General features: G+C 39.4%; 2 protein-coding genes across 2 annotated transcripts; both read left to right on the top strand.

The window, feature by feature from the left end:
* Positions 1 to 9,101: 9,101 nt before the first annotated feature.
* ppp1r14aa (protein phosphatase 1, regulatory (inhibitor) subunit 14Aa) lies at positions 9,102 to 26,511 on the top strand. The gene is made up of 4 exons (XM_049591634.1): positions 9,102 to 9,386; positions 19,089 to 19,169; positions 19,479 to 19,511; positions 25,288 to 26,511. Exons 1-4 carry the CDS (start codon positions 9,183 to 9,185, stop codon positions 25,468 to 25,470), a joined length of 501 nt encoding a protein of 166 aa, XP_049447591.1. The 5' UTR covers positions 9,102 to 9,182; the 3' UTR covers positions 25,471 to 26,511.
* Positions 26,512 to 29,747: 3,236 nt separating this feature from the next.
* Positions 29,748 to 46,347, top strand: exoc3l2a (exocyst complex component 3-like 2a). The gene is made up of 13 exons (XM_049591495.1): positions 29,748 to 29,934; positions 35,298 to 35,866; positions 36,694 to 36,911; positions 37,407 to 38,157; positions 38,276 to 38,390; positions 38,473 to 38,583; positions 39,285 to 39,385; positions 39,686 to 39,796; positions 39,887 to 40,022; positions 41,651 to 41,773; positions 41,887 to 42,042; positions 43,406 to 43,527; positions 45,445 to 46,347. The coding sequence occupies exons 2-13, from the start codon at positions 35,322 to 35,324 to the stop codon at positions 45,764 to 45,766; spliced, it is 2,811 nt and encodes a 936-aa protein (XP_049447452.1). The 5' UTR covers positions 29,748 to 29,934; positions 35,298 to 35,321; the 3' UTR covers positions 45,767 to 46,347.
* Positions 46,348 to 60,429: the final 14,082 nt, after the last annotated feature.

Below are 60,429 nucleotides of genomic sequence, written 5' to 3'. Positions count from 1 at the left end.
TATTGCCCTATCACAAGCAAGCTTTGGTGCCTTGATCAGAGAAGCCAATTATACCCTATCATTGCGTGCTCATCTGGTAGGAGGGGCTCAGGGCGTAGATGAACAAAACCTAACTCAGATGAGACTCAAAAATCAACCGTCTTCAGGCTTTCTTCCTACTGCAGCTTTAATTATTATTACCAAAAGTCCAAAAGTATAATCATTGAAGAAGAGAAGATAATCATACCTATAAAGCGTAAATCTTAATCACAATCAATCAAAAAAATCACAGCAAGGGAAAAAAATCACAACAAGGAAATTATTACAATTGAGAGCTCTAATGCCATACAGTACAACCAAGTCTCCTTTCCTTTTCTTTTTTAGGGAATGCGTCGATTAGGAGACTAAGCCTGACCCTCACTGATCCTAAAAAATTATCTTTATACATGATGTTAGATATACTTTGGTCTGTTTTGCAGTATAGTCATCCTCCCTATTTAAAAGGTTGTACTGTATGACATTAGAGCTCTCAACTGTAATAATTTCCTTGTTGTGATTTTTTCCCCTTGCTGTGATTTTTTTTGATTGATTGTGATTGAGATTTCAACATATTTGGTGCCGTCAAGTGAAATGTCAGCTGCAGCCACTGTTATGTTCCCAAAATGTTGATCCCAGCATATTTGGTGCCCCTTGGTGAGGCCTAATATGTTGATCCCAACACTGTCTTGTGCTGCTGTGATATTTGAATTTCCCCTCCGGGGGATCAATAAAGTATATCTTATCTTATCTTATCTTATCAAATGAATCACATGCTGTGATCTCTACAGTAATTTGGGATATGAGAGGAAAATGGAAGAGCTTAACTCTGTGCTCTGTCTGACACATTATTTCACCAATATGTCACGATAAATGAGTTATTTCAGACAACATACAGTTGCGGTTCTTGAATGATTCACATATGGTAACGTCCACGATAATTTGGGATATGAGAGGAAAGTGAAGTTCTGTGTTCTATTTCATACATTTTCAACTTGTGTTGGTTGAAAGCACTTGCTATTCTGACCTCCAAAAGATACACACAGAATAACCAGCCCCACTGCTCTTTTTGAGAAAACACCACTTTATATCAGGTTCCCTCTACAATGTGGTTAGTAATTGGTAATCAAGAGTACCAAAGGAAATTACATTTCACTGTTACACATATACCAATATATAGAATATTTTTATGTTTGTAATAATGATATGTTATTATCTGTTATGTTCATGCAACTGCTGTTGTTTCAAATGCACTACATTTGTTAGACTAGTTGATGAAATTAAGCAAATGAAACATTCATTACCGATGGCAAATTTCCATTTTTTTGCACTGAAGCTACCTTAAAGGGACAGGTCACCTCAACATAAAAAATACATACTTTTCCTCTGGTCTGTAGTGCCATTTATCAATCTATACTGTTCTGGTGTGAGTTGCCTAGTTTTGGAGCTATCAGCCGTAGAGATATCTGCTATTTCTCCAATATGATGGTACTAGATGGCACTAGTGGTGCTCTCCAGGCCAGGGTAAAAATATGTATTTTTGATTTTGTGCACTGTCCCCCTTCAGTTGATTTTTTTTTAAAAAAATCTTCATAGACATACTTTGATTTTTGTGGTGCATTTTGCCAAAGAATGCAAATTAAATGTATGCCTGTATACTGGCTAATGTACAGATATAGCTGGTTAGGCCAATATCGGCTCATCATTTATCAGTAAGTATTTCATCTGTTGTAAATCCACATTTAAAGTATTACTCTATGTACTCACAATCCATCTCTGTGTCAAACTCATGCCAAAGAGCTGCTACTGTAACTGCTTTTAAAGTATCTCATTATTTTGACTTTTTAATCTCATCATTTCAACTGTTTATCTCATAATTATGACTTTTTATCTCATTCTTTTCAGTGGAGGAAACAAGCTTCCACATTTATCGCATATGACAGTAGATGGTAAAATGCAGCCAAAACCCAAGCCTGTGCTGTGAGTAGGAATAAACCTCTTTGTGACATAAACTTTATAACATATAACTTTATAAAATTTTTATTATCTGACACCACACATCGCCACCTTGAATTTGAATTTGAATAGCACACAAGATGTGATCAAAACAAGTCTATAAAAAACAGACAAAACCAGAAAATATAATAATCATAATAATAATAATAATCATGAATGACATAGACATATGCACATAACACACAAACATAACTAATACATTAACTATGGCACAGGTGTTTTTTTTTCATATTAGTTTTAAAGGAGAGTAATGAGGCATAGGTTTCAATAAAGTGAGGACTGTTGTTCCAGAGTAATGGTGCTCTGTATAACAAAGCCTATTGTCCAAGTGTTGTAGGGAAGATAAATACCCAATTCTTGTCTGGACAGCAGAGTTCATTAAAAAGATGTTGTGAAATAAATACATACATACATTCATACATGAAATACAACATACATTTATACATAAGGATATTTGACACATTTGCTTTATAAATGTTAATATTTAAAATGGGCAGCAGATTTCATTCCTTTAAACAGAGGAGCCAACGATTCACAACTATTTACTGCTGTTACTAATCAGACAAATTACTGTTAGAGTAAAATTATTTTTTTGCATGGAAATAGTTCGTAGACAGGACTGATTAACTACTGAGCTTAGTTACAACATGATTGAGCTAGCTCACTTGGTTCTCTTTGTTGGTGGAAAGCTAGTTGCAAACCTTGTGCTTGCCCCTCTAACTTTCTGGTTCAGGTTAGAGAGTCTGTGATCAATTGCCCTCCCTTTGGTGGTTTGGGGCTATGGAGCAAGGGTCTGGGCCTCTGGGCTGTTCCAGGCCCAGCCAGAGGTGTGAGCTGCTCTGCAGTTGGAGCAAGAGAGGGATCTGTTGGAAGGGAGCAGACTTTCTACAGACCTGTGACATCACAGAGTCACATGTCACTGTAAAAGTCCTGTCCATTTAAGTTGTGAGACTTGTGTCTCTCTGAGGTGTGAGGTGAGACCTCCTGGAGATGGGTGTCAAATAACTGTCTTTGTTTGAAGACAAAGAGCATGCAGAGGGAAAAGCCTTTAAATGTCCAGTTTGACAAATGTCCAATGACAAATAATCATATGTCATCCTGTGAATCACAACAACAGTCACAAGTCATTACAGTATGTTGTCACAATAATATATTTGGACTCAAGTTATTGGTGAAGTTCAGCAATAAAAACATCAATCTTAAAGGGGCAGTTCACTCCATAATCAAAAACCCATATTTTCCTTTTACCTGTAGTGCGATCTAGATAGTTTTGGTGCAAGTTTTGGAGACATCGGCCATAGAGATGTCTTCCCTCTCTCCAGTATAACGGAATAAGATGGCAATCATGACCCGGTTACTCCAAATAATCCACAGACCTTGTTATTGTGAGCAGTTCTTTCTGCAGCAGAAACTACCGTAACTACTTCTTACATGAAATTGTGCACAACAGGGTCTGTGGATTATCTTGAGTAACCGGGTCATGATGTCTGTAAAGAGACACTAGCATTTAATTTTTCAAATGGATTTTTTGGCGCTTTTAGCACCACAAGCTGAGTGGCATCCAGCTCCATTGAGGAGCTGAACAGGGAGAGATGGGGAGATGAACAGTTACAGTAGCAGCTCTTTGGCGTGAGATCTCTTATTCAATTTGATACAAAGATGGATTGCGAGTACATAGAGTAATACTTTAAATGTGGATTTACAACAGATGATAGTCTTATTGTGCTTGTAAATTCACATGGGATTGTACTAAGCAAACGCACATTGGGAAAAATTTGGGGTTGAGTTACTACCTTATTCACAGTAAATTCTCTGCACTAAAACATAGTGAACACTTGAAAGAATGTGTTCTTGAACTGTTCAAATTTGTCTGCTGTTTTTTTGCCAGCTTTGTTTTGTTGGACAGCTTGTTAAAGATGTGACATTCAGTAAGCTTAAACAAGGTCACTGTCCTTCAAGTCAAAGATCTAGAAAACCTACAAAGGCTTAAAATGAACATCTGGTGGGAGAACAGTTCCTGTTGGCTGAAATCTTTTCATCTTAGACAATATCCTTTACCCACACATTGCTCTCTAAGACTTTGTTAGTTTCATGTCGAAAATTGGGGTAGCTGTCATAACTGACTAGCAACTCCAAGTAATAGCCACATGTATGAGCAACAGGTCTTCTCTGAAAACCCTGAAGTTGTGTGAAGGTGACAGTGATGCTCTTTCCTGTGAACAAGTCTGATCCAGTGCAAAACTTGAGGAAAGAGGAGAGATGGTGGGTGTCGAAATCTTGAAGGTATGCACTTACAAACTTGTAATTTGTTTCTCCTGGACATTCTGGGTACTGGGGTAAATAACTGATCTTATGATCTGACGTGATGTTGGTTGTAGTGCATCAAAGGCAGCTGCAATCCTTTTCAGCTCTGATTGAACAGGATACGGATTACTGCTAATTTAGAATGCTGATCTGTTGTGGAAGAGGGATCCCTCCTCAGTTGCTCTTCCTGAGGTTTCTACTGTTTTTTTCCCCTGTTAAAGGGGGTTTTTTTGGGGGAGTTTTTCCTTATCCACTGTGAGGGTCCTAAGGACAGAGGGATGTCGTATGCTGTAAAGCCCTGTGAGGCAAATTGTGATTTGTGATATTGGGCTTTATAAATAAAATTGATTGACTGAAGTTTTATAGGAAGGTGTTTCTCTTTTTGTCAGCCAAATGTGATTTTTCGGCCTACACTTTCCCATTCTTGTTTACCAAAATCATGATATGGGTGTGGCATTTTGAAGTCATTTCCCATAGTGCACTGCTCATAAAAGTCATTCCAAAATTCTGACAGCACATCCCTAAAACCCCTCCATCCTCCACAGCATTTTCAAGCTTTCCATCAGGAAGAATAACTTTAAAGCACACTGACTGACAGCGTAGCCTGTAAACAGATCTCAGCTGTTTATTTAGCCTAGCAACATCTCCGGACTATAGTAGCTGCAATGGACGACTTTGAACACGATTTTGAGTTTGAGTTTCTTGTAGCGGACACAGACCCAGAGCCATACCTGTTTGTGCCGGAGCATACAGATGAGAGCCGGAGTACACTGAGCGGGCGAGAAGAGAGGCTGAATCCTCCGCTCCCATTTTGCTGCACAGAATGGGATTTGGTACCTCCATCGTGGGGGAGATATATCATCAGGAGGAAAAGTGCCGCAGAGAGTGCATCACAAGGAGTGAAGTTGCGTCTTCTTTTCCTCGTAGATGATGGTTCGGGTTCATTCTCTCCTGTTGCGTGGTAAGTGTGGTCCATTCGCAAACTTTATAACACTAACACTGTTTCCTCCTCCTTCTTCCTTCCTCCCGCTGTCTTCGTTGGTTTATTTATACATGCAAAACGCGTTCTCTGGCTGTCTGGATTGTCCACTCGGGCTGCCTTACATACATGGCGGCGCAAGATGGGGACCTCTCTAAAGCAAGGCCCTTGCTCTATATATATATATATATATAAGCATAATTATAAGGCTACTAAAACCAAACAAATTTTATTTTATAGCGATTATACACTTATATAGAATATTAGATTCAGATTCAGATTCAGATTTGACACTAAACCATGCCAAATATTACACACTGGCCCTTTTGTTTGACTATCCGGAATTACCATTATAGATATCAACAACGTCATTTTGACTAGTAGTAATGTCATTGTGACTAGTATGAATTTTAATTTAAGATATCTATAACGTTATTTTGACTAGTCAAAACTGAATTACAGATATCTATAACATCATTCTGTCTAGTCAAAACTGAATCACAGATATCTATAACGTTATTTTGACTAGTCAAAACTGAATTACAGATATCTATGACATCATTCTGACTAGTCAAAACTGAATTACAGATATCTATAATGTCATTCTGACTAGTCAAAACTGAATTACAGACATCTATAACGTCATTTTGACTAGTCAAAACTGAATTACAGATATGTATGACATCATTCTGACTAGTCAAAACTGAATCACAGATATCTATAACGTTATTTTGACTAGTCAAAACTGAATTACAGATATCTATAACATCATTCTGTCTAGTCAAAACTGAATCACAGATATCTATAACGTTATTTTGACTAGTCAAAACTGAATTACAGATATCTATGACATCATTCTGACTAGTCAAAACTGAATTACAGATATCTATAACGTCATTCTGACTAGTCAAAACTGAATTACAGACATCTATAACGTCATTCTGACTAGTCAAAACTGAATTACAGACATCTATAACGTCATTTTGACTAGTCAAAACTGAATTACAGATATGTATGACGTCATTCTGACTAGTCAAAACTGAATTACAGATATCTGTAATTCAGTTTTGACTATTTTTGCCATTCATGTGTATGGGGTTTGTCATTATAGATATCTCCAATTACATTATGACTATCTATAATTCCAGTTTGAGATATCTACAACGTCATTTTCACTAGTCATAATTCAGTTGCGGATATCTATAACGTCATTTTGACTACTCATAATTCAGTTGCAGATATCTACAACGTCATTTTGACTAGTCATAATTCGAATTCAAGATATCTACAACGTCATTTTGACTATCTGAAACTCAATTCAAGATATCTAGAAAGGACCATGTAGATATCTTCAACTGATGATAATTAAAGATATCTTGAACTTATGACTAGTCAAAATTGTAGATATCAGTTTTTAGATATAAAACTGTAGATATCTCAAACTGGAATTACAGATATCCACAATTCAGTTGCAGATATCCGCAATAAGAATTGCAGATATCTGCAACTACATTGGAGATATCTATAATGACAAACCCTATACACATGAATGGCAAAAATAGTTTGAATCTTACTAGTCAAAACTGAATTACAGATATCTGTAATTAGAGTTTTGACTAGGCAAAATCTAATTACAGATATCTTGAATAAGAGTTTTGACTAGGCAAAATTATTAGCGATTAGATCTTAAAACGGCTTGCCATGCGCCTGTGCATGGCAGAGGCTTGAGGAGAGAGGGTTGTTGATATTCCTGCTAGTGTGTGTGTGTGTGTGTGTGTGTGTGTGTGTGTGTGTGCGTGCGTGCGTGTGTGTTGTTAAAGAAGTCGCTAATGCAGAGGATACTTTGTAAAGCAGACAGGTTTGTTGTTTTGGCATTGTTTACGGCCCACAGTAACGTGTTGAAGTTAAGGAATAAAAAGCCAACAAAACGAGTTCATGCCTCTTAGCCTATTTGTTAAGGGTCGCTACAATGCTAAAGTATATTACCAAGCACAGAAGTCAAACTAATTAGTATAGCATTCATATTTCATTAGATGTAGATTCTTTTCTCCACAGAAACAATCAACATTTCGTAGTCTGTAGAGCAAACACGGCACGTGAACATTTTCTCACGTGCAGTACACGGTTTGGGATTTTGCCTGCCTGCATAATCAAGTGCCAAAGAGCATGGTTCTAGACTTTGCAAGTAGCCGAGATACAATATGCTATTCACGCTGGCTGTGCCACCTCCACATACAAGGTGCAGCGCTTGCCATGGAAGCTGATGTAGCTGCCTAATGCAAAGCAGCTTAACACAGACACACTCACTGTTTTCATTTTAGCGATACCATCAAATGCCAGACCTATAAACGTTACATATATATATATATATATTATATATGGTTCTTTCATAATCAAAAGATTTGATTGAAACTACAAACACGTGTTGATTAAAAGACTACAAACTGTACCAAACACACAGCATTTACAAAAGTCACCTGTAGTAGTTACCTTATTCAGCCTTGCTTACCTGCCATGATTGTTCCAGCGAGGTGATGGAGGGTCCTTTGGACGCAGTTTGTATCTCATAGTTATGACTTTTTATCTCATAATTTCGACTTTTTATCTCATAATTTCGACTTTTTTTATGTCATAATTTTGGGTGCTGTTTGTAAAGAGGCTCACACTGAAATCAGCAGCAACATTTTGCAACATGTAGCTTCAACCAACGTTTAAAAACCTGGTGTGAATTTCACTTTTTCACTTTTTCCCACATTTACAGCAATTTTTGAAATATGTTAAATATAATGTCACAGTTCAATCTAAATAATAAATGTTAAATCTAAATGTCTAATCTAAACGTAAATGTTAACTCTAAATGTAAATGTTAAATATAAATCTAAATGTTAAAACTAAATGTTAAATCTAAATCTAAATGTTAAATGTTAAATCTAAATGTTAAATTTAAATCTAAATGTTAAATCGCTGTGCGAGAAGTACATTGATGCTTGTAGCAAATCTCTACTGGGCTAATGTTAGCTTGCTTCATATAGCTTAAATAAGGAACATATGCTACGCGAGTTAGAAAACAAACTTACAGAGTGCTGCAGTGGCTCTATGGTGGATATTGTTGCTGTTGCTGTCGTCAACGATGCACTGCTGAAATTCTGAATTGCAGCCAAAATGGCCCTTCTAATGTGTTCAGCTAAATCGTCAGACATGTTGGCAAGCAACGATGGGACTCTAATAACTCAAAGTACACTACAAATAAAATTTCCCCAAACATGGTTTCTGTCATTTCAGGTAGTTCTTATCACGCTAATGTATGTTCAAGTGTTCATTATTCGATGCAATAAACACAGTTTTTATGTTGTTACTGACCAGCAGTGTGCATTTGCATATTGGCTAAATATTTAGTTTCACCAAGCACATTTATATTTAACATTTGACGTTTAGATTTAGATGTAACATTTAGATTTAGATTTAACATTTAGGTTTAACACTTAATATTTAGATTTAACTGTGACATTATATTTAACATATTCAAATATTGCTGTAAATGTGGTAAAAAGTGACTTTAAAAAAATTCACATCACTTTTTTTAAAAGTAGTTTGAAGCTAAATGTGGCAAAATGTTTGTTAATTTCAGTGTGAGCCACCTTACAAACGGTACCCCATAATAATTATGGCTTTTTTTTTTTGCGGAAACGGGCTTCCATAGATAAAAGCAAAATGTTGGTGTTTAGGAACATTCCAGGAGGTTAAAAAAAAAAAAAAAAAAAAAAAAAAGTGTCGCTCAACAGTGTGTGCCGTCGTCGCCTCCCAGCGCCACTCTCTCCTCCTGTGCTTGAAAAGGACGAGAAACCAGTCAGACCAGTCCAGACCAGAAATGGCAGCCGACCGGACCGGGGCGACGCTTGAGGAAACTGACAAAGTTCATTCATCAGATTTGGGGCTTTTTGAGGATTACGGTGGAAATGTCCCGAAGAGACATGCCCGGGTTACCGTCAAGTACAACAGGAAGGAGCTGCAGAGGCGGCTGGACGTGGAGAAGTGGATCGACGAGAGTCTGGACCGGCTGTACTCGGGTCAGGTGGGTGAATGAGCCCAGAAAGACACTGTGTGTGCCGCTCTGCTTTTTAAAATGCGCTCTATGTGTAATTAGACAATAGCTTATCAACATACTTTAAAACGGATTATGTACACATTCTAAAGGCGTTCCATCCTGTAATATAACATTGTAAATGGGGCAGAAAGCTTTGAATATTAAATTAAAGTTATCATATTTAACTATGTGTTATGAAAGCACAGTGAGATGCCACAGTCCTGAGTCTCAGCTGCAGGCCTCCTGTGGGTGATCTATGAGGTGATCAGTAGAGAGGAGAGGTGGGGCAGTCTGGTTCTCCTTACAAGGCCAGACATCCTGTAGATGTGTGGCTGTCCCCCACTCAGAGATACGCATCTTTCTTGGACCTTGCCTTACATGGGCAGTGTGGAACTGGGAGAAGGATGAATTATGTGAAAAGGAAGAGGGGAAGGTCGCGCAGGAGGGAAGGAGTTGTTGTAGATCCCAGGAGGTTGTAAACACTGCACATCTGGCAGCTGAGGCAGCTGATAGGAGCTCAGGGTCTCTCATGAGGAGACTGTTAGAAAAGAGTGCATTTTGGGACAAACAGTTCAGGATAATGTTGTGAACAGCAAGTATGCTGACTGTATGAAAATGAACTCTGGATTGCTAATCCAGTCATTTTTTTTTCCAAAGTAGTGGCTATGGGACAAAGCGAGTCAAATGCTGTGTGGTAAATTAAGCCAGTGCTCCAACTTAACTTAACCATAAGGCACCAAAGTTAAATACAGTCTCTGAAGTATAATTGGTATTTCAATATTGTTTATACAACAGTTAGTTCCGGCCCTGCAATCTGATTGGTCGAGAGACAGTAAAACCGTGATGATACTGGAGTATAACATCACGGTTATTTCACTGTGTATGTATCACTCCGCCTCACAGCTGATTGCAATCAACAATCAAATCAAAACTGACGGTTAGTGTCAGTTAGGTCAGCAGTTGCGTTGTAGGCTGATTAATTCATCCACTGTCAAACAGCCAAAAATATGGATTTATTTCCTAAAATAAGTTTTGAATTGAACTATGAATGGTCATCAGAGAAAGATGAGGGAGAGGAGAAGCTGAATCCATCTGAGCACACATCCAGGTTTGTCAGTGTTTCATCAGCGGAGCTCAATGACTTGGAGAAAAGCAACATACTGTCAGATCAGAAGGCAGAGTCGGCTGTGCCTGTGAAGCGACAGTCCACCATGCAGTCACCAGAGACTTATTTCGCCTGCAGCCTCGTGCCTACGACCGAATCACAGCCGTGATGATATCACAGTACAACATCACTCCCTCTCGTGTGTTATTGCTTAAATAACACAACTTGTGGTTTATTACATGTCAAACATTGTAGACAAGCTGCCATGCCAAGAGCCTACCAGAGGAGAACCAAGCGGGGCTCAACAGCTTTTGTAGTGCCAGAGAGCAGCCATTGATGGAAAATCATATCAGAGGCAAAAGACAAAAACATTGACAGGTCAGTCCTGATGAGGCACCTTAATAAAGAAGAAGGTAAAGGAAGTAAAAACAGTGGAGAAAAAAACAGAGGTGGTGCTATAGAGAAAAAGCTTGCAGACAACATCTAAAAGGCTGTTTTTTTTCTTTGCTTTACTCAAAAGAGATGCTATGAAATGGCATTAGAAATGTAAAGAAACAATATTCCTGCTCCCAACAGCTGGAAAAAGAAGGTTTTATCAGGGAGGCTGTGCAGGAATTTATAAGAGTTAGTAGGTCCGCAAAGGTTAACTTATCTTCTATGGCTAAATATAGTAGAATGAGTTATATTCTTTTAGGTAGCGATTTGTTCAAGAATTTTATGGCATGCCATAGTCTCTCTTTTTTTTTTTTCTGCCGAACACTTATTTGATTTATGTGGCTAGATGCCACATTTTTTCATCAACAATTTTGTTAGGATTATTATTTTTGTTTGTTCATAGTGGATGTTGCCCTTCGCCAGGGTTGTCCCTTGTTACTGATCCTGTTTGTGATATTCATGGACAGGATCTCAAAAGGCAACCGGAGGGGAGGAAGGGGTCCAGCTTGGGGACCTCAGAATTGCATCTCTGCTTTTTGCAGATGATGTGGTTCTGATGGCTTCATCACATTGTGACCTCCAGCATGCACTGGGGCGGTTTGCAGCTCAGTGTAAAGTAGTTGGGATGATAGTCAGTACCTCCAAATCTAAGGCCATGGTTCTTTCTGCATGAAAACAGTGGATCACCCTCTCAGGAGAGAGTTACTGCCCCAAACAAAGGAGTTCAAGTATCCCTGGGTCTTGTCCACGAGTGAAGGTAAAATGGAGGGTGAAATGGATAGGCAGTTTGGTGAGGCATCTGCAGTGATGTAGGCACTGCGTCGGACCGTTGTGGTGAAGAGGGAGCTGAGCCAGAAGGCAAAGCTTTCAATTTACTGGTTCATTTCCATCTCAACCCTACCTATGGTCATGAGCTTTGGGTAATGACCCTAAGGATGAGATTGTGGATACTAGTGGCCAAAATTAGTTTCCTCCAGAGGGTGGCTTGGCTCAGCCTTAGAGATAGGGTGAGGAGCTTGGACATCTGGAGAGAGCTCAGAGTAAGCTTTGCGTCTAAAGGGGTTAGTTGAAGTTGTTCGGCCATCTGATCAGGATGTCCCCTGGGCACCTCCCGTTAGAGATGTTCTGGGTATGTCCCACTGGTAGATGGCCCGAGGGCAGACCCAGACCACACTAGAGGAATTATATATATCATCTGGTATGGGAATGCCTTGGGGTCCCCAAGGAGAAGGTGGAGCATTACTGGGGAGGGAGACGACGGAGGTGCTTTGCTCAGGCTGTTGTTCCCGTAATCCGGCCCCGAATAAGTGGATAAAAACTGATGGATGGATGATGCTTTGTGTTCCTCAAAACAGTGCTGGCCGTGCTTTTAATTTCCATGACTGCCCTCATTCATCAGAAACAGAGATGTGTTATAGTAAACTGTTTTGTTGGTTTCATGTTGTTTAGGTTAGCTTTAAGAAAAGAAATAAGACTATTTGGAGTTGGAAAATGTATTATTAAATTACTTTTCTCGAAAAAGGTCAATTATTTTTTAAGTTATGCTTAAAAAGTCAGATGGTCAATTTACCCTAATATTCAATTCAATTCAATTCAATTCAATGCAATTTTATTTATAAAGCCCAATATCACAAATCACAATTTGCCTCAGAGGGCTTTACGGCATACAACATCCCTCTGTCCTTCGGACCCTCACAATATGGCTAATCTTACCTGCTTACTCGGATCAACTTACCCCTAACTTAGCACAAGTTAAGCCACAGAAACACTATTTTTTCTGAGGTCATGTTTTTAGGGCCCTTTGTCATAGATTCATTTTTATAATTTCAGTTCAATTGATAGGAGACATGTTGAAATATTAGATATTTTCATTGTATTTTCTGTCCTTTTTTCCTTTCCAAGAGGACAACAAAAGTAAAAACTGGCTCATCCTACCCCACTCTCCCCTGACATAAAAGCAGCAAATGGTCCTTTTGGATATTCTGAATAGGATTTGGTGTTCATATCTGTCCTGTTTTTGTAATATTACCCATGACAATAATGTTACTACTAATGGAAATATCATTATGTTGAACCAAGTCATGTCACACACATCAACGGTGAAAAGGACCTGCCTGTCTGAGTTTTAGTGAGTTCAGATGAACCTGGCGGACTGTGGAGCTGAAGTCCAGTATGTAACAAGAGAATTACATAGTGCAGCGATGTGGATGGGCCGATGGGACTGTCCCTTTCACCCAGCTCAGCTAAAACAATGGCTATTTGTTCTATTAGAGCAAGCCACTGTTACAGTATTACGTGAGCGTTGGTACTATTCAGCCCACAGAGCCCAAACATACACATGATGGACCTGCAATGTGTGCAGGCTTTGGATTCCAAAGTCTTCATCTGCATTTTACACATGGTTTACACATGCAGATATCTCTTTAGCTGACATATTAAAAGTAACCAAAGAACTTGCCTTAGGGTTCCCTGGAAGTTACTGTTTTTGACCCCTGCATTTAAATCAATCAATCAATTTTATTTATAAAGCCAAATATCACAAAAAGACAAATATCACAAATAACAATTTGCCTCAGAGGGCTTCACAGCATACAACATCCCTCTGTACTTTGGACCCTCACAGCGGATAAGGAAAAACTCCCCCCCAAAAAACCCTTTAACGGGGGAAAACAATGGTAGAAACCACAGGAAGAGCAACTGAGGAGGGATCCCTCTTCTGGGATGGACAGATGTGCAATAGATGTCATACAGAACAGATCAACATAATAAATTAACAGTTACCAAAATGATACTTGAAGAGAGACAGAGAGAGATGCAGTACAGACAGTAGTGACAGTAGCTTACAACAACATTAATTTAAGTAATAATATTATAATAATAATTATGGCTATTGTGGTACAATATGTTGTTGGTATATATTAATATATGATAGTATATGTATGTGACAATAATCATATGTGTATAATAATAGTAGAAGTTTGACTAACAGCAGCAGCAGGAGGCATCAGGCAGGACCACGGCAGCAGCACAACCACACATGTCACACTATCCAGGCACCGCTGCGATATGAGTTAACCTGCCAGACTGTGGAGCACAAAGGCTCCGGAGCAGAAGCTGAGTTAGTGACATGCAGTAATAGGACATGAGGACATAGGACAGCCCTAACTATAAGCTTTATCAAAGAGGAAAGTCTTTAGTCTAGTCTTAAATATGGAGACGGTGTCTGCCTCTTGGACCGAAACAGGAAGATGATTCCACAGAAGAGGAGCCTGACAGCTGAAGGCTCTGGCTCCTGATCCTAACCCTGCATTCTCAGAGCGCAGTGTTCTAGTGGGATAATATGGCACTATGAGCTCTCTAAGATTTGACGGAGCCTGACCATTTAAAGCTTTGTAAGTTAACAGTAGGATTTTAAATTCAATTCGGGATTTCACAGGGAGCCAGTGCAGAGAAGCTAAACCAGGAGAAATGCGATCTCGTCTCTTAGTTCCTGTTAGTACACGTACTGCTGCATTCTGGATTAGCTGGAGAGTTTTCAAAGACTTACTAAAGCTACCTTATAATAGGGAATTACAGTAATCCAGCCTAGAGGTAACAAAAGCGTGGACCAATTTTTCTGCATCCTATCAGGATAGGCCTTATTTTCACAATAATACACAGATGAAAAAACGCAGTCCGTTAAGTTTGTTTTAAATGGGAGTTAAAAGACAAATTTTGGTCAAATATTACTCCAAGGTTTCTTACGGTAGTGCTAGAGGCCAGAGCAAAGCCATCCAGAGAAACTATATCACCAGACAAAGAATTTCTGAGGTGTTGGGGCGTAGAACACTAACTTCAGTTTTGTCTGAATTTAACATAAAGAAATTGGAGCTCATCCAGGTTTTTATGTCTTCAAGGCATTTTTGAAGTTTAGTTAATTGATCCTTTTCTTCTGGCTTTATCGATAAATACAATTGTGTATCATCTGCATAGCAATGGAAATTTACAGAGTAATTTCTAATATTACCTAAGGGAAGCATATATAAAGTGAACAGAATTGATGGAACTCCAAAACAAACTTTAGTACGTAAGGATGATTCATCATTAACATGAATGAACTGAAAACAATCAGATAAATAAGATTTAAACCAGCTTAGTGCAGAACCTTTTAGGCCAATTAAATGTTCCAGTCTCTGTAGCAGAATTTGATGGTCAGTTGTGTCAAATGCTGTACTAAGATCTAATAAAACAAGTACAGAGACGAGTCCTTTGTCTGAAGCAATCAGAAGGTTATTTGTAATTTTAACTAGTGCTGTCTCAGTGCTATGATGCACTCTAAATCCTGACTGAAATTCCTCAAATAAATTGTTTTCATGAAGAAAATCACACAGCTGGTCTGCGACTACTTTCTCAAGGATCTTTGAAAGAAAGGGAAGATTAGAAATCAGGAAACCTCTGGATCCAGGGTGGGCTTTTTTAGCAGGGGTTTAATTACAGCTACCTTTAATGATTGTAGTACATAGCCTGTTAATAAAGATACATTGATAATGTCTAATAAGTGAATGTTGACTAAAGGAAAGACCTCCTTAAGTAGCCTAGTTGGAATGGGGTCTAAGAGACATGTTGATGATTTAGATGAAGAAATCACTGAGGTCAGCTGTTGAAGAGAAATCGGGGAGAAGCAATCTAAATATATATTAGGTTTTACAGCTGTGTTTGAGGGCAGATTGGTTCCATTTGAGGGCAGGAGGTCATGAATTTTGCCTCTAATAGTTAGAATTTTGTCATTAAAAAAGCTCATAAAATCATCACCGCTAAGGGCTAAAGGAATACAAGGCTCAATAGAGCTGTGACTCTCAGTCAGCCTGGCTACAGTGCTGAAAAGAAACCTGGGGTTGTTCTTATTTTCTTCTATTAATGCTGAGTAAAAGTTTGCTCTGGCATTGCGGAGGGCCCTCTTATACATTCCGAGACTGTCTTCCTAGACTAAACCAGATTCATCCAGTTTGGTTAATCGGCAATTCCTTTCAAATTTTTGCGATATTTGTTTTAATTTGGGGTTTGAGAGTTGTTTCAAGAAACTAACTTTCTTTGCTTTGTTAACTTCTTTTTAAGAGGTGCTACAGAGTCGAGTGTTGTTCGCAGGGAGCCTGCAGCGCTATTGACAAGATGATCAATTCAGAAGAGTTTAAAGTCCGTATGGGAAACCTCTGTTACAGAAGGACATGGAATGGAATCATTTCCTTAAATTTTGCGACAGCACTATCTGATAAACATCTAGTATAGTAACTGTTGCTGAGTGGCGTGTAATCGAGTAGAAAGAAATTAATGATCTGATAGAGAGGCATTCTGTGGAAAGACTATTAGGTTATCAATTTCAATTCCATATGAAGAACTAGATCGAGGGTATGGTTTAAACAGTGAGTGGGTTTATGTACACCCTGACTGGCCAGTGGAGTCTAATAAGGTGATAAATACAGTAGCAAGGGAGTCATTATCAACATCAACATGAATGTTAAAATCACCTCCAGTAATAACTTTATCTGATTTAAGAACTAAACTGGATGAGAATTCAGATACAAATTTAGGAGCACGCTACACTATAACAAATAAAAGTGGCTGTGAGATTTTCCAGTTTGGATGTAAGAGACTAAGGACTAGGCTTTCAAAGGAATTATAATCTAGTTTAGGTTTAGGGCTGATTAATAGACTCGAGTTAAAAATGGCTGCAACTCCCCCTCCACGGCCGCTGCCTCGAGGAATGTGGGTATTATTATGATCATTTCAAAGCTGCACTAATATTTTTAGCCATGGTAGTTACATGGTTGTAGGAAACTGGCTGCTGCACAGTCAGTCCACCACTTTTCTTCTAGCACTACTATTTGTGGTGCTGATTTTCTTGTCAAGTAGCCAGGACATTTGCTATCATTACTCAGTGATCCTTGGATCAGTTCTTATGACACTGGTAACCTTCTGACTTTTCTTCTCACACCACCAACAGTTTATCTTGCAAACTATTTCAACATCTCTTGGATGGATTTACATAACATAACAACATGGTGCCATCAGGCCAAGACGATTTATCCTTCTGGTGACCTTTCCTCTTGTGCCACCACAAGCTTGATACTTTTTGTTTTTTAATAAAATATCTCAACAATTATAAGATGAATTGCTTGTAAATTTATACAGACATACACAGACTTCAGAAAACTGTAGTCACTTTGATCCCAGACCTATCAGCTAGCACTATCATCTGGTCAAAATTTCATCTTGTCCAATACTTTGGTTTATGTCCAAGTACCAGCAAAACTTCTGATACTCCCATCAGCCCCAGCTATACATTGTACGTTGAACTACTGCCTTAAATATAGTCTGAGTGGGCGGAAGTTCGCTGCATAGATCAGCCTCTCAGTGGGTCCATGTCATTGGTCCGACAGCCCATTGGTCCGACCTCCCATTAGTCCGACAGTCCGCGGTGCTGAACGGCTCCCGGCGGGCGTATTTCTTCATTGATGGTGCGTCGCGACTGGCTCTGGGTCAGCTGGGAAAGGCTTGAGGCGAAGCAGGCTCACGGCTTATGTGTTTGTCACTTTCTTTTTTATTTTAACCCACACCATGATCTTTTCCTGACCCTAACCAAGTGTTTTTTGTGCCTAAACCTAACCAGACCTTAACCACAGGGCATCATGATGATTTTGGAACAACGGGACTTCGGAACAATGGGTTTAATATGGTCGGAACAATGGGATGTTGGACCAATGGGCAGTTCCCCTCTCACTGGGTGGAATGAGCCACCCGCTGAAGTCCTGCCCTACCACCTCCGGTTGTGTAGCAGTTTTCAACACGTCCTTTACTAACTTTTGTGGTGTTTGATCTTGCAGGGATGTAGCCATTTTTCTGCCATGGTTCACGTCCTGTAGGCGATATTTTTGTGGGCGTGTTACACCAAAACCTGTTTCCCCCCAGCAATATTTTTGCAAGCGCACCGTTGCTGGCACCGCCAAGAACGATTGTGATTGGTTGAAAGAAATAAAAAAAAAGCCGGGGCGTTTTTTTTCTCCAATCTTAAAGTGAGAGTGAGAGTGAGCGAGACTACCTTAAATATAAAGAGATCCAAAGGTTTCAAACAATCGCAGATATCAAAGGCAGGAAAATTGCAGGAGAACATGGTCCGTGTATCATTCGTTCATTCCATTTTCAATTTTAAATCAAAAAAAAAAAAAAACGGTTTGTTTTTTCATAGTTCGTTTAATAATCAAATTCAAAAATACAAAAAACGGTTTGTTTTTCTTATTTTTGATTTTATGCTCACATCAAAAATAGCAAATCGAAAAATATTACTATTGACCAAATATTGCTAAACTATTTTCTACGGAAGCGCATTGCATTCACTGGATAAAAAAAAAATTAAAAAATTAGACACCTTATCTCGTAATTACGCAGTGCAGTGCGCACCAACAACCAGCAGGTGGCATAGTGAGCAGTTGAGAGACAGCGTCCAACTGAAACTGTTTGAGAATTAGTAGTACTGTTATATTTTCTGCCGGACCTGTACAGTATGCTAACTCGTTACACAGTCTTAATTTCATAAAGGACATTTATACTATGATATTTCCACAAGGGTCAGTGCTGCGCATTGAAATGAGTAACATCTGTAGTTGAAATGGTTAACAAAGGACGACACAGGCTATTTCCACATATGTAATTAATTAGGCTATTAATTGTGTAATCACAAGATCTTTTCTTGAAATTATGAGATAAGGTGTCTATTTTTTTTTTTTCCTGTGAATGCAATGCACTTCCGTAGAAAATAGTGCGAATGATACACGGACCGAACATATATGACACACAAAACATCTAGAATGTTCCATTGTAAGTAGTAATGCAGCTTCACTTTTTGGATTTGAATATTTCAGTTACTGTAAGTGTGTGATATAGGCTGTTGTGAGCTTTAAGGAACACTGGAATATATGGGACTATAAAGGGAAACTGTATGGGAAATACTTGAAGAAATATGGGGGAATTCATGGGGCACAGTAAGGTTCAAGAGGTTGATAAATGTGTGTTCAAAATAAGTATGGTGACTCAATAACATAGTGTGTGTGTGTGTGTGTGTGTGTGTGTGTGTGTGTGTGTGTGTGTGTGTGTGTGTTTACATTTGTTTACATCAGGAGGGTGATATGCCAGAGGAGGTGAACATTGATGACTTGATTGACCTGCCAAATGATGAAGAGCGAGTCAAAAAGTTACAGGTAACAGGACCTGCATGTATATCATGCTATATATGATATTATGAGGAGGGATTCCAGTAGAGAGGATTTTCTAAATTCAGCACTGATAATAGTTCATTTTGCGTCATGATGAGAGAGTTTCTGCACCAGGACAGACGGATTTAGTTCAGTCACTCAAGTAGACATATTTGAAAGAGTCAGTACCATTGTACAGTGCTCATCACTGAATGAGACTTTTAGAAACGCTGAAGTGTTTATAGTAGAATATTGAAAATTAATATATGATTATGTGGCTGGTTTGTTACAACATAATCTTCCGTTTCTTGACAGGAGCTTCTTCAAAAGTGCAGTAACAACACAAAGGTATGTTTTTACTTGGAAATTACATTCCCAACCCAGGGCGAGTCATGAGGATGCACACATCATATACAGTATACAAACTTACAGCATACCTATGTGCATACACACATATACACACACTGGTCACATGCACTTCAACTGAAGCTGCAGCTTCTGACATCTCATCCCATAGTCACTCCACATGCCTCAACAATGGCTCACTGTGCTCTCTTGCCTTTTTCTTTCCATTTAAAGTCTAAAACAATGAGTCTTTCTGGACTCAAGCATTGGCCTCACTGTGGCCTGCACAGAGATGTAGACACAGGCAGAGGAGCATGGAGGGTCAGCTGCTGCTTTTTTTTACTCAGACTTAGTTTACTGGACTCTGATGTGGAGCACCAATAAAAGATAACTTCATATTTATTTCAAGTCTGTCTTAAATCAACACAACATGTCCACATAAACACTGAAATAGTTTCTGCTTGCTGTAACCATTCTTCCAGTTTATACTGGACATAAAATATTTCTTGTTATTACGCTTCCAATGCCTGTGTTACAAAGTACACAGCCCTTGTTCTGTACAATATATATCCCAAAGTTTATCTGAAGTTAATATGAGGCTTCAGAGACTAGTAATCAAATTAAATGAGTGTCTTCCAAAGCTAAAATCTTCTTAGAACAGTTTCCTTGTTTCCATCATAGACTGTATAAAGCTGGTCAACACCTCTCTACTGATGTCCATCTTTATTATACAGTCTGTGGTTTATATGCTGAGCTGCTGTCGATAATAGTAATACAAAAGTCCCTTTTACACTGCCTGTTCAAGGCAGGGATATCATGCTGTTATGCCACCTAGCCATTCTGTATATAACGTACAATCGTGAAATGGGGGGACAGAGTGGTCTTGCCTTTAGTGTCTGTATAAATTGGGCACAGTGGCAGCCCTTAGCATAGGGCGAATGCTAAGGGCTGCCATTATCTATAGGGGGTGCCACAGAAAAAGAAGAAGAAAAAAAAAATCAAATGTTTATCTTTTACTATTTTTTACTAATACTATGACTGCTATTATTTTGAAATATTACATAAGGCCACAACAACATAACTGCATAGCAAAGCCCATAGAGAGGCCTTTATTTTTATTTTTTATTGATTGTTAATTTATATGATTATTGTAATTGATTATTATGGGTGCCAGGGGGAGGCTTTCCTAGGGCACCAAATGTGGTAGGGCCACCACATACTGGGCAGAATGGGCAGGACAGGTATGACGTTTTGACAACGTGTTATGTATGTTACGTACCGCGGGAAAGTTAGAAAGTAATTGTTAGCAGAGCTAACTCAAAAAGGAAGAGTAATGGCTTACATGTCCACAAACTGGGAAAATAATGAGATCTGTGAGCTCCTTACCCTCAGAGCAGAGGACTTGATCACCTGCTATATAACAGAGATGGCACGCCTACCACACCTCTTTTGATTGCGGAATGTGGAATGTTTGGTTCTTTGTCAAAATGCAAAGGAGGCAAAAAAAGCAGCTCTATAGCATGATCTCTGTATTAAGAGCCTAATATTAACTAGCCTCACAATAAACAGTCACAGCCAACACTAGAATCAACTTTGCTACTGCTGATGAATGTCTATTACAGGAAAACAAACACACAGAAATCCAGAGTCAAGCAAATGTTTGCTGTCGGTATTTTATCAAAACTGGGGCTGTTTTGTTTTGCCCACCTCTATTTGTGCTGTTGCCATAACACACCATATCTGGATCCTGTGTTTCTTGTCAGCCTGTGGAAGCTCAGACTCAACCATGATACAACGTAAACAGTGGAACAGTTGAATCACGTTATGTTAAAAGCAGCGTTATTGTTTGGAATGTGCATTCAGATCACAGTCTAGTGACAGCGATCCAGAGTAAATCATATTAAACACATTTACACCACAGAACAGTAGAGAGAGTGGGAACTTCCTCCCGAATGGCTTTCAGGTCATCTTACTATGACCCTGCTCCAAGGCCTTTTTCCATCTATGGACATAAACACTGAACAAAAAGGGGTGGAAAAAAGACTTAACACTACATTTTTATGGCACTCGTATTGCTACTACACTACTAATAGCTGTTTGTTCAATGTTAAGAGCTTTAAGCTGGTAAGAGCTTTCAGTGCTATCCTGTCTGTGGCTCTAGCCTCAAGCCCATTGGCTCCTAATGAAGAGATACATTTTTCAATTTGTATACTTTTATTAAAAAGGGGCTAAATGATTTCCTAAAACAGCTGGGAGTTGTATTTATTACCAAATGTTACACAAAGAGGAGAAAACAGTGGATTCTTTGGAGACATTTTTCAGCAGCAGATTTGGGGCATCATTCAAAATAAACTACAGAGCATGTGCTCATGGTAATGAAGGTACATGTTATCCAGTTTAACAGTGGGACTCATTGATATGTTTTTTTAATAGTTATTGGACAACAATGGAGCTCCATGGCACAGGAAGAGATATCAGCCTTTGATACACACACTATTTGTTAGCAGATACATTCACAGTTGGTTTTAGTCTTTTGATGGGATGTGTTGACGATGACTGCCAGACTTCTCTTTAAATGTGTATATGTAATGTCATAATGTCATGGTCAACATGGATGCAACCCATTCTCCTCCCAATTCGCCAAATACTGCCTCTTTGTCAGTGGACATAAACGTCAAAATATGATGCATCTATTTTGGACGCTCAGGGATGATATGGCAATTGATGCTTGTTACATGCATTGTGTCTTTTCAAAATGCACTTCCATTTTTCCATAATTTTATTTTCATTGAAAACAAACTCAGGGCCATTCACACGGTTAGTATGGTTGTTTGGGCTAGTGTGAAAGCTGTCAGTTGAACCCTGGTGCGGACCAAACAACCAAACCAAGACCACTCGAAAAGTTGGGTCTCAGTTCACTTTCAAACAAACTCTGGTGAGGTTCGTTTGCAGATAGCAGATGTGTGATTTTAGTATGATTTCAGCTAAATCATAATAAATCCATTTGCTGATCATGAAATCTGTCTGTGATCTCATAATTGATCATAACTTATTTATGCTAATTCATACGTGTAACCATGGTGTAACACATATGCACGTCTGTGTAGGTATTTTCCCTGATTAAAAAGCTGTTCAAACTGCCATCATTCTGTCTGAGTCTGTATACTTTGTCTGTTCATTAAGTCCATTAAAAAGTGTGTGACAGTGATCCAGTATTAAGTCCTGAATTACTGTACAAGACGCCTTCTTTTCATCCTGTCTCTATGTTAGCCGTTATTCATAACATGCCTTTGATATGCAGTCTAATAATAGCCTTCTATTAATGCTTACAATCAGTTATTTTTCTATGAGCACATAAATATAAACACTTTAGAAGCATTACAGTGCTGCTACATAAACTTCTGTCAGACACCTGAATTTGATTTCCCCACATGGGTCCTCATGATGCAGGATGACACACACCAAAACTGTCAAATCAACAAGTTACCTGTCAGTCGTTAGAACTTCATGTTTACTACTCTTTGTTCATTTGCAAAAAGACAGTGTGAACAGGGACCAAACCAAAATGTAAATGCAACTATGTATCATTTTTTCCTCTCTGGTGCAACCAAATGAACCCACCTACAGGTGTGAAAGCACCCTTAAAGCAACTCTTACCTTTCTTGCATTTCACACAGCACTTAGAAAAAATTTGAACATCCACAAAGTCCCATCCCCCTCCTCCTGCAACTCCCCCTCCCTCCAAAGACCTACTCCCCCCTCCTCCATTACGTCCTCATTACGTCTATGATAGACGTAGGTGTTGGCAAGGTAACGTTAGATATACTGAAGAGGAGAGCGAGTGTAATGTTACAACCAAGACAGTCAAACGCAACCCCGGAGTTTTAAAACTCAACCAGAGTCAGTGATCACTGATGAGTTTTAGAACAAGGTTACAGTGCTTACGTTAGATAGCGTCAACGTTACTAGTAAGTGGAAACACACACAGACGATAACGTTAATGTTTCAGAGGCTATGCTACAGTAGGCTAACGTTAGCCATTAGCAACTGGATGCTGTGTTGTCATATAACGTTATGAACTGAACTGAACTTCTTTGTCATTTTTATGCACAGCACAACAACGAAATGACATTTCGCACACCCCAAGCAAAAAGAAACAAAACATTTAAAAACAATTTGTGCAACATATAAGATAGAACATATAGTGCAATAGTAAGATGAAAAGGGTTGACATTTCACAGTCAGAAACTCCACATCCTTAGAGCAGAACTGGGAGATCCTCTTCACATCAGAGCACCATGAATTGTTTGTGTATATTGCCAGACCGCCACCACAGAGCTTAACAGATGACGCAGCCTCTCTGTCTGCTCTATGTAATGTTAGCCCCATTAGCTCAACACCAGAGTCTGATATGTTACCATTTATCCATGTCTCCGTGAACACAAGGACGCAACAGTCCCTCACTCCTCGGTGAGTGGATCTCCACAGTAGGATATAATCAATTTTCGTGTCCAGCGAGTGGATGTTCACCAGAAGGCTGCTGGTAACAGCTGGTTTGATGGGGTTAGCGTTCAGCCTAGAGATAACCCCTCTGCGCTACTCCCGCGCCCGCGTCCTGTCACAGCGCTGCCAGCGAAACCACAGTCATCTCAGGGCTAGCTTGACGTAGCAGGCCAAGCTTGCTTCACATCCTGAGCTCTCTCAGTTGTAGCGTTAGATCTCTGCAGCAGTTTGTAATGTCTGTTAGAAACTCGCGACTGTATTGCACTGAAGAATTTACTTCTTGTTGCACCGTGTTTACTTCGCTGGCCGGTGTACGCAGAGGCTGCCGCAATGTTCAGTCAAACTTAGCTAATTGATTAACTGATTTCCCTGTGGAAGCGGTGGTCCGCGTTTGTCTGCCATTGTTAAGGAGAAAAGTTTCTATCCACAAACGTCCCTGTCACTAGTTTATATCCACAGGCGTCCCTGTTACTAGTTTATATCCACAAGCATCATATTTGTTGTCTCACAGACTCGGTCCGAATGCAATGATTGGTCTGAGTTTTCTTAGAACCATATGAGAATGGTGTAATTATGAGTTTTTATTTCTGGTTGAATTCACTTACATTTTACTGTGCCACCAACTTATTAATAGCATTTTAACCTAAACAAAGAAAAGTGTAAAATTTCCAGAAAGGTAAGTGTTGCTTTAAACTTACAACATACATAAAACACCTAATTTTTAGGGTATTTTTCTTATCTTGTGGAGACAAAAGTTTGTGGTTAGGTTTAAAAAAGAAACATGATAGTTTGGCTTTAAATAAATTTGGCTGTTATTACAAATGTTATGTAATGTCATGTTACTGCCGTGGCATGCTAGCACGCTACGTTAAAAAAACTTGATTGGCTTTTGGTTTCACACAGGAAATGAACAGGTGAAAGTCTGGAGTTTGTTTCACCCATCCACCTCCCCCTCTGCCTGCCCTTGACTTTCTCTCTCTTTATACCACGAATGTTGCTGCCAGCCGGTGTATTTCATAACACCGTGAACGGTTCCTTAATGTGTCTGTGTCTGACGTGGACATCCACTGACAAAGTGGTATTGGTATCTGATCCTCAAAATCACAAACAAAATGGTGGTATTTAACAAGTTGGGAATGAGAATGGACTGGGATATTAGATAAGCTATGGTGACAGAAAAATAACTTATTGCATACATTGTCAAATAACCAATTGTGGCTACATTGACAAATATAAAATACGTATTGGAACACTTACTTGTAAAATGGTATTTCAGACTTTCATCAGAGAGCTGGTGGCAAAGCTGGATGGAGTTCAAAAGCAGGACGAGCTGCAGAGCGAAGGCATCGAGCATCCAATCATCTGCCACAGCCACTACCGCCATGAGCCCTACCACTTTAACAACCCACATCAGGACCATCACTCCCACCACACCCGAGGCCAAAACCAGACCCTCTGATGACCCCTCCAGCCAAGACAAGCACACACTGTTATGTCATGAAAAAAAAGTCAGTTCTATTGGACTTTGGGAGGCAAAGAAGGAAAAATCTACTTTAAAACTCACTAATTCAGATGTTACATCTTGACTGTCTGTTGGCTGCCTGGCAACCTCATAGTGATAACAAGACTTCAGGAAGATCACTGCTTATTGCCTGCTGTAAAAACGCAGCAGCAACAATTCTGATATTTCCCAAAATGTCAAACTATTCTTTTAACCACTTATTAAAGGAACAGTTGTTTGTGGCGTATCTCATGGGTGGATAATTGAATTAATATAGACAGAAATTTACTAAACTCTTAAGATAATCTCAGAACAAAGGCTTCAAACTCGAGATGCCTCTAGCACAATGCATAACATCATAGAAATATACATTTCCACTCACAGTATTCCCAAAATACTTTTTATTTGCAACTTGTGACTCTCACTTTTACTCGACTGGAAAAGGCTGTCATTATCTGGCTTTGACTATTATCATCACAGGTTCCATGTATACATAGTTGGATGTAATAGTTTTTGAAACTAACTGATAAAGTTTCTGATGAAAGTAGATGAAGGAAAGCAGATTTAACAAAAAAATAGAATATACCTCTCTTTATTTTAAAATAATATCCTGCTACACATCACTGAGTTGTGACAGTTTTTGAATGTTCCACCTTCCACTGAACACATCAACATGTCAAATGCACCACTTTTTAGATATGACTGCCAGATTAGATGCATATATACTACAATTTATTTAACATTGGTTAGCTTATGAAGGTCATGAATGTTATTTATTGTCAAGATAACAAGACATAGAGGTAAAGCCAATAAAAGCCAGAATAATGTAACACTGGACTGCATGGCTTACACACATTTTAAATAGTGATTCATCCTTTCAATTTTGGAGTTGTATTGTTACTACATTTTCAGTTTTGTCAATACATTCACTAACTTTTGATTCTTCAAAGACATTAGTTGTTTGCAGGAATTGCTAATAAAATTATTTATGTCACTGTTGGTGCATGTTTAATGTTCTTTTTGTGCTTTGGCATGTAATGTGTTTTCCAAGTCAGAAGGTACTGACAATATGTGTAGTATATGAAGTTTGAAAAGGACACTAAAATACTAGCTGGATAGGTACACCTGTTCTGTACAAGTTTGTATCATCCAATATGAAAGCCCACACAAAAAGGATATAAAACACATTTGAAATTATAAGAATCTGTGGGGGCCCCTGAAAACTACATATTTAATTAATTAACCTTAGGCTAAAAATATAACATTGCCATTAAAAGTTTACTGACTTGTTTACATATTTAGAATAATTTAGAAATGTTTCATTTCTATTTTTATTCATTGTGTGTCAGATATACCAGAATTGTATCCATCCATCCATCCATTTTTACCCACTTATCCCAGGCAAGGTCACGGGGGGAGCTCCTCCTGGGGGATTCTGAGGCATTCCCAGGCCAGAGCAGAGATATAATCCCTCCAGTGTCTTTCTGGGTCTATCCCCATGACAAAATAGCAATCAAACCATAAACCTTCTCAAGACAGTCTGGATCTCAGTGGACTCCTGCGGGGATCAACGGATGAGAAGTCCGGCGACGAGCAGCTGCTTGCTCTGCTGCAGTTCAACAAGCAGAGCTAGCTGCTAACAGCCATCGCTGCAACTAACAGACTGCACAAATCTATCCAACAGCTCCACCATCCACAGTCAGACACACAGAGCTGCTTATTTACTGCTGAATTACTGTACAGCTCACAGCTTGCACCAACAGCTGACTCTGCTCCAGTGTGAGTGTTTTGCAGGCTAGCGAAACATCCTGGCATTGACTATTTACTTAAGTTAACCAGCCCGTCAGCACTCCGATCTTATTTTGGTTATCGGCATTAGAAGCACAGCCATTCTCAACTTTTTGATTTAAAACATTTTTCTGATAAGTATCATAAAAAATAATTTATTGCTCACCACTACTCTCATCTCATTTTGAATGTCCGATAGTTCCCCACTAAAATTTTCATCCAGTCTCGTCTCATGAACAAAAATTAAATATGCATTTTCCATAGTTTTCATTTTTAGCAATCTACTTTTTAGCTTGTCAGTGTCTCATCTTCATCATGGAAAAAAAGGTTGCTGATGATCATACTTTCTTCATCATTCTTTTTGTTGATGACATTAAAACTTGTTTGTAGGAGCCATGCATAACCAGTAGGCTGAAGCAGTTGATCTAAACAAGACACCAACTATGTTGTTTTTGATTACATGTAGTCCACACTGACTTTTTTTCCCTGCTTGGTTTTCTGAAACATTCCCAACCACAAAAGCACTGTTTTAAAAAAATGTCCTTCTAAATAAAAAAAAACGTCAAACACAATTGAAACGCTGTCAAGAGCACGCCCAACCAACAGGCAGCAAAATAATCATAACCCTAAACCCACACAATGAAGAAGAAAATATTGGCCAATCAGAAACCTGAAAAAAAAAAAAAAAGCTATTTTACCAGAGGGCTACCTGGAGCAGTGGCCCGTGTAGTGCAGTCTGACTCCAGATCTGTTCTTAAATATATTGAAAGAACAACTGTACATTTATGTGTAAACATGTAAAAAGTCCTGTTAGTAAGACTATTTATGCAGCTGCACAAAGTATTGCCTCATTTGTGGTGCTTCACAAAGGAGAAAAAGGCACACACTCTGACGTCTCAAGCCAAAAACTGTTTTTTCTGTGGAGGTCTGGATAAAACTAAAGATAATAAAGCTGAGGATAAGTAATGTGACTAACGCCAGGGCCACACCGAGGCACGTCAATGAGGGACGCACTTCTGCATGACATCACATAATAATCCTGCAGTTTATTCTGCTTGCTGCTTTCACTGTTGGCTTTTCTTGGCAAGACCCACCCTACTCTGCCTCTGACTGGCTATTGCACCTTTTAATGCGTCTCTTACTCGTCTTGCCCAAAGACTGTATATATTTAGTGGATTTGCAGTGGACATTGGAGAAATAGATACAACAATGGCCAAAAGAAGGAAGAGAGCAGAGTGAGAGAGAATGGCATACTGATGACACGTGTTATTTGCAGGACATGTTCATGTTCTAATGTTTAAACCAGATAGCCTACTGAAAGGGACCGAGACAGAGAAATGCATTAAATAGAAAGAGGAGAGAGAAAGAAAGAGAGCAACAGGCTGACTGATAATGTCATGTAATTGGAGGACATGTTCGGCACTTTGTTGGATGTATTAACTAATGTAATGAATGCAATGACTTTTGTAATAATGATTATTTAATAATGGGATGATGTGTTTTTACTATGCTTATATTTTGTAATTTTAGGGAACATCTGCCAGGGGACAACAGATGGAAATTAGCCTATGGCTACAATCTGGCTTGTTTACGTCTTTGCACTCTGTATATGACGTTCATTAACTTGCACTGCCCCTTCAAATAAAAAAATAAAATAAAAATAAAAATAAACTGTCACAAAGTCTTCAAGAAAAAGAAAGAAAAAAACAAAGTTCTAATTTAAGCTGTTTTGTCTGTTGTTTTATTGTGTGTTTCAGTTTGTGTGACACTACCTCTTGTCCTATACCAGACTGCACACTAGGTGGCAGGGGGGGGCCACAGTAAGTACAGGTATGTGTGGGAAATGTTTTACGAAAGAAGTTCTTGTTGACATGTTGCTTTGCTTGCTTATTATAATTTTTTTGTTAAATTGCACAATACAACTCAGAGCCCTTTGCACACACACTCCTCTCATAAATCCGTCAGCTGCTCTGTTCTGTGTGTGACATCAGAGCCCCACCACAGCTATAGTGACCTTGAAGCTCCGCAGTAAAGCAAAGACATTATATCTGCAGCAACAGTGTTGATTGTCATTTCAGATCGGATTGTCCACTTAAAGTCTTCCGCTGAGGAAAATGACAATGCTGATGGTGTATGAATGGAATTTGGACTCAAGGCCATGGACACTGAATCATTCTTGCAGTTTATTTTCTATTTCTAACAAAAATCAGCCAGGGCACAGTGGACATGTACACACATAAAAACATGCACAAAGGGTGTGCAGACCTGATAAAACTGCACAGGAATGCTCTGTCCTCCTCTACTGCCTCTACTGTACAGTTAATGCAATTAGTGTAATTAGAAGGGTCCCCAGGGCGCGGGGGCGGAGGAGGTGGAGGGTCAATGGCATAGGAGGGGGAGAAAGGACGGGACGGGCCTTTCCTCAGGAAAACATATCACCTTCCACCACAATAGAGCAAGTCAGGAAACCACAGGCAGCCACATTGCTCTCTTGAGTCACCGAGTACTTTCGGACACGCTCTTACACTCTTCAGTCACACACACACATGCAAAAACTCCACAACCTGGCAGCCTGCACAGCCAGCACAGTCCAGGATGACATTGTACTGAAACACTGCAAGGCAATCTCATCTGGTAAGTCTCATCCTCTGCATTTACAGACAGCATTTAGAGTTTGGATTCTGATGGTTTAATTTTCATTTGGGTCCATGGAGAGAACTGTTGTATTCATTTGTGCTTATAGTTACCCATCTGATTAATGTCTTAATGATTCTCTGTATGTTATGTGTCACATTTGTCTGTTTTACTCATACATGGATTGGTGCCTAGACATTTGTTGTGTTCTTGAAATGGGTTTGACACAGTTATTGCCATTGATAAAATTATGAGAACATGTTGTTTGTGTTGTGCAGTGACTTATCTTTTAACTGAGGAAACAATTTTCATGTTGTTCCTGTCATGTTATAATGAGCAAAGACATTTTAGGGAGATTTTCACCATCCTGGTCTGACTTTAGTTCAAGAGATTATTTTTGATTACGATTTTGATTTATTTAAACTTAATAAAGGCTAAAAAGTATTGTATCATGACAAAGAGCCCATAATGATGTATGTGCTCTTATATCACCTTTTGTTCTCTCAAGAAAATGTTTTGCTATAAAATGGCCGTAAACTCCTTTACAGCCGCTGAGTGTTATCCTGTTCTCCACTCTGCTAAGACATCTGATACACAGTATGAACAGGAGTTATAGAGTAGGTAAAGCACAACACATAATGTTTGAAGTTGTGTTTACATAAAGAAAAAAATTGTAAAAATTACACGTGCATGCCACAAAGGTATAAAAGTTGAGATAACTATGGAGAGCATAATAGAGTGAGAATTGGGTTCTCATTGTCATGGAAAACCTGGGGTCACAGAAATTCACAATCCTATTTTCCAGGCCAGGAAAAGTCAAGGAATTAGTAAAAATCATTGAATGATTTGGAAAAGTCATGGAATTTTGTTTTGAAAATTGTTACAGTAATCTTCCCTGGATAACCTTGCATATAATGTAACAAAAAGGCATTTATTTTCTTTAGCCGTCGACATAAAGTTGCTCTAATATGTTTCAATGTGGGATGTTTACCATCACGTATGTTTCTTTACTTTCTTCCTGTGTTCCCTCTCTCGCTTCATGTATGCCAGTTAGCTGAAATTATATTCAAATAGAGTTTGAATCTGTTTGAAAAATGTCGGGCAAGAAAATGTGTCTTTTATTATTGGTTCTTGAAAAGTCATGGAAAAGTTTTTAAATTTTGTCCATGAAAATGTGTGAGAATCCTGGAGAATATGCTTTCTTTCCCCTTACACAGCACCAAGTAATTTAGGATGTCCAGCTGATGCTGATGTCCAGTTTTGGAGAGTTTGCTACAAGATTTATGTGGACATTGACTATACAGTTAGAGGTTTGAGGTGAATGTGTACTGATGATTACAATTATTTCACTTTTCTCTCTTCTATTTGTAATGGATATATTTCACCCTCTCCATATAGTGACTAAATTCAAATGAAGATTCAAATGCCAAGACAGTCATTGTCATTGTCATGTTTTCTATATACAGTCCAGCTTGTTGCCACAAAGTTATTATTTTGAATGCAATGTCCCAGCCAAAACACAGCCAGTCATCCCCACTATGGACACTGGAGCTGCTCAGTGGGCAGCAGCAGAGGACTGTGGTTGTATTAGGAAGCTTCTAGGTGTGCATGTGTAACTACAGTTCTGGGAGAATGACATGGAACATGGAGGTAGATTGTACAAATTCAGGAGCAGGAAGGTGGCCATTAGTTGAGAGTATCTGATAAAATTAATATTTTTTCACTTTCAAAATGAACCCAGATGTGCTACACCCTATAAAGCAAATATGTACATTTAGAGTGCATTTACTCTGATTTTTTTTTAAAGTTTACATTTTTGATCTGATTATTTCAAAAAAGATTTATTGGGGCTACACACACACTGTGGAACTGAGGGCTGACATACTAACAATGTGCTTGTAGCTTGCTAAAAACACTAGATATCAGCATGTGAAATTATCATTTTATATGTCTATAAGACAGGAAAAGTGTCCTCTTCTCCTTACCTTGCTAATCTTGGAGAAATGATCTCACTGAATGACCAGAAGTTACATTCTTTTCAACTATGTGATCAAATCACCAGGTAAGATCATCAGTTATCCCAACAAAGATCAAAACCAGGTATTACATAGTGTATTTAGCTTTGCCTTTACAGTTCCTGGCCAAATTAGTAGAAATACTTGCTGCACAGGGCACACTGAGTGTCAGGATCCCACAGTTAAATTCCCTCCTTCCTCATAACTTAAAAGCTCAAGTTTTTGGTTCAGCAGCTTGTAAAAACTTAGTTAAGGATTCTTTACTATGTTTGCATTGAATCCCACCACAATTGTTTTTTGTTGTTTGCTAGCTGAAGTAAATAACTAAGAGGCGCCTTCACACATTACAACTGGGCAGCTCACTTAAACATTACATCATGGTGGAAAAAGGAACCAGCCAATTACCATTCTAGTTTTATCATTAGGAATACTCTTAAAGAAGGAAGCAAACCAAATTACACATACAACTACCAAATTCTTATATTGATAGTCTGATATGGTAGAATCATGCAGTCATCCCTGGCTTAAATGATTTAGTTCAGAATCTTAAGGGTATCACAGACACGGTCGCTGGATGGCATCAGTTTGAAATGCTGCTGATGCAGCATGCATGCATCGCTTGAGAGCTTGACAGAATTTTTTATGTTAACTCAACAATTTTTGAGTTTTGAGTTAATTTGACTAAAATGTATAAAGATGATTTAACCTAATTAGTTTAAGGCCATAAACAACTCTATCATTGTACACTTATGTGGCATGTTGGGGGCTAAATGGGTGGAGTTTCCCACCATACTGTGAGACAATGTGTTTAAGGCCATAAGCTGAAGTAAAATGTGTTTTAATGTGTTCTAAATCACTCTTGTCACCCATTACACAGTGATTATGTTCACGTATTTCACAATGGCTCTAATAAGTTACAGTTAATGTTGTGGTAAAAGACATGAGTTACGTTGTATACACAGTTAGTGACCTTCTACCTGAGTGGATATTAGAGTGTGTAACAGAAAGTTGTGCTGAGGTGAAATAAAGAGTTTTTCTTGGTTCAGAGATCACCACTTTGCCTTGTTCTTGCAATGAAGAAAGCTAAGTTTGCTAAAATATAATTTTGTAGTTCAGTGATATTTAAAAAAAAATTAGGTGCCCTTTGTTTTTATGATCATATGAATCTCAATTAGATGCTCAACCAACAACAACAAAGACTTATGTTAAACTGACATGAAATTCCTGTCAGGGTCATGTGACCCATTTCTTTTGTGTCTGGTGTTCTCAAAGATTTTATGTTACTGTATTGTACTAAACTAAAAGTTTGGAGTGCAAACTGTTTTTTTTTTTTGTTTTGTTTTGTTTTGTTTTTTTAAATACATTAAGCTGAGTGAGTGAATTGGGGTTTACAGTGTGCCTTAATGGGCACTTTCTGTCAATTGAGCAGCTGCAGAGAGCAATATAATATCCCAGCCTCAAATTGTTTCAGGTACTTGCAAATCTGAGGGAAGAAAACATCCTATTTTGTGTAAAAATGTTCCCAAGAGTATCAGCAACTTTGATTTGCATAGTAGGGGCATTGCATTTTTGTAGAATTGGGAGACTGAGTTGGATGAAGAGACAGAGAGACTTGGGAGCAAAGTCTTAAAAGTGAGCATAAATGTTCAATTAACTCTGGACACAATGTGAAAGTTAGAACAATGCATCTATTGTGTTACTCCAAAGACAAATTACACAATATTTTTTTCTCCCTTGTTTACTTATCAGAATAGTGTTTTTTAATGTTTCTCTAAAGCCTTTGAGAAGAACTGGGAACCTAACCCACTAGTAGCTGTCCTTGGTGCCATAAAATTGTTACCTGTGGCACCCAAGCATGCAACTCAGGCCATGTCTTTTGATCTGGTTGTGACAAGGAAACTCATTCTGCTGTATGTGGAAGTCAGAGTGCAGCCAGCATATGGTATGTGAATATAAGAGTTGATAAATGTATGGTACTTAGAAAGGTTAAGGTTCCCTACTAAGAATAAGACTCCAGCGATTCAAAACCAGTGGGCCGTGGCTAATTATTATTATGATAATAATACTAATTATTATTATTTTATATCTAAATGTTTATAATGTGTTTTGCCACTGTTAGCAAGCTAATGCTCCCTCAGATAGAGTGACACAAAAATAGATCAGTTCTTGAAGCAAAAAGAAAATGTGACCCTGAATACATTAACTTTTGATTCATAGTGGCAGGCAGTGATGGCAAAATTGGTGGTAAAATTTTAAAACCATTGAGGCTCCACAAACACAAAGCAGACGGGATGTGTTGGGAAGCCAAAGAATATTTCCGAAGGAGAAGGCATGGGCTTTAGGTACAACAGAAAGTCTTCACATCATTAACAGTACCTCAAAGGTAATGGATTGTAGTGGACTGAACAGTATACCCTATATTCCTATGTTACTACGAACATAATATATATATATATATATATATGTGTGTGTGTGTGTGTGTGTGTGTGTATACATATACATATTATGTTACTAATAATGTTGAAGTCCTAGGATTTTTGTTTTTTCTCCATGTTTGTGAGTTAGTTGCTCAAGTCACGTACTGAGTGTTGGACTTGTAGTGAAAATCTTGAAATAAAGGTGAAAGAAATATATCTTTTGGCATCTTAGTGATTGCAAAAGATTCATTGGTTTAAGTTGTTAATTATTTAACCAGTAAGTCTCTGGAGATACATTATCTCCTAAAAAGAAGAGCAACGTGGCCAGACAGAAATTCTCAAAAAGAATCCTTAGGTTTAGCTAAATAGGAAAATAAGTATATGATTTTTAAAAGGTTTTCTAAATTCCCCAAATTAACAGGAGAAAGAACAAAATTATCATTATTTATGAATGATATTTGCATAATGTAGTTGAGCATCTTTAAGTGCAGCAGTATTTTGAAAACATATTTCCTATTTGCTAAGTGAAGCACATTGCATAACCAGCCTGTGAACGGATGTTTTTGCTTCAAGTTATATAAACTGTCTGATGGCTGATACACCAGAAAAAGTTTTCCACATTTCATAGGTTCAGCTTCCCTTGTACTGAGAGGATGGAGTCATGTCTTTTGTACAGGGATTTAACAGGTATTTTGCAAGATATCCTGGCTGTTTATTCTCTGTGATATCAATGTCACCATACAGGATTTCTATGAATCTTATTTACTCCAGTTTTAAATTATTTTTGAAATGAAAGTACCAGATAGTGTCTTAGTAAATGTAAAAAAAGATTATTCATTCTGAAATTATATTTGATAATCAGATGCCATTATAGTTAAACTTTATATAGCTGAACATTATGACTAAATCTGATCTTGTTCCTGTTCTGCAGTTTGGTAAAATCTCAAGTGCAACCATGCCCATTCTGAAGAAGCTCCCGGGAAGGTCCAAGAGCTGCCACGAGTTCCCCAGAGTGAATGGTGAACTGATCCTGCCCCGGCTGGACTTGGACCTCAGGGACTTGAATGATCTCAATGATCTGAAGGAGCTGAACGACCTGAAAGATCTGAACAAGAACTTAAACCCCTTTGAGGATGTGGACCTGTATGAGGATGAGAGGAATGGAGGGGACATGGGCCTCATCATGGGGGAGGTCAGGGGTAACTTCCAGTTCAGGTCCTCCCGTGATGGAGAAGAGGAGGAAAACGAGGTGAATGCCGAGAGGCATGGGGCAGGTAATCCTAAAGGGAAGCCCCTCAGGGGGACACTGGAGCGGATCTGTGGAGTGTCGCCTCTCAAAACCCTTGGAAAACTGGGGAAGGGGCTCCGCATATCGGGACGCAATGTGTGGGGGAACAACTCTCCCCACTACAGCCCTGGAAACTCAAACAGTCTCCCACCAGAGAGGGAAAAAAGGAAAGGACTACGCAGGAGCTCTGAAGGAATTATGACCCTGCTCCGGTGAGGAAGGGTGGGGAAGAATTAAAACCTTAGATTTGATCTGTTGTTGCTACATTGCAAATAATTTGGATTTCTAATATAAAGAATGAGTTGTGTATGACATTCATGTGAAATGTACAGAAAGAGTGAACATCTTAAGAAGTATATCTTTGATTAAGATATTATTACTAAACCCAAAGAATTACATGATTTTTTTCAGAGTAAAATATAAAAAATAAAAAAAAAATTTCAGGATTCAACAGCCAAAGATTATGTAAAACAATGAACAACAACACCCCATAACATCAACAGAAATCAATTGTAATCAAAAGAACCCTCACAAAAATGGCAAACAATTCAGTAATGTAACTATCACAAAAAAACTGTTCTACTAATAAGAAAGTGAAGACCTGTTTGAACAGCAATGCAACAGCAGAGTTCTAATAGTGAGATGATTTAGCTTCTGAGATGGAAAATCCGTTGCTACTGTTGGTGGTCGGTGATAGAATAGCATATGTGCTTATTTCCTGAGGAGTTATGTAATATGCTATAGCAACTTGTTGATCTACGGAACCTCTTTTGTTTTTCAGTGACATGTTGAGTACTTGGTGTGTTTACTCAGTAGGACTATTTTTAACTGAGGCAGTCATGCTTACAGTTTAACAGATGTTTGGATATGTGGCATTCCAAACATTGCTGCTACTCGGCCACACTGTTGAGTAGACCTCAAATTTGATGACATTCTTACTCATACACACCTGTATATGCATATAGTGCAGTCTGACAGTGTATCTTATTTTGGGCAGCAGTCATTCACGTTCTTTGTTGCTGCTGTGGATACTGTGCAGCTTTACAGGTCGACGTAAGGAGGAGCGCAGAGAAAGCTTGCCCTGCGGAAACCTGAGCACAGACAGCGAGGCGGAGGCTTCCAGGCGGCCCTCCTTCCTCAGGATGGTCAGTCTGGGCAAGCTGAAGAGGGAGTCCATGTCAGACAAGGCGTCCCAAGAGGCTGAGGAGGAAACAGAGGAGGAGGAGCCGGTGGTCAAAACCAGAGAGCCCCTCTCAGGTAAAAATCCAGGAAACATCACGTATAAAAGGTCCCTGTTCTGATCAAAAAACATCAAGTGACAAAGAAGGATTCGTCTTTTGTAAGGACTTTCCCTTATGTTAGAGAACCTTGCTCTTTCCTGGTCAAGCTTCAGCCATACTTCCTCCCAATCCTAGACAACTCTCTGATGAGGCTGAACAGTCCCCAGATCCCTGAGTCATTGGGTTCAATCACCAATAGACTGTGAAATCAGGAAATGACCACATTTCCCTCTACCCCAGGTTCCTCTAGATAGAAGTTTAACCACGCTACTGTTCACAGACTCCACAGGGAACCTTGCTAGGAATAGAAGAGTGTGCAGAATGAGCAACAAATAACCCAGTTTGTCACTGAGGCACACACACACACAACTCCTTAATAACCATTAAACGGATCCCACCTTTTGTTGGTGAACCTGTTTTGTGATTCTTGTAAATAAACACAGCTGCCCTTTCCTATTCTTGCTCTCCACAGTATTGGAGATCCTACAGTTGGTCAACCACAGGGACCTTCTCCTGGCTGACACACACATTCAGGAGCTGGAGAGAGAATGTGAGCTGCTGTCTCTCCTTCCGCCCACATCTACTTCCACTCTTACTCCTCCCATTCATCCCAGCACCCCTCTTGGCATGATCCCCTTATCAACCTCATCCTTAGATGAGTCCCTCAGCTCCAATGCAACACTGGACTCGAGCAGACGGAAGGCAAAGGACGTGGAGCTCCTGTACGAGGCCCTGCAAAAGGAGATGTGGGACGTAGTCCGGGAGTCTCTTCGCCAGCCCAGCGCTGGTCCCAACCTTGGGCTGGTGGTGCTGGTGATCCAACAGGAGGAGCATGCTGACGCTGCCTGGGTTCTGAGAGAGGAGACAAAACCAGAACAAGAGGGCCCCCAGATTCACCCCAGCCAGCGTCCCCGGAGACTAAAGATGAAGTGGAGGCAGGCTGTGATGGAGGCTGCGGACTGGAGCCTGCCACATCAGGTAGACACCCAGGCAGGCCAGCTGGCCTCATACCTCGAACGCCTGAGGAGTCGGATGGTGGATGACCTGGATGCAGCGAAGAGGAATGCTATATCCATTTACCCAGAGGAGTTTGCTGCCTTCCAGGTATATGTGGAAAGTTACCATCGAGCTGTGGCCAAACGTCTGCGGATCATCACCAGCGGCCCGCTGCAGATTACAGATGTCTACTCCTTACTGGACTGGTTCTACAACATCTACAACAGGTACGGTATCTTACTAGACAGGGAACCTAGTTTATTTCATGTCATAAAGACATATCAGTCTTGTTGTATAAACATGGAAACTGGACTGGTTTGGTAAGGATTTGTAATTTTTAATCAGGGATGTTCTTGGAACCATTTGCACAACCACACCTATAAACTATGCTCCACTGGAGCCCATTCTGCCCCAAGACACAGTGGAGAGGCTGGAACAAGACTGCATCAGTATTGTTAGGGTAAGAACTGTCCTTTTGGCACAGCTGCTCTTTAAAAAATCTGAAATGTAGACTCATTTTAATTTTATGCTGTGAATTTCAGGAGAAGGTGACAGTCGAGTTGATTCAGGTTCTGGATGAAGAAGAGAGGCGATGGGCTCAGACACTGCACATAGAGGAGTATCAGTCTCACCTAGCACGCTCAGTCATCCAGGTACACTGTCACACACACAGTCCTGCATGGGTCCAGTTTTGAAAACCCGCGAGCCCCCATACCCATAAAGCTCAGTACCAGTATTGATCTGTTACCCGTCATTATGTCTAAGTCAAAACCACACCAGGCTGTACCCATTAATACAAGTCACGCGACCCAACCTGCACCCGTGATGAAACAGCACACAGGCTACAGTCACTCACATTAAGCTGGGCTCTCTGTTCTTGAATTACAAATCCAGTGGAGGAGGCATCTCTTTCACTGGCTGCACTCGATGTAGCCGTACAACATTATGCGCAATCACCGCCAGGTTAGGAGACATTTTAGTACACCACCATAAAACCTCAAAAGGACTCTCCTTGGGTGTCTTGAACTCGATGTAGGCTGCCACCTCATCCTAGGGCTGTGAAGTTTCATAACTGGAGGAATGTGATGATGGGTTCCATTTGCTTCAGTGACTTTCAAAATAAGAGGAAATGCTGTTTGATAATAGTGATTTAGATTTAGAGAATATTACACATATACTGCACATCTTTTTCACTTGTTTTATTCTGAAGAATTTTTCTCCTGTGCAACCTTTCCGCACATAATTCATTCATACTTGTGCCCGTACCTGTGAATTTATATGTTTATATATATATATATATATATATATATATATTTGATACAGCTGTCTTATCGCATGTCTTTCACAATGCCAGAGGCTGAAGGTGGACTTGGACAGATCTACATCTGTGAACCAGTTTCTGGGGGCAAGAGTGGCTCGTTGTAGTCTCAACGGACTGGCTGACTTTCTCTACAGGTGACTATATGCTGTCAGGGAAAGTTTGCAAAAAACAGCGGGGTTTTAACCAGAATTGTAAAAAAATTGCACTCAAAATTATAATTTATAAATAAATTATGTTATTGCAGGTAGCAAAAACAAAATACACTTGTGCTGGTATATATATATATGTAGGTCTTAAATTAAGTAGGTTTTATATACAGATATTTTTTTGGCATGCCCCAGTATTTTTTCAATTACAGGACAGGATTGTTCATTTATAAATTGTATCAGCCTTTGGCAGGCTTTTATAAAACTTAAAATTTAAAATTTGTCCAGTTTCCAGAGGAAGGCGGAGATGTTTCATGAGACTCAGGCAGAATTTGGAGACCGAGGGGACGGATATGTTTCTAGGACCATAGCTCTGGTCAACTGCTGCCCTCCTCTCAGGTAAACAAACCATTCATTATTCAAAATGTGCATTTTTTTTTTTGCAGTAATTTGCTTGAAGTTCAGCTTCATCTCCTCTGTGTCCTGTAGGTCTTTAGTGGAGCGCTGCAGGCAGTGTGACCCACAGGGCAGCGAGGAGTCTGCACAGAGAGCCAACTCCTCCCTGGACAGAATCATCAACCAGTCAGTAAGGGTGCTGACTGACAGACTGTTTGAGCACATCAGGGTGAGAACCTCAAGAAGCAAGTTTCATCAGTCTCTTAAAGAAGACTCCCACCATGACCAGGACATATGACTAGTACATATAGGCCACCAACATGGAGATGGCTGAGCCGGTGGCTAGCAGCTAACATTGTTAATTGTGCGAACAGTGCTAACAGCAGAAACAGGGCTGACAGAGCTTATGGTGTTTACCAAGGGGAACCAGAGGGTGGGCACTATGCCCCTGTTACACATTCTCACTCTGACCTCATCACATATTGACGCTTGGTCATGGACTTTCCATGTCGAGATACAATGTGCAAGGTACCCTGGGTGTGTTGGTTGGTGAAGTTCTGGATTGCTCTGTCAACTTCATTCTGTTACATGATTGTCTGTTTTCAAAATACACTTCTGTTTACACAGGAAATGTACAGCTTGCATACAGTCTCTTTCAAAGCACACTATGTTGGTACAACACTGCAAATTGACTTTTTTTTTCTTTCAACGATAAACGCACATGGTTATGCTTAGCCAATACGATACAATGTGGTTGGGTTTAGGCAACTCAAGCACGTAGTTTGGTTTGAGAAAATAGATCAGGGTTTGGCTTTACAGTCTTGCAGGAAGTGAACATGGGCATACTAGGTCAAAGTTGGTGGTTGTTGTACACATCCACCACCCCTTTCACCCATCCTAATCATACTTACACCCCCTTAACTTTCGGTGTTGTCCTGCCACGAATCACGCTGACGTGAAAAGATGGCTTTTTTTTGTCGATATCTGACTCCAAAAGTCACTGACCAAGCAATGGTATTCGATGACTTCGGAGTGAGACCAGGTTGGTTCCCACGACTACACTGTGGGTTGGAATGGTGTTTTCAGTAGTAATCGCTGTATGAGCACAGTACAGAGTGGCAGTAATGAGCTAGCCAGTGGGATACACATCTGCACGCACTGCTGGATCATTTAAAGGCCCTGACACACCAAGCTGATAGTCAGTAGCCCATCGGTGAATGAAATCATGCACAAGAAGAGAAACAGACATGAGTAAAGAAAACAAAAAGCTAAAGTCAAGAAGAAGTGAGACCAAAACAAACTTGTTACATAAATAACTTTATTTTTCTTTAGCCATTGAGTTCTTTAGCAGAAACGTTTCACAAAGTAAAAGCAGCAATCCCACAAGATATTCCATTTCCAGTAAAGGATTTAGGAGTTCAGTCACTGAAGGCACTAAAAAGAATCCTCAATTCAAAATTACACTTAAGTACAAGTAAAGACATATTATCAGTTAAATTAGTTTTAGTTTAAGTACACATTATGCAGCCTAATGACCCCCCGCAGGATTTGAATGTTACATTTCATTATTCAGTCAGTGTTCCCGATACATAATCATGTAAGCAGTATTTTATTGTGGTAGATTGTGGTCGAGCTAACTCTTTTATACAGTGTATTTTAATAAATCGTATTTGTATATAAAATCTTAATCTGCAACCCAACTGCAGCCATCAGATACATGTAGTGCAGTAAAATGCACAATATCTGAAGTGTGGTGGAGTAGAACTACTAAGTATTAAAAAACTGAAACACTCAAGGAAAGTACAATGTACTTTGTTTGTGTACTCAGAATCAGAACTTGGTGTGTTGTTGTTTCAGCCTTTCTTTGACAAACTGATAAAGAGAAAGTGGCTTAACAACACAGAGGCTTTTGAGGCCATTGAAGTCAGCATTAAACAACACTTCAAGAAGTTCAGGAGGATGGACTCTCCGCCTTATCAGGTAACACTTGTTTAATCAAACACAGATGGTGTTTTACATGTTTAAGTAGTCTGCAGCATTTGCTTGAAGGTTAATGGAATCAGTCAGTGATTCATGTTTTAAATGACTGACAGACCCTGGTTGGAGAGGTGCACCGGCGGGTCCTGGTGGAGTATGTCCGAGCCATCATGCGGGGACGAGTCATCTGCACTTCCTCCAAGATGAGAAAGAGGATGGCTTTCCGCCTGCAAGATGAGGCCAAACAGCTAAAAGGACTTTTTAAGGATCTGGTGAGTCTGTACTTTACACAAAACATTCTATTTTTAATTGAATCAGGCGATGTCAGCAAAGTCTGACACATGCTTTGAAAAATATTAACAATTACAGAATGGGAAGTTAGGTTTCTACCAACTTGCAAGATTTCAAGTAAATAGAGTGGTATAGAATAAATGATAATGCATAATTATAGATTAAACTACCCAGCAATATGAAATGCATTTAAAATGAGCTCCACCTTTACCAGCTGCAACATTAAAGTGATTGTTGGTGCACTTTCTCTCTTGCCTGCCATCACAGCTTGCATTGAGACAAAGGACCCAAGACTTTTGTTTTTGATCAACAATATCATATTATTTTTTAAGACTATAATGCATAAATGAAATTACACATTATTAAATCCTGGGCTAATCATAAGACATCTGAAGCCTCAGATGCCCAGACCTAACAACACCACTGGTTAGGACCTCTAGGAGAATGAAATCCAGTGTATGTAAAACAGAGCTAATAGTTGCTTTTCAAGAGACCCTGAGCATTATATATAATTCCAAAATGCTGATTCTTAAAAATACTGAGCAGAGCTGGCGAGGGGGAATGCAGAGTCTGATGGCTGTGAATGGAGCCTGACCCTCAAACTTCCTAGGTCAGTTATAACTCAGACAGTGTTGATACAGGAGTGAGCTCTAAAAAATGGCTGCCGTCAGTGAGATGGAGATGGATGGACCGGGCTTACGTTAGCACTTGCCAGAGGGGGGAAGAGGGTGTAAAACAACTAGGCCTGACAGCATGGCATTTGCCCCTTTTCTGTGCGCGAGTTCAAACAAGTGTCCGTCACCTCGGCTGACAACAGGAAGCTGCTGTGTTCAGAAGGAACTTCCTGTTCCTGTCAGCTGGCTGGCTTTGATGTGGCTCTGGGATGGCCTTGATGGCCTTTTTCGCTGAGGAGCGGGATAAAGTGTCTGTGGAAATTGGGAACTTGGGGGTGGGGGGTGGGAAGGTTAATGGCTGTCTAAAAACGACATCGTTATTTTTAGTGAATGCCAAGCCAAAGAATTCTGCTTTCTTTTTTACTGAGTGTCTGAAGGAAAAACATGACCTAGAAAAACTGCAGTGGAGTTTTGTTCATCATTTAGGTATTTATCTGTTTTCTCAGAATTGTTCACAGCTGGTCATGCCTCATCAAATAAACACATTTAATCAATAAATCAGACATTTGGATGAACAGAATAACAACTGCACTGCACTTTACTTATAGTTGAACAAGTTTCAAAAGATTCTAATATAATGATGAATGTAACGTTTTGTTATGGTGAGGAATACTTCTTGCTGTACAATAATGAAACTCTTGCTACGTTCTTTGTCTTCTCTCTGCTTCAGGAATCAAGTTCATCCTGGTTAGACAGCATCATCTGCCACCTAGCTGACATCATTCTCCTGGAGGACACCCCCTCCATCCAGATGGAAGTCGCAGTTCTGGTGAAAGAGTTTCCAGATATACGGTGAGGGCTTTAACAAACGGACAGGGTTGGAACATGTCTATTGCAACCAGGAAGCATCTATAAAAACAGATATTCTCTCTACTGTACCCCCAAAGGTCCTATATTCTTTTATGCTTATTGCTACACATTCATAGTGCTATGTTTGGCACTTAGCCAAAGCAAGGAAAAAGTAAGACTGTCTGTTGTTTTTTTTTTTTTTTTGGTCACAATGGATCAAAACAAGGAAAAGGAGCACGGAAACATATCTACATTAACTTTGCTATTTTTGGAGAGGAGAGCGGGCCTGTTTTGAGAATGGATGAGGCTGAGAGGCCTCGAGGGGATGGGGGGGCCCCAGCCACCGAGGCTGTTTGTGCACAGATTAAGGCTCAGGTGACGGTTGGCAACCCACCACCGTGTGTGACGCATAACCCTCTGTAGAGCAGACAGGAAGCTGCTGCCGAGTACTTCCTGATCCTGCCACCATACAGGAGACAGACTGGTGCCACACTTGGAATCAAAGAGAAAGGTGTGGAAGAGGAGAGCAAAACATAGTAGTTCAGACCTAGAGACATGCTAACTCACTGCTTGACTCACCTCTTTTGTTTACTGTATGGCATCCCCAGCTAGTATTTTAGGAGATCAAAGGGCTTTCTCTATGCTTCATTTAGAGTCCATTCATGCACAGGTTACAGTGCCTACATGTGGGCATACAGGTCAATCCTGAAAACACAAGCTTTTCCTTCTTATTCAAAGTGCTGGTAAAAAGCAAACTGTTGACTCTTCAAAACAAAACAACGTACAAATGCTATGTAGATAAGAAGAAGAAAACGTTAGAAAATATTTAGAAGTTGGGGTCCCAACAGTGTGGCCAAATTGGCTACTTTCTCATTAGATTTAACAAGTTTTCAGACCCTCGTAGCCACTCTTATTCTAAAAAGCAACTAGTGACTAATTTAGCAGCTTATTCAAACCATCAGGGAAAAAGCAAGAAATATATTCAAATAAATTACATTCCATTTCATTCCTATGCATGTTGTGCAGAATTATCACAGTCCACCGCTCCTCTGCTGAGACTCTCCCCCTCTAAATATAGCATATACTTGAACCAGTGTTGATTTTTTTTAGGTGCTCCTATTTTATGTGGATAAAATACATTTTGCTGCTGCCCCCGTCCAGAGTCACCAGACTCCTTTCACAAAAACACTCATTTTACCTCCTAGCTCTCATGCCATTAAAATTTTTTACTTTTAAAATGCTTCCATTTTTGTATAATAAAAAACATTTCGTCCTTCTACCACTCCTTCCCTCCTTGTGACATTATAAACATGCAAATGAGCACATGTCATCTGGCAACTTTAAGTGACTTCTGAAGCTAGTGCTAGCTACATTCATCAGAAAAGAGTTGGCAACACTGGGTCCCAAGATCGTTACAAATTTCTTGATATGATAGTTGCCTAGCAAGCACTTCATCTCTAAAATGTTAACTCATCAAGAGCAACTAGTGATTGAATGGATTATTGTAAAAACTCCTTAGACCTAACATATATACCTTCAGATGCAGTGGCAGATAAAGAAGTGAGAAGTATATGTACAAAAAAGTAAAAGGTAAAATGTAAATCAACTTGCGTATGTACATATGCAAGTTGTTCTTATCATTGACTTCCAATATATAAAGCACCATATAAACTTCCAATATATAAAGCATTAGTAATGACTTACCAACCAGAAAGTAGAAAGAAATATAAAAGTTTTATGAAACGGACCTTTTTAGAAAGTGGCATGAAATGTTTTGTTCCTTCCCAGAAAGAGACGCTATGACTCAGAGAGACATGACTGTTACTCAAAGTCATGACAGCCTTTGACGGCACCAAACAGACCCAATTTCCATTAACACCCGTCTACCCTTCTTCCTCCCTGCATCCTTCCTCCCTACAGGAAGAAGCACGTCTCCACCCTGCTGAATATAAGAGGGATGATGCGGCAGGCTGAGCGCCAAGAGATCCTCAACATCGTAAAAGACTTTGAATGCAGCAATGGCCTCATGTGCAGGGACCACGCCCTCTTTTCTGACATCCCCATCACCTCAGAGGTGCACTGCATAAGCCTGGGTCTCCTCCGCCTCGCCATGACAGTCTCCAACTGGTTCTCAGAGCACCGTCCGAGGCGAAACCACAGGACAGGTGGCAGGAATGCAACAGCTCAACCTGCTGAGGGCCAGAATATGGAGGACATAAATAAACCTTATAGAGAAGACTAGCGGTAGGTGTTAGTGTTGGCAGAGCGGTCACAGACACACTGTGAAGCAAGTGATGAGATGTACGTGCACCTTGACCAGAAACTGATTGTACCAAATATTGTTAGCAGCCACTTAAAGAAACTTGACCTCAGGTACTGCTCGTACTGTACATGCTCACTGACATTTCTCTCCATCTGCAGATGTACATTTTTAATGGAAATGTGAAGAAGATTGTACATCCTAATAGCTCACCATGATTTCTAGTATTTTTATATTGATCTACACATCTACAGAAATAAACAAGTGGTATCATATATTCTCAAAATGTAACTTCTTCAGTCTTAGCCTTTTATTCCCCTGCATCATTGCAGAAACAACTGCTAGCAGATGCAATGCAATATGATCTAGGATGTTCTGCTGTTTAATTTGTATTTACTCAAACATATGTATACCCATTCCTTGGTATAGCATCCACATGTATGTGAGGATATAGTGTATGGAAATGGAAATGTGTTGAACTCTCACTGTGAATGAAATGGATTTGTTGCTGGAGACATAATAAAAACCCATTGAGTGGGTTGACTGAACAGACTCAGCAGCTCTGTCATTGTGTTCTGTGTTCAGGTTCTGTCTGCATACCATCACAGTTATGTCAATGTCAAATCTATCAAGAAATTCGTAAGAATATATTATTGTTCCATTAATTATTCTGCCTATGTCTAACTTTAGGTGTTGTAGCCCTTAACGTGGGAGTGTCAGACACTAAGGCTACAGTTATGTACAATACATGCCAAAAGGCACTGACAAACAGATGAAGGCCTGCGGGTCTGACGCAGTACTACATATACACATACCTTATATAGTGCCATTGTTTATCTTAAGGATATGGCAGTTTTGTTCAGCAAACTGAGATCCTGAAATATGGGGCTCCACAACGGCTATTATATGATGCTCTGCCACTGCACTGCAAGAGGGGTCATACACCCCGAGGCCAACGACAGGATGTTTTTCAATAAACAAAGATTTCCTGTTGTCCACTGAGGTGCCAACGGATGCTTTTATTGGAGCCAAGTTTACGTTATGTACTAGGAGGGAACTTCCCTCTGCTGTTCAGCGTGAAGTTGAAGCAGCCATGGAGCTTTTTCATGTCTGAGCTGATTGTTGGCTTCTCAAAACAAAGTCAAGCAGCCTTAGCAAAGATTATTCTGCACACTGACCTCTCCAAGTCACTGGGTCTATATTTGAATTTAAATGGCTAGCTGGCTACATCAAAATGTAGAAATAACTGTGAAGGTCTGTTGTCAGGATGTTGCATTGTACAGCTGGGGGTTGGACACACTGACACATTATCTAAAAATCATGACATCACAAAGTGTGGTCAGGTGTTGAGTATGTCGACATCACCACAGTAGTGAGATCACAGTGGTAACGTTTGTTCACAGGTCATCCAGGGGACATGATGGGCTTCAGCTGATCTTGGTGATCCAGAAAATGTATATGTTAGACTGCGTTGATGTTTTGCAACAGCTGGTAATCTGAAGTTTAAACATGATTAAGTATTAAATTGAGGCATTTTAGTTTTATTAAATCTAAATTCCAGACACATCCAGATCATTAAAAGAAATGTAAATGTTCTATAGTGACAGAAGCAGAAAACAACAAATTCATGCAAGTCAAAGATTTCTTCTAGACATGTTGTAAGACACTCCTATTCTTCTTCTTCTTGCGTTTTTTAATATGTATACTCTGGATTTCCACGGTACAGTTGTATACTCCTGTACCCCCACTGCAGATAAAGCCTTTTCATATCTGCAGACTACTTTAACACCTGCTACATGCCCTCATGGATCTAAAACTGCTTTTAAACTCAACCAAAACTTAATTGATAACTTTCTCCCCTGGGCAAGCAAAGGTGCCAACCCTCTTCAACAATACTCTTGATGGTGTCTCCATTTCATCTGTTGATGATGACAAATATTTGGGAATTTGGTTGGACAAAACCCTCAGTTTTAAACACCATATTGACTATCTTGCAAAGAAATTAAAATTCACACTTAGCTTTCTGTATAGACTAAAGTCCTGTTTTTCCATGGCATCAAGAAAACGCTTAGTTGCTGGCCTATTTCTGTGACTGATTTTGGCAATACTATTCAGAGGTATAATATAATTCAGAGGTTTGCCTCAATGTCCACCTTGTCTGAGCTTAACTCCCTGTATCACTCAGCCCTGAGATATGATTAAATCTAGCTTCAGGACCCATCTTTGTACCCTATACCAACCCAGTCTCATGCAAAGATCATTGAAAACCAGTGTCTGGTCAGTGACTTTCGGCATCAGACTCCAACAAAAAAGTCGACCTTTCATGTTGGCATGATATGCAGCCAGTCAACATTATTGTTTATAGGCATCAGGGGGAAACAGAGCAGGACAACAACCAAAATTAAGGTGGGAGGAGTCCGAGTACAGCAGGTGGGAGTTGTCATGGATGGGTCCAGCAACCATCGTCTTTCACCCAGGAGGCCAGTGTTCACTTCCTGTGAGACTGTAAAGCCAAACCTTGTTCTTTTTTCCTAAACCCAACCATGTGCATTTGTTGGCTAAATGTAATCATGTGCGTTTGTTGTTAAAAGAAAAAAAAACATTGATTTGCGGCGTTGTACTGATGTAGTGCGTTTATTTTGAAAGAGACTGCAAACTGTACATTTCCTGTGAAAACAGAGGTGTATTTTGAAAACGAACAATGACGTCCCAGAATGTCAACAACCAACGCAGCCAAAGTATCTTGCAAGTCATATGTTGAGGTAGAAAGTCAATAACCAAACGTCAATATGTGACGAGGTTGGAGTACAACACTGGTACATTCTATAGCCTATAAGATTGTATCAAGTAAATGTCAAGCTTATCCTAAGCAGGAGTTTTTTATCTTTACAAAGCAGTCATAATCTCAGGTCACACAAATAGCTTCAGTTTAAAGTGCCTTTTACCAACACAGAGGCTGGCTGCTCTACTACAGTTCCTGGTCCTGGAACCATGTGCTGGCCTAGCTCAGACTTCACACCCTTACCTTTATGATTTTTAAACTTAGAATAAAATTATAGGTAGCTAGCTGCAGCTGCTTCAATTAACTAATAAATTCTGGACTAAATATTGCTACTGTGTTAATGCACTGTATTATGACGTAAATTCCACTACAGAAGAGAGGGGAAAAAAGTTGATATATTGATATCAGCATCGGTAATCAGTCAAATGAGTTGTTACACACTGGCATATCAGATATCGGCAAGAAATCCAATACTGTGCATCCCTCATGATGATGATATATGATGTAAATTTAGACAACAGGAGAAAGTTGAAAATTGCATGGGGCACCTGGAGTGCTTCAGGGATCTTCAAAAAGTGTGAAAAAGGTCAACCTCTGGTGCTCTTCAGTGTAGGAATCTCAGTCTTGACATTTTTAAAAAGAAGAATCTGAGGCACTCAGAGGGACATTTATAAATGAATGCCCCGATGAAGGCCTGTATGGCTGAAACACATAGGCGTTTTTAAATTACTTTGTAAGCCCATTTAATAAAGGCTTTTTATAAATGTCCCCCTGAGTGCCTCAGATTCTTATTTTTGAAAATGTACTTTACTAATGTTTGATTTTATTATTCAATCTCATTTTTACAAAAAACACCTGTGCCTTCAAAATTCATCTTTTTTGAATGCATCATAGTAAACAGTGCAATAAGAATACTCTGCAATAACAAAACAGTATTAATTTAATTTATTTAATTCATTTTACTAGATATTTTTTATTTAATTGATAGATATATTTTAATTTAATATATTCTAATTTGTTTTGTGCATAAGTACTTATGCATTGCATTACATTACATTGATTAATTAATTAACGCATTTCATCGCGCCTTTCTCAGTTCCCTAATTTCTGGCACACCTGTAACACTGATGCACACACTCCAGCCCGGTAGGTGGCAGCAATGCACCTAAAGTTTGTTTGCCAGCCGTGAAGAAGATGCACAGAATACACTGAGTGACGTCAGTGGCCAGGAAAGTTTGGTCAACAGTGATGGAAGATGAGACAGCATTTGCTTGGCTTGTTGGGAAGAAAGTTTTTTTTTATGCCAGCTTGGATAAGAGCATGGTTGTGTGCAAATTGTGCAACAAAGAGTTTTCTTATCACCGCAGCACTTCAAGCCAACGGTATCCCCTAAATGCAGAACATGTTGCTGTATGCACAGACACCAGAGCTAATATTAGCTACTGTACCACAGCCCTGGTACAGGCAAATAGTGTAGCCAGTCCACAATAGACCAGATGACAGGGTTCAGAGCCAAAATAATTAAGTCTGCGTCTGACAAATTAACAAACTCTCTGGCGAAATGGATTACAGTGGTCTGTAGACCACTTTGGGTGATAATAAGGGGCTGGAAAAGGTTTTACAAATGGCGTCGTCTGACCCGGGTTGATAAAAATGCGATTAATTGATTACAAAGCCTCTAATTAATTAGATTAATTTTTTAACTGCGTCCCACCACTAATATATACTAATATACAGTACAGGCCAAAAGTTTGGACACACCTTCTCATTCAATGCGTTTTCTTTATTTTCATGACTATTTACATTGTAGATTCTCACTGAAGGCATCAAAACTATGAATGAACACATGTGGAGTTATGTACTTAACAAAAAAAAGGTGAAATAACTGAAAACATGTTTTATATTCTAGTTTCTTCAAAATAGCCACCCTTTGCTCTGATTACTGCTTTGCACACTCTTGGCATTCTCTCCATGAGCTTCAAGAGGTAGTCACCTGAAATGGTTTTCCAACAGTCTTGAAGGAGTTCCCAGAGGTGTTTAGCACTTGTTGGCCCCTTTGCCTTCACTCTGCGGTCCAGCTCACCCCAAACCATCTCGATTGGGTTCAGGTCCGGTGACTGTGGAGGCCAGGTCATCTGCCGCAGCACTCCATCACTCTCCTTCTAGGTCAAATAGCCCTTACACAGCCTGGAGGTGTGTTTGGGGTCATTGTCCTGTTGAAAAATAAATGATCGTCCAACTAAACGCAAACCAGATGGGATGGCATGTCGCTGCAGGATGCTGTGGTAGCCATGCTGGTTCAGTGTGCCTTCAATTTTGAATAAATCCCCAACAGTGTCACCAGCAAAACACCCCCACACCATCACACCTCCTCCATGCTTCACAGTGGGAACCAGGCATGCGGAATCCATCCGTTCACCTTTTCTGCGTCTCACAAAGACACGGCGGTTGGAACCAAAGATCTCAAATTTGGACTCATCAGACCAAAGCACAGATTTCCACTGGTCTAATGTCCATTCCTTGTGTTTCTTGGCCCAAACAAATCTCTTCTGCTTGTTGCCTCCCCTTAGCAGTGGTTTCCTAGCAGCTATTTGACCATGAAGGCCTGATTCGCGTAGTCTCCTCTTAACAGTTGTTCTAGAGATGGGTCTGCTGCTAGAACTCTGTGTGGCATTCATCTGGTCTCTGATCTGAGCTGCTGTTAACTTGCGATTTCTGAGGCTGGTGACTCGGATGAACTTATCCTCAGAAGCAGAGGTGACTCTTGGTCTTCCTTTCCTGGGTCGGTCCTCATGTGTGCCAGTTTCGTTGTAGCGCTTGATGGTTTTTACGACTCCACTTGGGGACACATTTAAAGTTTTTGCAATTTTCCGGACTGACTGACCTTCATTTCTTAAAGTAATGATGGCCACTCGTTTTTCTTTAGTTAGCTGATTGGTTCTTGCCATAATATGAATTTTAACAGTTGTCCAATAGGGCTGTCGGCTGTGTATTAACCTGACTTCTGCACAACACAACTGATGGTCCCAACCCCATTGATAAAGCAAGAAATTCCACTAATTAACCCTGATAAGGCACACCTGTGAAGTGGAAACCATTTCAGGTGACTACCTCTTGAAGCTCATGGAGAGAATGCCAAGAGTGTGCAAAGCAGTAATCAGAGCAAAGGGTGGCTATTTTGAAGAAACTAGAATATAAAACATGTTTTCAGTTATTTCACCTTTTTGTTAAGTACATAACTCCACATGTGTTCATTCATAGTTTTGATGCCTTCAGTGAGAATCTACAATGTAAATAGTCATGAAAATAAAGAAAACGCATTGAATGAGAAGGTGTGTCCAAACTTTTGGCCTGTACTGTATATGTAAGGGGTAATGTATAATGAGCAGGTGAATACTGGGAAAATATCCCCCTTCAGGGGAATAAAACCCCTCCGGGATCCCCTGTCGGGAGTTATTTTCCCAGTATTCACTGGCTCATTATACATTATCCCACTTATTACACGGCTAATTATCAGTTAAATAAATAATGTTGTCTGCCTCCGCGAAGTGCATTAAAACCGACCGGACCGGATTCGACAACTTTTGGTGAAAGTTTTGTACTCACCCAGGCTTAGTGGACTGAACCGAGGCATAAAACTCGCATAAAATGTCATTAAGCATGACTGCTGAGTGTGTATTCAAATCCATGTTCTTTTGTTTTTTGCAGAGAAAGTCCGTATTCTTTTTCTTCAGCGGCATCCCATTCCTCAAAATCCTTGTAGCTACTCTCCAAATAAGTTAAAAGAAATGTTTAAATCAGCCACTTCTGTTTGTTTTTTCCCTCGGAAGTTGTTTGACAGCTGCAGTGTTGCAGGGCAGCATCCCTAGCAATGCTGGGCTACATAGCAACTGTGTATAATGACCGTTGCTACTAGCAGCGGTCATTATACAGTAATATCAGACCGCTGAATGTCGCGACTGACCAATCAGAATACAGCATTTAATAGAGCCGTGTAATAAATATATATATATATATATATATGTATGCATATATATATATATATATATATATATATATATATATGTATATATATATATATACACACACACACACACACACATATATATATATATATATTCATGATGGCCAATTGCTCAGAGATAAACTACTTATGTGTGACTGGGATAGTAGTAGGAACAAAACTGCTCACGGCTTTGTTACATTCATGTTAGATATTCCTTGCTGTCTGTCTTCCAACATGTTCAGTCCTACAGTAACCTCCTCTTACTGACATGTGTTTGAATCAGGGCTAAATATAACCAGCATGAAAACTGTGAATCCACATCAAGGGAAAGACTCACATATGTCTGAAAAAAAGTTTTAAACATCCTCTAATATTTCTTCAAGCTGTTTACCTGTTACCAACAATAGATCTAAGATATTTGTGACCTTGAACTGCACTGTGCACTTGTTTTTATTTTTAATAAGTTCCACGAATTTGTAGGACAGAACAGGAAGAACATTAAGTGAAGTTGGCATCCACTGAATGTTAAGTTTGGCAGTGAGGCTTCTGAGTCATATGTATAACTAAGAGCATTATCAGACATCCTTTCGTATTGCAGACTGAAGGCGGATGTTGAATCGCTGTTTTCCAGGTATCCCAGACCGGGATTACCATCTTTGACTAAGGAGGCCAGGTAGAAATGAGGGCCAAACTCTTAGAGGTTTCCCTCGATCAAGCTGTTGAAGGTGGAACGGTCCGCAGTATTACAATGCAATCCCTAGGAAGCATTCCCCGGTTTCCTCTCATTAACACAGCTCTGCAATGGAAAATCCATCTGGCTGTATTCGCTGTTTGTTTTCGGAAGCAAGCCATGCCCTGTCTTTGTTCACACTGTCATGCACTTTTCATGGTTCCACTATTTCTGTTTGTTTGCTTCTCATGCACTGCTCTGTACATATAAAAGTATTCAATGAAGAGACTGATTGTTGTGGCTAAGACGGGCACTTGTTTCAGGCCAGTGTTGAGCACTAGGGCTTGTTGAGTCTTAATGGGATTCATCTGCTGTTTTTTTTTTTTTTTTGTCCTGCTTCAGTCAGTGTATCTACACCCATTATTCGGCTATGAGACTCAATTCAGTTCAATTCAATTTAATTCAATACATTTCAATTTTATTTAGAAAGCTCAATATCACAAATCACAATTTGCCTCAGAGGGCTTTACAGCATACAACATCCCTCTGTCCTTTGGACCCTCACAGCGGATAAGGAAAAACTCCCCTAAAAACAGACCTTTAATGAGGGGAAAAAATGCCTCTAGAAGCCTCAGGGAGTGTACAGAACAGATCAACATAATACATTTACAGTAATCCATATGAGAAAATGATACACAAAGAGAGACAGAGACAGAGAGAGATGCAGGGCAGACAGTAATGACAAAAGCTACAAACACGATAATTTTAGTAATGATATTATAATAATAACAATCTGGAAATCCATCGGTAAAAATAAAAAAAAAAATTTATTTTTTTTTTCTTCCTTTACCTCTGGAGGCCCTGCCCGTAGTTTTTCAACTAACAGAAGTGCAGCGGCCTCGGGAACCGCTCAACCCCTTCACTTCCAGTGGTGCCCCCAGGGAATCGCCTTGTTGTTGAAATAATTCCACGTAGAAAACCAGCAGAGTTTAGCTATATATATATATATATATATATATATATATAAATATGTATGTATATATCACATTTTTCACGTCACTGTATCACCCTGTAGACTAATCTAATGTTTATAAAGTCTATAAAGACAATGACTAAACAAACATTACTATTTCTGTGTGCACGTTTTGTAATTAATAACATGGTTATCGTAGATTAGCTGGGCTAACCGTTAGCTGTTAGCCCCATTAGCGGTGTCTGTAGTAACTCAGGAGGCCTAACTCAATAAATGGTCTGTGAAAAAAATATTTTTTCCAGCGGATATCTTAGCTACAACATGATTGAGCTAGCAAAGCAGTTTTGTGTTGCTATGTGTGGTATTTATTCAGTTTTGGGAAATCACGATGTCTAGAAAGCATCAGTGGCTGCAGCTGACAGGGACAGCTAACAGCAGCAGCAAAGCTAACATCAGGATGTCATCTGTTAAAAGCCTCCTGTTGTCGGATACGACATGAAACTACTCCAGTTAGCTCAGTCATGTTGTAACTCAAACATCTGCTGGAAAAAAAAAAATTCACGTTGACAGAGACGGCATTTTGGGTGGAGCGGTCACCATGGAGGCGAAGCTTGCAGTTTCTGTAGGTACACATTTGCTGGGGACACCTGCATGTCTCGGCCCTGCCCCCTCCATTGTGATTGGCTAAAGTGCAACATCGTTCAGACTCAAAGATCACCCCCCCCCCGCCTCCCCCCCAGGTTGTCACACAGGTCTGCCGACAGATTCTACAATGTAAATTGCAGGAATTGGAATTGAAATTCACAGGAAGTGAACAGCAGGTTAAATATTGGACAATTGTCAGTTTAACATAACTTTTTGTTGTTGTTTGAGCATTTAATTCTAACTGATATGGAGATAAAACATTCAGTACACATTTCAGAAAAAAAGTTTCATTTAACTATCAAAATATACTGTGGCAAGCTTAGGTTTCCTAAATCTAAGAATAAAGTAAATAAATAATTATTATCTCTGAACCAGACAGTTCTCTTTGATTCATCTCAGAACAGCTTTATGTTTAACATTGTAACATTCACACAGGCGGGAGGTCTCTAACTGTGTACAGGACTTAACTCATGGTGCCAAATGTTTTTTACCACAACATTAACTGTAACCTATTAAAGCCATTGTGAAATACATAAACATTTATCTAATGGGAAACAAGAGTGATTTAGAACACATTTAAACATGGTTTTCTTCAGCTTACGGCCTTAACCACATTGTCTCATTGCATGCTAGGAAAGCCCCAACATGCCACAATATGTGAGGTGCACAATGATAGTGTTGTTTATTGGCCTTAAACTAATTAGGCAAACTTGGTTAAAATTTTAGTCAAATTAACGAAAAACTCAAGTGTCAAGTGAACATAAAGTTTTTATGTCATTTTGACAATTCAGGCCATTTGTGAAGACTTTACATTAAATTTATAACATGGATGGATTGGGGTTTACAGTGTATCACATCGTTATCAGCAGCATCTCTAACTAATGTCATCCAGCGGTGTATCATACCACAGCGACAGTTGCCGTCTGGCTGTGTTATGAACTGGTGCTGCCCATCCACATATCATACTGCCACAACAGGTGCCATCTAGCCAACTAGCGGTGTATCACAGCACTGAGAAAGGTTTCATCAGGCCACGTTATAAACTGACTCAGCCCAGCAGTGTATCATACTGCTGTGAAAGGTGGTTTTTGGCGTTTGTGTCTGATGCAAAAATCCCTGACAAAGCCAGTATTTGACGACTTCAGAATGAGAATGGCCTGGCCAGCTCAATGAAATACTGGATATTGACCATTCTAAATCAGATAACAGCTGGTTAGTGCTGTCTTGTACTGTGGCAATAAAAACTAAGGTTCACCCTTATTCAAACTGTTTTAAAGGAAAATTCCAGTGGCTGTGCAACTATCCCTTTTATTACTGCCCACAATTTTCACATTTTCAATTTAACTTTCAGAAAGGTAGGATTTGCTGTAGTTAGATGACTCTTCACATTGAACATTTTACTTTACTTATTTTACTCAAATGCAGATACAGGCTACAATTCTCCCTGCTAATGCACACAAGTACACGGAGATATGAGCTCTGACTCTGAAACAGCATAATTTAAATGCAGTAAACTGAGCAGTCCTTACAGTTTCATGTTTGATTATTGATTGTCTGCTTGGTTTGACTGTCTGGCAGCATATCTTAAGATTAAAATGTTTTTCAGCAGAAAACTCTTAACTCCTGGATGTTGGATCATCCTTGAATCCACTGCCAGGCAAGTTTTCAAATGGTTCTTGTTCCCACCTTTACTGACTACTAACAATAATGTAGGTCTAACTTCAGGGAAAAATTAAGTTAATTCACTACACACTGTGTCTCAGCACAGTTTAAGTATCTGCAACTTGCTAGCAGTGTCATAAGTGTTTGGATGCTAAAAAAATTGGAAACCAACTGCTACTTGGAATGGTAAATAGACCTGCACTTGTATAGTGCCTTTCCAGTCATCTGACCACTCAGAGTGCATTCACCCATTCACACACTGGTGGCTGAGGCTATCATACAAGGTGCCACCTGCTACTCAGTTTTTTTAACACACTCACATAATCTGGGGTTCAGTATCTTGCTTAAGGATACTTCAACATGCAGACTGGAGGAGCCGATGATTGAACCACTGATCTTCCAAGTTATTTACGACCCGTTCTACCTCTGAGCTACAGGGAAACAAAGTTCAGTGTTCACTTAGCTGGGTTGTAACTTAGCTGGCGATGTCCGTCGATAGCTGCCTCTGTGAGAACAGAACAGAAGGAAGGGAGGGTGGTATCACTGTCCGAGGGCTGCCGTAGAATGGTAACAAGGATGTCAGCCGACCAACACTCGCTACCCGGTCCCTGGTTGCGGCGATTTGCGAAGCTGGCCAGCTAGGAATGAACTAGCAGCCAGTACTGTACAGTCCTCTCTCGTCTAGCTAACATTTAGCCGTGTTACTTACTGATCAGAAAGAAAGCTAGCCGGACATCGGTTTTGATTGTGCTCGTGACTCAGCTATCTCATGCCCAACTCCTCATAAGGACCCGCTCCAGTCCCTGATTGGTTGACCAACCAATTTCGCAATACATGACGCATTTCCTGCCGTAAAGCAGATTTTTTCCACGAAATTTCGGCACTGGTGGCAGAAGCTTATTGCACAGCCACTAAGTAACCTATGTAAATGCTGATAGTCTGATTTTACTGTGGCCACTACCCTGTGCAACCCACATTATTTTCATAATGATATATTTAGGAAAAGATGCTGTCTGTTGCCTCTTTAATGTATAAGTTTGTGTGTTTTATACAGTTTATTGCTGTTTTTATTCTGACTTAGCTCTATTTTATGATTTTTTTTTAAAAAAACTGTAAAGTGTTTTTGAGCATTAGCACTTACAAATAACATTTATTATTATTATTACAGTAATTTAAAAAACTTGTAAAATATTTTATTTTCTGTGATATTGTTATCTACTTTGAATTTGAACGAGGTAAGGCTTTATGCTATGATCCCATTCTGTTTTCCATCTAAAGGGTCCCAGCTCTGGTCATCTGTAGGACCTTTTCACAAGAAAATATTAACCCTTTGATGCACAACATATGCACACCTCTACTAATGCACAACATGGGTCAAAAACAACCCATATCCATTTCCCATGTTATTTCATGCTGGCTGAGTGTTTCTTTGCTCTATCTTTTGAAATCAAATCATTTTATGATTAAATATTTAAAATATTTATGATTAAGTATTCTTTAAATATCTTGTTTTTGATTACAACAGATCATTATTTCCATTTTTCTTTTCATACTTTATGAACAAAAATAGTTTTTGTATTACTACATCAAGTTTACACACGGATCAAAAATGACCCATTTGTCCAAGTGTGATTTAAAATTAAATTACTTAATACTATAATAATAATAACTAGTTTCAAATAATTACTTCAGCAGTGAGTGGGGCCAAACACTCACAATATTTGCAACATGTTTATTTATCATTTTGTCACATACACATACCTCTGATAACAGAAAACATGGCTATGTAGAGACATGCTGTGGTGTAAATAAGATAAATAACATAGGGCTAGAGTTTGTTTAATAAAAGGACAAGGTATAGAAATGTAGGAAAGATAACCTTAAATGACTTCTGTTGTGATCTGGTGCTATATAGAAAATAAAATTAAATAAAATTAACTTGGCGCTGTGCTGTCTAATCAGCATCTTGATATGCCACACCTGTGAGGTGGGATGGATTATCTCGGCAAAGGAGAAGTGCTCACTAACACAGATTTAGACAGATTCGTGAACAATATTTGTGTATGTCTTTTGTATATGTAGAAAAAGTTTTAGATCTTTGAGTCCAGCTCACGAAAAATGGGAGCAAAAACAAAAGTGTTGCGTTTATATTTTTGTTTAGTGTAGTTAGTTAAGCTAACTACAATAGTTAGCTAACTACAAAGAACTAAAATAAAATATGTCAACAGCTAGCTAGTAAGCTAACAGTAATTACTTAAAAGTAATGTACTCATTCTCAAGGTAACCTAAACCTAATCAAATATTATGTACAGCTATATTTCACAATTATCATCAAATATTTTCTTAGGGTAATGTTTGAACAATTGTAAAACAAGACTTAGGCTACATGTATCAGATGTGCAAAGGGAGCTGTGCTGAGCTGTGAATAGTTGTCCGAGATAAGTATGTTCCTACTTGCAAAAAAACAACTTTCACAGGCTCTCGTCAAATGCTGACCCATGTGTGCAAACTTGATGTAGAAATACAAAAGCTGTGCTTGTTCATAAGATAAGAAAGTAAAAAGTAAAAATGATGATTTGTGCTAAACAAAAACAAGATATTTACTGATTACTTGGAATAATAAATGATAAAATACATTTATTTCAAAGATACATCATAGAAACACTCAGCCATACATGAAATAACATAGAAAATGGATATGGGTCATTTTAGACCCATGTTGTGCATTAGAAGGGTAGTGATACAAAAAGCGTTTCTATTCAAAAAGTAAGAAAGGAAAACAAAATAAGCATGTATAAATGATCAAAAACAAGTTAATTGAGGGAAACCTGGAATACTGAATGATGAAATTAATTTATTGCAAAGATAAAGAACATAAAAACTCAGTCAGGTCACTTTAGACCCATGTTGTGCATCAAAGTTAAGATGAAGATAAAAAAAATTGATGTACATGTATACTAAAAATGGAACAAGAACAGCTTCTAATTTACTTTGGGTATCCCTTGGAACGTGAATTTAGGTTAATTTTACAGGATGCTTACGAGGTTTTAAATGACAAAAAAATCAAGAGGGTTCCTGAATTTTATTATCAAATTGAGTGTCAGCCTATAAAATGTCAGCTTTATGAGATGTCTTGGTTACTTAGGCTAGGTGGTTTTGGCTGAGATGTGGTCCTGTCGGCCAACAAGTCTATTAAAAGTGGTTATGTAACCACATAAAAATGACCCATTCTGACATGACCCGTCAGGGCAAAATTCAATAGAGAGAACCTCCTGTCCTCTCCCATGTCTAGTATACACTGTCTATCAGGATGGCTGCCCACTTGAACCAAAACAATGGTGCACTTCGTCACTCCTGATGGGATATCCTGATTTATGTTATCTGAGCGTATCCATCAAGTGGATCTTTATTTAGCGATGAGGAGGTGCATGGCCCTGCTGGCTGGTGCCTACTCAACTCCAGATCAGACCGAATAGACACGCCAACCTGTTTGTTTCGTTATCAGCAGTCACACTGAATCATCGTTCTCAGGCCTTGGCTGCAGACGGAATGGAGGAAGTTCACCTTTGTTCAAAGCAGGGACAATGATCTAAAATAAACTTTGAAAATATCTTAAATCATTTGTCTTTCTCCAAATGTATTGGCAAAACAAGCCTTTATTTCTTTAAATGTTGATATGTCTGATTTGTGCTAAAAGTGATCCTGAGTGGAGGCATGGATATAAATATTTTGCTCAGGTCTGCGCTGGCCTGATGCCACTGACACTGTAAACATCCAAACCTGTGGAGGTATTTGTTTTCCTTTGTTTAAACTATTTTGACGTCTATATAATAGTGAGAAAAAACAGGGGGAGGCTTTGTTGGTCCTGAATGTCTGTATTTATGCAAGCATATCCCCTGGCCTCACA

Source organism: Epinephelus fuscoguttatus, linkage group LG12 (assembly GCF_011397635.1).
Source record: "Epinephelus fuscoguttatus linkage group LG12, E.fuscoguttatus.final_Chr_v1".
In the NCBI taxonomy this organism is placed as follows: Eukaryota; Metazoa; Chordata; class Actinopteri; order Perciformes; family Serranidae; genus Epinephelus; species Epinephelus fuscoguttatus.
Note: the sequence above shows the minus strand (reverse complement) of the source record. Positions and strands in the feature narration are given on the sequence as shown.

What these genes read in the sequence shown, in the direction of transcription:
- exoc3l2a (XM_049591495.1), top strand. Translation starts at nt 35,322, where the DNA reads ATGCCCATTCTGAAGAAGCTCCCGGGAAGGTCCAAGAGCTGCCACGAG. An exon ending in TTCTACAACATCTACAACAG is followed by an intron (nt 38,158 to 38,275) that starts GTACGGTATCTT and finishes ATTTTTAATCAG; the next exon opens with GGATGTTCTTGGAACCATTT. An exon ending in AAAGAGTTTCCAGATATACG is followed by an intron (nt 43,528 to 45,444) that starts GTGAGGGCTTTA and finishes TCCTCCCTACAG; the next exon opens with GAAGAAGCACGTCTCCACCC.
- ppp1r14aa (XM_049591634.1), top strand. Translation starts at nt 9,183, where the DNA reads ATGGCAGCCGACCGGACCGGGGCGACGCTTGAGGAAACTGACAAAGTT. An exon ending in AGCGAGTCAAAAAGTTACAG is followed by an intron (nt 19,170 to 19,478) that starts GTAACAGGACCT and finishes GTTTCTTGACAG; the next exon opens with GAGCTTCTTCAAAAGTGCAG. An exon ending in AGTGCAGTAACAACACAAAG is followed by an intron (nt 19,512 to 25,287) that starts GTATGTTTTTAC and finishes ATGGTATTTCAG; the next exon opens with ACTTTCATCAGAGAGCTGGT.